General features: G+C 46.5%; 3 protein-coding genes across 3 annotated transcripts; all 3 read left to right on the top strand.

Annotated features, from left to right (window-relative positions):
- Positions 1-32959: 32959 nt before the first annotated feature.
- Positions 32960-44078, top strand: LOC137142326 (CMRF35-like molecule 6). Its single transcript, XM_067531625.1, has 7 exons — positions 32960-33008; positions 36647-36870; positions 37860-37995; positions 39462-39558; positions 40419-40540; positions 41583-41632; positions 43453-44078. Exons 1-7 carry the CDS (start codon positions 32960-32962, stop codon positions 43681-43683), a joined length of 909 nt encoding a protein of 302 aa, XP_067387726.1. The 3' UTR covers positions 43684-44078.
- A 3343-nt stretch (positions 44079-47421) lies between these two features.
- Positions 47422-63956, top strand: LOC137142204 (polymeric immunoglobulin receptor-like). The gene is given in 11 exon segments (XM_067531441.1): positions 47422-47479; positions 50259-50603; positions 52774-52831; positions 53901-54099; positions 57325-57430; positions 58140-58493; positions 59742-59773; positions 59775-60063; positions 61321-61414; positions 61530-61696; positions 63560-63956. Coding segments are annotated over 11 exon segments (1731 nt in total). The 5' UTR covers positions 47422-47436; the 3' UTR covers positions 63604-63956.
- Positions 63957-65623: 1667 nt separating this feature from the next.
- On the top strand, positions 65624-71038 carry LOC137142249 (polymeric immunoglobulin receptor-like). The gene is made up of 7 exons (XM_067531505.1): positions 65624-65666; positions 66351-66704; positions 67495-67815; positions 69036-69135; positions 69868-69971; positions 70187-70239; positions 70769-71038. The coding sequence occupies exons 1-7, from the start codon at positions 65624-65626 to the stop codon at positions 71036-71038; spliced, it is 1245 nt and encodes a 414-aa protein (XP_067387606.1).
- The last annotated feature ends 202 nt before the right edge of the window (positions 71039-71240 follow it).

The raw sequence follows: 71240 nt of genomic DNA, 5'->3' as shown, positions 1-71240 counted from the left end.
TAATTATTGTTCATTTGTATTATAATAGTGCCTGGAGGCCCACGCCAATATCAGGGCCCCATTGTGCTAGGTGCTGCTCAGACACGTAGCGAGAGACAGTCCCTGTCCCATAAAGCTTGCTGCCTAAATAGACAAGCCAGGCGAAGTGTGTGTGGCAGGAAGAAACAGAAGATACAGCAGAGTAAATAAGGTGCCGGTTTGCAAATGCCATGTTAGTTCTGCATCGTTTGGGGGGTTTTGTTTGCTCTCTCTTTTCAAATACAAAAGGGCTTCTTTAGCTTGCAGCCCTTCTGCCGTATCTCCCAAAGTACATAAAGGATAAAAAACCCAACAAAGTCTGTTATCAGTTACCAAAGCTGATGCCTTCACAATGTGCCAAGAGTCCATCTGTCCATCTACTGTGGGTCCCACTGCTCAAGAACCAAAATGAGAGGACCATTTGTTGGATAGGAGGACAGAGGACAGACAAACATATAGGCAAACTGATAGTGCTGTATAATAATCTAAGATAGTTGGGCTCTATCTATTTACTTACCTACACTAGATCCTTTTACTGTGTTTTATACTTCACTCATCCCCACACTATCTTGAGGTCACCTCTTACAGCAGAATCCACCATAAAGCTTCTGCCATTAGCATTTCGCTATCAATTTCACCCCCGGTGCATAATCCAAAATAGACTCCTGCTCACTTTCCCATAGCTGTGCTGGCTCTGCCAGGCTGACGGGATCAAAACCTCATCTGTGTGTCAGTAAAGCCAGACGATGAGGCTCAAAGACATGCAGTGAGCTCGGGATTCAGCAAGTAAGAAGGTGGCATTTTTACATCGCTGCTTTCCTATCCTAGAACAGCATTGGAATCAAAGGTACCTGTAATACCCTCCCTGCTTTACTTATACATCAGTTTGTCTGGGGCGTGAACTTTGCCGACTGAAGCTTCTGCAAAATGCTCAGCTCTTTTCTTTTCCTTTTTTTTTTTTTTTTTTAAAGAAAGCTTTCCCCTTCTCTCTCTACTTCTGCCCAGCTTTCCTCCAGCCCAGAGCCTTCCAGAAGCACTGATGTGTTTTTTAACCCAGGCATGAAACAATTCCACAGCCACCAATTGCAACGTTTCAGATAACATACGGAGAATGTAAATCCCGTCAGCAAGTGCAACGGCCATAAAAGGCTAAAATGGATTCCTGCGGATTAGAAATAAAACACAGAAAGGGCCCTGTTCTCTCAGTTTCCCCCCACCTCAACCCCCCCGCCCTCCCCACCACCTCCTCCTTTAAAAAATCTGTTGGAAATGTGAGGGTTATGTTTTTTTTTTCCATCAACTTAAAAGAAAAATAAAATACATTCCAGGAAAAGGACTGCTGCTAAGAAAACTGAAACCAGAAAATGCTTAAAGATGTTTTAATGACTTAAACACAGGGCCGGGATTGTGTCTAAAAGTTTCCACATTTAAAAAAAAACAAATTCAATATTAAATAAGCCCCCTCCCTACTAGCACTGCTGCTATTTTTTTCCCTTCTAACCCTCTGATTTAAGGTATTATTGACACGGCCGGTGCGAACAGACACGAGGTTGCATTCAGCAGAGGATAAGCTCTCGTTCCAAACCAAAAAGGCACTAGTGGAATTGCTCCTGCAACTCACAAAATCCACATGAGAGAGGGTCCAAGGCGCTGTTAACATGCAGCTGACAAGTTTTTACACTAGGAATTAGACTGTCATTTAGAGAGGGATTAGCTGAAATCTTCCCTCTAATTACAGAACAAGGCGAGCTCCCAGGTCCATGCTTGCTCTGTTCGGATGGGTGCACAAGGCTGCTCACCAGACAAAGACCCTGCATCCAGTCAGAGGTGTGGTTCAAGTCCAGTTTCACAGCCCTGGGGTGAACCGAGTGGGGTCAGTTCTCAGCTCCACTCTGAAGCCACCCCGTGTAATTTGTCACGACTGGCAGTTTGTATTGCAGAGGGGCCCGACTGCTGATCCAGCATGAAGGCTGAATTGAATCCTTTCATTGAGTAGACAGCGTGGTCCCTATGGGTCAGAGCTGAGGTTATGGTAGGGCAGGGCATTGCAGCTGCCTGCACTGGAGTTGGCCTTTTGATATGTTCAAAATGTGGAGTGGGGAAAGCCCTGTGTTAGTTGCCGGCTTTCCTGAGCATCCAGGGGAGACTCACTTCCCCCTGCTAAAACCAACAGGGAAAAGTTAACACAGAGATATACTCTTTTCAAGGAACAAAGTTGAGGGGCACTGGTTTAAACCAACAAAATCTAGAGTCGTCAGACCTAAGAGTGAAACCTTGTCTTTAAATTGCTGCTTTGAGGATGTATAAATTATTAGATTACAGCAGAGTTCCAGCTCTGTTATAGTTAAAGTAGGTATGTTATATTATATTATATTTGATAGATAGATCCATAGATAGATCGACAGATAGGATTTCAAAGCTAAATCTTCCTCAAAACTCACTCCTTCAAAATTAACACAACAGTTATTTTACACAGACATCCTAGGACACACACACACACACACAGCCCTACTCATGCACGCTCACATATACACCAGGCTGTTCTGCCGAGCTAACTCCTGCTCCTACGTTCTGATCTGCAGTGCCACAGCTCCCCAGCTCAGCCTTGTCCTGCCACATTATAGGCGCTCTCCTGCCCATCTCTGGAAGGTCCTTGTATGCCCCCCATTGCTGTAGTAACTGAGCGCCTCACCATCTTCAATGCATTTCTCCTCCTGCTATCCTGGCAGATAGGACAGCACTAAGGCACCTGCTCCAGCCCACACGGGAAACAAGTGACAGAGCAGGGAATTGAATGGCTAGCCCCTTAATCACTGCTTTCCCATCTTCCCCTCTGCTTAATGCACAGCGTTACAGGAGAAACCCTGTTCTCCCCACTCCAACCCTCTTCCCCCAGGTGCTCTGCTTCCTGCTCAGCCCTGGAAAAAAGGGCAGAGCCGTGAGGGTAAGGACAGAAAGGGAGCAGCAAGTGAAGCAGCTTGGGCAAGGTGAAGGGTGTGAGACGGGAAATAAAAAGAGCCAAGAACGGGAAGGAGTTAAACAGCGCAAAGGTAGGACACCTCCTGGAAGGGAACGCTAGAACGGTCATTTCCAGAGCTGTCCTGCATACAACTCCTCCAACATCCCTACCCCACCCAAACTCTACACCAGTTGTCTGCAGTGTCCTACAAGGCAATAATCTGAACCTGCTTGATACCAAGAGGCCACTGAAGTCTATGGGAGTTGAGGATGTCCGGTAACTCCCTGGATCGGGCCATAGCATAGCAACTAGGGCTGGTCAAAATCTCACCATATCCATTCATATTTTCATTGACGTTTTGATGAGTGTGGGGGAAATTCAAAGACATTTTCTCAAGCTCCATCCCTCTTTTCCAACCATTTCTAACAGGAAAAGGATCTAGAATTCTTCCTGCTATAACACTGCCCTTCAGGATCTCTGTGGAAAGAATTCTAGACCGACCGTCCCCACCTTTTCTATAGTCACCCAAACACTATGGAGAATTCATCTCGATTTTGGGCCAAATCCTCAGATGGCACAAATTGGCCTAGCTACACTGCCATCAGTGGAGCTATGCTGATTTACACCAGCTGAGAAGATGGCCCTTTCTTTTTATACATAGGCTGGCTGTGAAACCAACTTGGACAAACATTGGAGAAAAAAAAAAAAGAAAAAAAAGATTTCGCTTTTTTTTTCCCCCTTAAGTCAGACCTGATGGATCAAAGCTCTTCACAGCATTTGGGAGATGGAAAGTGCCCCCCAGAGGAAGCCTGTGGAGTAAGCATGGGTGGGAAGAATCCACATGAAATTCAAACAAACAAGACTTGCATTCCTCTACACCCTTCTCTCCCTTACCCAAGATAGAGTGTACCGATTTTATAGGGACAATCCCAATATTCGGGACTTTGTCTTATATAGGTGCCTATTTTCCCCCCACCCCTTATCCTGATTTTTCACACTTTAACCCAAGAAATCACCCAGATTTCTGAGGCCTTGCTGTACATCACCCCACAAGCTCCTACTGATAAACAGCCTTTTGCTCCATTTGAAGATTCATTTCTCTTTTAGAGTTTTGCGTGCGTGTGTGTGTTTGTTTCAAACCTGGATTTCTATCCAAAAGAGTAGGAGGACTATAGCAGACCTCCCCAGACCTCAAAGACACACACAGACCACTCGCTTTCCAGCCATAGTTTCCATTGTATTCTTCCCAGATGAACTTTCAAAACGTGTGTGTGTTTTTTCCTTCTCTAAAAGAAAAAAAAAAGAGAAGAAAGAAAGGCTTTTAGTAGGTTCACAAACCGACCCGTTGCCAAGTGGAGTATGCGCATGGAAGGGGGGAGTCGAGGGTCCTTAATCTGCCCAGCTTTTGATAAATAGAAGACATTCTAGTCATAATAAAACGTGTTTTACACTCGAGGGGGGGGGTGGGGAGATTGGCTGGGCACCGCTGGCTTCTGAGCCCAAACAATGAGGTTAAGAAACATAACTGTAACGCATTAGTAAATTGACAATGAAATTGCAGTTACTTCACTGGCTCTTTATTAAATAAACACAGCCTGAAATGGACCTGTCTGCCCCGGAGGTATTTGTATAGGGCTCATATTACTAACTCAACACTGCTGCTAACACACACTCCGGAGCTGCACACCCTGGAGTGCAAACACATTCCAGACCAGATCCTGCAAGGTGGGGCTGACCTCGCTTTTCCCCTTGTCACTTTTTCCCTTTCGTTTAGACCCTGGATTTTATAGTCATTGGCGGCTACCGCGACATCATATCCCCAAGTCGCAGCTCCTTTCAGGACCAATGGAAAGAGAGGTGTGCGGAAACACATGTGCCAGAAGTGCCTTCTTGGGCAGCTTCCCACCCACGTGCAATGCTCTCTTTCTTGCCCCGTTTCCAGCCAAAGGTAAATGTCCTCATCTCCCAGAACTCCTCTGCACATCCTGCACAAAACTTTAGCCAGATTCTACCCCTACTCCCCTCCACCTACAAAAAGAGACCTAATCAATAACCATTCACCCCGTACCAACAAACACAGCCATAACCAGCAACCATTCACCCCATACCGACAAATGCAGCCCTAATGAACAACCATCCACCCCATACTGATAAACACAGATCTAACCAACAACCATTCACCCCATACCGACAAACACAGCCCTAACCAACAACCATCCACCCCATACTGATAAACACAGATCTAACCAACAACCATTCACCCCATACCGACAAACACAGCCCTAACCAACAACCGTCCACCCCGCACTGACACACACAGCCCCAACCAGCAACTATTCACCTTGCACTGATACACACAGCCCTAACTAATAACAATCCACCCCATACCAACAAATACAGCTCTAATTAACAACCATTTGCCCTGTATTGACAAACATAGCCCTAACCAACAACCAGCCACCATGCACCAACACACAGAGACCTAACCAACAACCAGCCACCATGCACCAACACACAGAGACCTAACCAACAACCAGTCCCCCTCATTGACACACGTGGCCCTAACCAAAACCCATCCACCCCAAACTGACACACAGAGACCTAATCAACAACTATCCACCATACATCAACACACATGGCCATAGCCCACCACCTTGACCCCTGCAGCTACACATGCAATCTTAAGAGACAACCATCACAATTAAAGATACAGCCCAAGTCCACAACCATTGACTTTATGCCTACATAAACTGGCCTAACCATCTTCTACCCCGACACTTCCTAGTTAAGTACCATCCATCCCAAACCTCTATGCACAATCCCAGCCAACTCCCACTCCGACCTGCACAGACAAGATACAGTCATCCATCCCTGCACCTGCACACACAATAGGGAGCTAAGTGTGCTCAGCAACTAGCAGGACACACATGTTCATGGCATGTGAATGATGGAGATTTTCAGCAGCACTGGGGTCTCTGCTACCATGGGCTTGCTTGGCCTTGGCATGCTTTTCTCTTGGTTCCAAGGTATTCCTCCCACAGTGTCACATCCTTTCAGTGAAGAATTCCGTTCCCATCTGTCATGATAAGGAGAAAGCTTTGTTGCCCTTCCATGCATGACACAAAAAAGCAGTAGGATAAGGGCCCAGTCTTGCTCCCATTTAAATCAATGGGAGTTTTACCCGTTAATGGGAGCAGAATCAGTATCTTAGAGCAGATACAGTAGAGAGCTCTGAAATAATGAACAGCATAGAACATTAATTCCCAAACTGTGGTCTGCAGAGCACTTACTGGTAGAGCCAGGGACTGTTGGCTGGTCAGATGGTGCTGGCTCCTCATCCTTTCCAGGTGCCAGATTTAACTAAAATACATCTAAACAAAATCCATTTTCTTAATAATGTTATATATTTCCATGGAAGCAAGTGGTGCAGTTGGCATTGATTAATTAACCCTCAGAATAAGGGGCACGGTAAATTTTCCAAACTCTAACCCAAGTTTGGATCACTCTTTCTAAAAACGAATGCTACAAGTTACTGGGCTGTACGCAGGACATGCCGGCGACGTCCTGTGGCTTGTGTTATGCAGGAGGTCAGATAATGGTCTGAATGGTTCTTTTCGGCCTTCACAGGGAAGATGAAACCACAGGAAAGCAATGTCTTCTGGCTTGCACAGAAGAATTTAAATTTTATAAGAAAGTGAGAGAGAGAGCGAGCGGTTTCAATTGAGTTAATTAATTAATTCTAAGAAGGCTGCTCATCCCTCCCATCCCTTGGCACCCTCGGCATAACTTTAGATACACCAGCAGCACAATTCAATGTAACCCTCCACCAGGGAGCCAGGCCACGGAAAACTCAAAGACAGCCGCTTCCCACTCCCAGCAACTCCGGGGCTGAGCAGCCCCCCACCTTCTCAAATGCCAGATGAGTTTCGCAATACGCCCTGAAGGCTCTCAGATAGGGGCTATTCCAGACAAAGGTGGAAGGCTTCCACAGAGAACACCTTTCTCGTTTATACCGTCTCGAGCACCTCCGCTCATCTCGGCTGAGACAGGGAAGTGGGGGAGGTCTCTCCAGTAGGCAGGTCTCAGTTCCTTTGCATGGCTCCACCTGTGCTGGTCCTTTCAGAAAGATCCTGTCAATGTAAAAACCATCAGAAGGGTACAATGGTTCCTCACCTAGTCAGACAGAACTTTAAAAATTGCAATGTGCCTACTGGTTTTGAAAGCCTCATCTGAGTCCAGCTCTGACCATGTAGCTTTCCCTGCACCTACTATAATGAAATGGCTAGAATGACACCACTGCCTCCTAGTGGGGGAGTCCAAAACTGCTCTCCAGTGTGTCAGAGACCCCATACTTCTGATGGAGGTTCTCCTTTAGCTGACGTGGTGCTTATGATTTCACAGCAGCAGGATCTGCATTCTACCCTTGCTGGTCCCATAAAGTTCAAAGTGACTATCCTGAGCTGCACAGTGTCATGAACGTGTGAGGTTTCAGTCTTTCTCACCCAGTCAAGTGGCCTGCTTTGGTTGGGCTGACAGGCGGTGCTAGTTTAATGACCGCCATCTTGACTGACATCATGGATTGAACTGGGAACCGCCAGCAAGAAACACAAGAGTAGCTGCAGGTGGGGCTCATGTTGTATCTTTTGTTCATTTTGTGCAACAAAAATATAAAGATACCCTAGAGGCACAGCTGAATCCCAAATATCTGTGTTCACTAACTACACACAAATATGCCAGGCCCAGCTAAATACACATGGCTGGCTCCTGGCAATGTCTACGACACAGAACATGGTGAGCGCCACTAGAGGGCTCACCAGCTACTTAAAGGGATTCCATCCTATTTCTGTAGGCTACAGCCAAAGAACTAGAGTCAGCCTGTAACTGACTCACCTCCTCTGTAGATCAGGCATAGAGGAGGATCTGTAACACACACTGACCAGTGGTTTACCCTTGTCACCTCAGCAGCATATTTTTTTCTCTCCACGATGGTTTTACAGTCCCCCCTCCCCATGCGATGGCTTGTCCTCTGCTTTTAAAGAGCCTGGCATCCTCCCTCCCCCATTTCCTAGGCATTCACTTGACATCTGGTAGGGAGGGATACAAGCAATCCAGTAATGAAACCTCACCCTCTCTCTTTCCAGCCTGCTTGACAGAGAACAAGTCAGACTTGGGCCTCACCAGTGAGTTTAAAAAAAACACACACAACCCACAATCCAGCAGGTCAGACCATTTTAGCATATGTACCTTTTATTTGTAGCAGACTGTTAATAATTAAGTGATGCCTTTCATATGGACATTTACAATAATTTAACCTTGCCCTCACTGTGTAATTTATTCTTTGCAGAAGCCAATAAAAATAAAGGCACCGAGATTTCGTCTCTCTCTCTCTCTCTCCCTCTCTGTACGTATATATATACATATACCCAGAATAGTGTAATAGATTTCACATATTGTACCATAGGTATCATTAAGGTAACAGAGCCAAGTGTCTCAGTTCATATGACTTTCTTTATAGGTGCCTTATAATCCACATAAAATTGAGCTTATGTTTCCCCGTCATCCCCTGTTTCTAAAACAAGAGGAAGGGCTCGCTCTCTCTCTCTCTCTCTCTTCCTTCTTGATTTCAGTCCTTGGTGAACTAAATTTAAAATCTGCCATAGGTAGGAAGGCACACAGCAATTGCCAAACTGGAATAGACCAGTGCCCCCTCTAGTGCTGTATCCTGTCACCTATCACAACAAGCTGTTACCTATATCCTGTCACCTATATCCGCTGTTTCAGAGAAATATGCAAGGAACAGGTCCTCATGGCCAGTTATAGAATAACCTGCCCCTAAAGGAAGATTCTTCCTAAATTTGTGAGTGATCTGCTACCCCTAGTTTCAAGGGCGCAGAGTAAAGAAGCAACATGGAGCCATCTGAGGAGGAAAAGTGGAATATGTACAAGTGAAGGGACTGAACACACATTTATTTCCTTCCCCTTCCTCCACCTCCCTCCTCCCCCCCAAATAAAAAAATAAAAGCTAAGGTTAGTACTGCTGGCTGTGCTTCCCCAAAAAGTCCTAAAGAGGCTGAGTAGAGAAACAAAAGAAAAATAATTTCCCCCAAAGAAGCATTAGCAAAACACATTCATTAAAACACACACAAATTCCTGGGGCTCTGGAAACCTCAGGGCTGTCTGGTGCATGTGCGCCAACGGTGCTGGGGAAATGCACGTCGATGCCCAGGCAGCTTACTTGCTTCATCAATGCATGGTGCAAGGGGTTGGTTTGCCAATCCACCCCCCATCCCACGATCCCACCCTTTGCAAACGGGAACAGCAGCCCCGCCTGGCTTAGAGGGCCATCGATTTTTCCACCTTCCTTTGGAATAACAGGTTCCTAAGGGACAACGAAGCAAACCGTTTACCAAATCTTTATTTTTGAGTCTTCTTCTTATTTTGCCAGCGTGGGAGGGGAAAGGGAAAGAGGCCATCGCTACTGGTCCCACATGCCTGCTCTAATCGCAGCGTGGCGGCTGTTCGGTCCGCATGAGGTGATGGAAAACTTTCACTAGCATCAGGTGTCATTGCAGAGCCTGAGCTGCTCCGGTTACATTCTCGGCAAGTGTTATAAACACACAGGCACAATCTAAATATTTATTGCACATGAAATCTCCCGTCTGCTGTTGAACAGCAAAAAGAGAAACAAAGGGAGGGACAGAGGGTGGGTGAAGTCCAAGGTGACGGTTGTGCAGAGCCGTACAAAATCAAATATGAAATCAAGATGTATTTCATACCCAGGAATGATCATCATAGCGGGGTTTGAGCCAGCTGAGTCTGACACAGCTGCCAGGGTATTGTTTTTTTCTGTCCCCTATGTAACGGATTTGCCACAGCCAAAACTCAGAGAGACAGATTCCCCACCTGGAATAAAGTGGCTTCAACAGAACTAAACTGATTTACACCATCTGGGAACCTGACCTAGGATGTGATCTGCCTCTTATCTAGCACCCCTTAGTAGAGTGATAGTTTCAGTTGGTTCAACCCTTCTGGGACAGTGATAGATAGCAGAGCAGGAGAGGAAATGGTTTCTTTCCCCTGCAAACAATGTTGACATGTTTTTAATTGAAATTTTTTTCCAAAATTATTCAGATTACCATTGATAACTGAAAAATTTTCTGGGGTTTGGCACCCAAAATTACCCAGTATTAACTTTAACAAAATGTATTTTTCAATGGCCAAAAAAGGAACCAATGCTGGTTTTCACTTTTCAATGAGAATGGATTTTTTCACACAAATTTCTGTTTCATCAAAAAGCCATGTTGGGGGGAAAGAAAACCCACATTTTCTGTGGAAGAGTAGATATTTTAGGTATCCTGAATGAGGCCTTTGGACACAACAGTGGTATAAACATTAACTACTGATAATCATTTCTAGGGCTCTGATCATCTGCTAGGTAGGGAGTGCTGGAGTATGCGAACTCGTGCACAGCCCGGCTTGTGAATGTGTAAGCGTGTGTTCAAAAAAGGCGGGGTTCCCAACATTGTTTTTAGCTCAGCACTAATATGGGAGCAGAAGGTTTTGATGTTTTTCCTGAGCCAGCCCCAGGAGTGAATTCAAATATCTAGGCATTTGCAGCTCAAAGCTAGAGTTTGCACAACCTTTAGCCTTGAAGGAGCTGGTTAGCACCAGCTCAGGCTGGCTGGAGCAGTGGGACCGATCAATGCAGCAAAACACACTAGGTTTAGCTGGGATGTGCCAAGTCTATTACGTCCTAGTTCGAGTTTAACCAAAAAGGGAGTGTGGCTTCCTTGGAGCTCTGTCCTGCAAAGATGCTGAGCAATCCGTGTCTCCCATGTTCAAGGAAGATGAATTAAAACTGGAATAGGTTCAGTGAATGCTAGCACAAGAGCAAATGGATAAAAACTGATCATCAACAAGTTTAGTCTTGCAATTAGATGAAGGTTTCTAACCATCAAAGGGGTGAAGTTCTGGAATGGCCTCCCAAGGAGAGGCAAAAACCTAACTTGTTTTAAGCTGATCTTGATAGGTTTATGGAGGGGATGGTATGATAAGGTTGCCTACGATCACTTATGGCCTATCCACCATGGCTACTACCAGATATCGCAAGCAGCTGGAGACGGGACAGAGCTCTGAGATACTACACAGAGTTCTTTTCCAGGTGTCTGCTTGGTGGGTCTTGCTCACATGCTCAGGGTCTAATTGATTCTCATATTTGGGGTCGGGTAGGAATTTTTCTCCAAGTCAGATTGGCAGAGACCCCGGGAAGGTTTTCACCTTCCTCTGCAGAAGGAGGCACAAGTCACTTGGTGGTCTGAACAAGAGTGAATAGTGAGTAGTGGATTCTCTGTAACATAAAATCTTTAAACCAAGATCTGAGGACTTCAGTAATTCAGCCAAAGGTTATGGGTGGGTGACGTTCCGTGGCCTGCAACGTGCACGAGGTCAGACCAGACGATCATGATGGTACCTTTTGGTCTTAGAGTCTATGAGACTTCAAGGAATTGCTGCAGAACTTGCAGGGCTGAAGGCTTGCTTTTGCCAGATTAAAATAAACCATCAATGTCAATGTACCGCTGAATCTTAATCAGGTCAATAATGGCTCATGAGTAGGACAAAATGGAGCCTGGTTTTAGTAATAACAAAGTCAGGACACACCTTATAATTGGCACGTCCAGCTATAAATATAAACTAGATCCTCAGCTGGTGTAAATGGGTGTAGCTCCACTGATTTCATACAGCCCTATACGCCAGATGAGGCTCTAGCCCAACATTCCCACAGATTCCAAGGCTCTTAAAACTACAGACCTGATCCTGCAGGGCTTCTGACGGTAGAATACACACTTCGGCTCAGAGGAGTTTTGCTTGCATGAGAAAGAGAGGACTGAGGTTCTTGCAGACAGGAATCACATTCCCTAACATTTAAGTGCAGCCACCTCTGGGATGGAACATGGCAGGTGTTCAGCAACATACAGCATCACAATACAAAACAGCCTAGTCCAGGAAGGGAAGAATACTGTGTCCAATTGAAATTTCAGGCAGGCAGGTAGAATTACCTAAACTCTAGTGTTAACTAAGACCTTTGCTCTTACAAAAAGTACCATGGAGTCATACTTCTAATACAATCATTAACCACTACTAGCTTTACAAATAACTCCCACAGTTGCCGCCAGCATTAGTTAGCACTAGCCACATTAGGTGTGTAATTGGGAATGGCATTGCTTTTTTACTACTGCAGTAGGGAAGGTGATGCATACCATCCCATTGACTCTGTGGGCCAAAATCTACTCTCAGTCCCATAATCTGCTGTAACCCTGCTGACTTTAATGGCGTTACTCTGGATTTACACAGTGTAACTGCAATCCACTCGGTTGCTTAAGTGGGGTGATTAACTAAGTAGCAAAATGAAAGATGACAGAGGGGTGGAGGACAAGACATTGAGGAGACTCAGGAATTGAAGAATTAGAGGTATGGACGCTAGGGGGAGAGAAATGACAGAGATACCTCCCCATAGGTGAGATTGAGGGGCTAAGATGCAATAGGATTGATTCTGTTCAGTCATACAGTGGTATGACACAATTGATGTGAAGGGAGTTACACTGGGGTAAAACTGGTGCAAAGGGAATGGAGATTCAGACCCAAAATCTCAGAAGAGCTTTGAAAGGAAAAGTAATTCACCTGGATTGCTTGTTCTTCAGAGGCCATCTTCTCTGATTTGAGTGTGGAGGAGATCTCCTGTTTCCATTCGCCCGGACTAGCATCCACTTAAGTGACACATAAGTCACTAGGGCCATGATCCTACAACCGTCGCCTCATGCCCCCCTAAAACTAGTGGGGCTCTGCACAAGTGCCGGGTTCTGCCTACTGGGAACCTCCTGCAGACTTGGGGCCTATTTGTTTAAGTGGGACTTGACTGGTCCATGGGTCCTGTGCACAGCAGTGAATTCCACCCTTTAAAAGACAGGGAACTTGGGGCCAAATTCTCTGCTGGCTTAACTCCATTGATTTCAGTGACGTTCCAGCAGCAGACATTTTGGCCCTTGGTCTTTTCACTGATACAAGAGAGCTCTTTCAAACAGAGCCATTGCTATTAAGTGTTTGCAGCGGTCTCTTTGTTAAGCCATGGATGTTTTTTTCTGTGATCTCTACTGGAATAGAGAGTGCCTTCCCCTCTAGGTCTAATGGGCATGGGTTAGCTGGCAGAATCATGGGGAAGCGTAAAGCTACTGTGGGTTTTAAAAAACCCCAGTATCTAGTGACTGAATCAAAGCCTCAAAAAAAATCAGCTCAAAATCAAAGACACATCTTCCAGCAACTTGTTCTAGTTTTTAGAACTACTGTACAGATGAATTGACTGCCGAAAGAGAGACACAATATTTACGATGGTGACACCAACCAGGGAAAGCCCTGAAATTCTGAACTAGACTCTCAGCTGGTGTAAATTGGTGTAAATCCCCATAGAAGTCAATGTAACTCTGTCAATTCACACCAGCGGGGATCTGACACTTTACTTCTAGCAGTCTGCCTATCTAGTGCCCGAGGCATTTACAGATAGTTCATCAAGAGAGTATCCGAATGTTTGTCAGCCCTTTCTCTTTACTCACCCTATTAGGAAAGGTCAAAAGGACCCAGCAGGAAAAGCAAGAATATATTTTTGCTGTAGCTTTGATCTTATGTGTAGCACTGTAAGGTTTTAAGTGGGAACCATGTGGGCAGAGCCCTATGGCTGTATGAAATCCCCTTGAAGGCAACGGGGTCCCCTGTTCAAGGAAGCATCCCTTTTCAGGAAGGACATAAGTACCTGGAGTAAGGTTTGCCCTGTGGATGGGACTTGGGAGCCCACGTTCCACTGCTTGATCTGCCACAGACTGCCTGTGTGACCTTGGGCAAATGACTTGGTCTCATTGTGCCTTAGTTTCCCATCTGTACAATGGAGATAACAGCACTGCCCTCCCTCACCGGGGTGGTGTGAGGATAAAGGCTGTCAAGGCAGCAAGGCGCTCAGATGCTGTGGTGATGGGGGCCAGAGAAGGACCTTATATATAGATGATATGCTTAATTTGAAGCAGGTGCTTAAATCCATATAAAGCACCTGCTTAATGAGCTCATGTTCTTTCCTGAATCAGAGCTGGGGATGTGCGTATGGCTTCAATTCCAGGATAGGGGCCTTTTTTAGCATCAAGGGATTTTTTTTGTCTGTCAGTTTCCTGGGTTTCATTATGACTGGAAAACATCTTCCCTGGAAAGTTAGGAAATGTGTATTAAATAATGGCCTTTGCTTCTTAGCCCCTGGAATAAAGCACATGTTTTGCCAGCTGAAAATACATATGTATTATCAATGGAATATGCACACACAGACGTCTTTAAAGAGGCGCTGTTTAACTGAGCAAATACCAGTCTCTGAGTATGGAATCCTGCACGTGTCTTAAAGAAGATTACTCATCTGGGTAAAGTTACTTACCCAGGTAAGACTTTTGCAAGTTTGGGTCCCACGTGTTCAGCAGCACATTGTTTTTATTAAAATATGTGTTTAATGCTCTGGAACTTAAAAAACAAAACAAAAAAATAAACCAGTTTTGATCTCTCAGCCCCCTGTGACTTTAGCAGAAATTTTTGCCTGCACGAGAAACGATTCCTTTGTTAGATCACAACGTGACAAATTTAATCTCAAAATGAATTTTTATGGCCAAGTTATAACCCACCCCTGAAAAGAAAGGGGGTTTATAATGGAACAGCTGACACAATCTGAGTTATAGAGCTATAAACGGAAGCACTCTAAGCATTCGATTAAAATGACCATCCACTTATGAAAAAAGGGCGCTTGGTCCAAAGCTTTTTCTAGTCCATGGGAAGATTTCACATTGATTTCAATGGATTTTGTATCAGGCCCAGAATGTTCTAACCATTCAGTTCTGTTATGTTCATCAGGCCCCGATTCAGCCAGCTGTTTAAGAACATGCCCAGCTCGAAACGCATAAAGTTAGGAATGTATTTAAGTATCTTTGCTGCATCGGGGCTCTAAAGACGTAGTTTAAATAGGATTTTATTTTCCATTTGCATCCTGTTTCACTACCCCTTTTGTATTTTCCTGACCGCTTTAATGCAGTTGTCATCTTCACAAAGCACACATTTAGACTGCGATGCATTTATTTTAATTGTGTGTTTTGTTTTGTTTTGTTTCACTTCTGATTAGTTTGGCTTTGATTTAAAAATGTCTTGGGTTTGCAAAAAAAAAAAAAGAATGATCTCTGGCAAGGAAGGTAACTGAAGAAGCCCCCACACCTTTAAAAAAAAAAACAGCTAACCGTACCAAGCAAACTAAAAAAAAAAAAAAAAATCTGAACTGAGCTTGGAAAACTTTACCTTCCTTTAATTATACAGGTGACATTTCAGAAATTTAGTCTGATTTTTTTTTCATATGTGCATATTGAAAACACCCTTTAAAAATACTTTTTAAAAAAATCTGCTACAGAACATTTATTTAGTGAAAAGTAAATGTTATAAAAATTCAATTGCAAAGTAGTTAATGTATTTGAATATTTTTTTTTTTAAAAAAAAGAAGAATCCCAAGAAAGAAAGTATTTGATGGCTAATAATCTCATTTCAATATAATAGGACCTTTCTTTTGCAAAGAGCAAGACAGGTTAAAAGATATAATTATGACTTTGCAAACTCTCCCAAGTGCTACAAGATCATCTGACAGTTCTGATCCCGGGCTCAGCTCTCAAAGGGGAAAAGTCTTTGTCTAGTTAGAGAGTTAAAGAGACAGGATCCCTATTCCACTCTCTGCCTACATTGCAATTTAACTGTCAAAAAAATCCAAGCTGCAAAATTGTCTTATTCCAACACAGCGCAAGAAAAGAGAGAGAGGTTTGAAACTGACCTGTCAAAAGCACCCTGTTTAAAAATGTATAATATATTTTAAATACTTTTTTCCGGAGGTACTTAAAGGTTAAAGATGTGCCAAAGAAGTAGGATGGAATTTTTTTCCCCTCTCACTAAAGCTTTTAAAAACAATTAAAACAAAAAAAATCTTTTTCTTTTCAAAATTAGGGATAATCAGTGCAAAATCCCCTAAAGATCAAAAGGAAACACATTAGAATAACATTAATTCCAATGGGGAAAAAAAAAGAATAAATCCCCTTTTTCAATGGGAAGAAAAACTTTGAGGACATTTAAATAATGTTTTCGTTGTCAGAATTTACAACAAGGTGGAGCGGAGTGTCTGGGAGCAACGAAGACCCAGGCACACACTCAGCCACGAGGAAAGACAGAGAATGGGATAAAGGCTGCTGCCGACAATTCCTCCTCTACCCTGTTAGGCAGTTGAAAGGTTGGCTTTTGAGAAAACGTTTCAAAATAGGAAAAGAGGGAGGAGGGGGGAAGATATTTTTTTCCAGTAACGATGACATAAGCCAGACAAAAGAAGCAATTTCTTTTTCTTGATTGAGTTTTCAAGAAGTTAAAACAATGTTTAATCTAAAAAATGTTAGATAGATAGATAGATAGATTTACCATAGTTATAAGAGTAAATATATACTGTAGATATGAAAAGAGATACTGTAGTTATGAGTAGAAAGATACTGTAGTTACCAGAGTGGGGGAGGAGGGTTGTTTAGTGATAGATAGATATATAGCCTGGGTATAGCCAGCTAGATGTAGATAGAGAGAGAGAGATGGATGCAATCAAAGCCTGTTTAACAATTATGCTTGCTTGATTTCTGTACAGCCCTGAGCCAGCGCCCTGACACTGGGCCAAACTCTGTTGTACTCCTGCAACTAGTCCCTCAATTGGGTCTGCATTCATGAGTAAAGTGAGGAGGATTTGGACTTCCATGTGTATCCCAGGGCTGATGCTGCAATAATGCTCATGGAAGCCTGGAGCGTACAAGGCTGCAGGACCGGGTTCTATAAGTGTCTGAACAATGTTCTTTGCCTCTGGAGTAAATCTGGACTCACTGCTGGAAACAGGGGCCAAATTTTCTTCTCATTTGCCCCCGGTGTAGATCAAGAGTCTGTCTGTTGAAGACAGTGGAGTTACACCTTTGTAAAAAAGAGAGTGAGAGGAGAATTGGGCCCCACATTCCTTATCTGTCTACGCCGGCACTCAGTAAATCAATAAAACAAATAATATCAATGGATAACGAGTTAATCCTCAGCATCTCGGTAACCTAAATAAGTTTATTTGCCTGCTGGTGGTTCCTTTCTCCAACGAGCAGTTGGGCTTTCTTCTGTCCTACTCAGTCATTTGTGAACATGTTACTGCTCAGATGTGACTTGAAGAATGCCATGGCACATGGCAAACTGTTCTCTAGAAAACACACGTACTGTACATACACGTATGGAGCCAGTGTCAAGCTGGGAGCCAAGGAAAAGGCAGGAGCTGGGAAGGGGCATTTGCAGTTTCAATGGGGAAGGGCTGGAAAATAATATTCCTCCCTGAAAAGCAAAATAGATATCTGCAGCTGTTGGTTACCTTCGTTTTTGGGTCTCTCTTTCTGTCCCTCTCTCTGTGTCTCTCACATACCCTGACAATCCCTTGTTCTTCCAGGTGCAAGCTTAGCTCCAAAGCCCATTGATGACTCAATGGAAATCTTCCCACTGACTTCAATTGGCTTTGATCAGGTGCCTGTAAATCAGAAAGCCAAACTAGGGGCTTGACGCTACATCACAGATTAATGAAGGTTTTGCTTTGGATGGCCCAATCCTGCTCCCATTAGCTGCGTATTTGTCGTGTCACATATTTTACCTCCAATCAGTCCATCACTGGGGGATCATATTTTTGTTTGAAGGGGCTGGAAGGAACCATAAAGGTTAAGAAACATTTCAGAGAGGTGTTTTTGCACAAACCTTGCTGTTAGACAAGAAAGAATCCATCTTCCAACGGTCTTCAATTCCTGGCGCTCACAACAATTGTGATAACAGGACCAAGGCCAGATGGGAAACACAGGATTCAGCTCTAAACCGGTCACCAAAAGAAAAGAAATAATCAAAATGAAATGGAAAAAATTAAAAGCGTAGAAAGCTGGGGTGCGACCCTGCAATTCTGATGAGGGCAAAAGCCTCACTGAAGCAGAGATTCAAGAGAAGCTAAGCTAATAGGTGATGAGGGATAAAAACACCTATGGTCATAGATAATAATATCTACCTCTCCTACAGTATAGGGATCTCGAAGAGCTTTACAAAGGAAGCTGTTAGCCCCATTTTACAGGTTGGGAAATTGAGGAAAAGCAAGCAAAGTGACTTGCCCGGGGTTACCCAGCGGTAGAGTAATGAACAGCAATGGCTGTCGAATTTTCCTCTTCTGAAGAGCTTTTAAATGTATGTTTCTTTATTTATGTATTTAGATTTTGCAAATACCAGGAACAGTGCCTAGTTATACACCCCAGGTGCCCTTGGCATAACTGGTAAATACACTCTACGTGGCATCAGTACTATTTGAGATGACTTGCCACCAGTGAGCCGGACGATTTAAAAACTCCACCTGTCCTCCTCCGCCCAAATCCCCCTTCTTACAGTCCCCTCCTCCCTGCCATTTCTAAATGTCCGGGGAAACATGAGCTCTGCAACATGCCCTGGAGGTTATCAGGTTTGGGGTACTTGGGACCAAGGGTTAAAGGAACGTGTGCACATCATTGCTCCTATTAAGAAGCATTTTGTTGTTTGTTTGAACAATGGAAACCAGGCGCCAGGGCCCCCTCAGCAGAAAACTGGTTTCACTTTAAAGCATCTTTGCAAATCAATTTAAAAAAGTGTTAAGCGCCCCAACTGCCACAGCTGGAACCTCAGTTGGGATGGATTCATTGGGAAGGTCTGGCCCTGCTGTCGGAATTGCAGGGCCACTGAACCTGGAATTATTAATCATTAAAAATTAAAGCCAAACTGGAATCCTGCGGCGGGAAACACGCCAGCTTTATGCTCTTAAAGGAATGATAAGCCTCTGGGATGCTGCTCTTCTGACTGTGCAAAATCAGGGTCAAGTCTGGGATAAGATGGTATTACAAGGGCCCCATCCTGCTCCCACTGCATTCCGTGGCAAAACTTCCATTGAGATCAGCAGGAGCAGGAAGGGTCCAAAATGTACCCCAGACAGACAAAGACTAGCTCCTGACAAAGCAAATGAGTCAACACGACAGCAGGGAAAGGGGCCTGCTCGTTTTAAGACAAGAGAGAGTTCCTCACTTTTTTCTCTAAAAGCGTGGGCCCCATATCTGCTCTTGTTTGCCTCAAACCGTAATGGGGGTTGTAGCAGTGTTACTGAGAACAGGACTTGGTCCTCTTTGTCCAAGTCCTTTGCTTACGCTGATTTCCTCCGGCCCAGGGGGATGTTACCCTGGCCAGCACACCATACCAAACCACGCCGATGCACCGCCACATACACTGCACACGACAGCTACACACACGTTGCACGCACACCCTTCTCTGGGACATTTTCCCTTCTTTGTGACCAGTCTGGAAATATCTAAGTCTGCCTGCCTGGCTTTGTCTGGGGCACAGAGCCTTCCCCGCACACGGAGCGGGATTCCTGAGGTAAGTGGGGAATCGCTCCTATAAGAAGCCTCCGGACCAAGTTCAAAGGTGACACAAATGAAACGGTGAAAGTGATACGAGGGGTGTCAACTGGTGAACAACCAAGTAGCAAAGTAGCATACCTTGCACTGATTGGGCATTTGGTGAGTGTGCAACACGAGTGTGACTTACATACCAAGGGAGAAAATGGGCCATGGGGAAAATAACCAATAGATATAACAGTATGAGATAACACAGCAGGATGCCGGCTTAATTATATCCCCTCCTGTGTGCTGGTTGCCCAGCTGTGTCCTTTTGCCCCCTTTTGCTGTGTTAGTCCCACCTGCTTTGCACGCCCACTCACTGCCAAACTTGTTCCTGTCACGCCACTTACATCTCCTCTTCTGACCAAGGTCCTGAACCTAGCCCCAGGCACGACCCTAGCACCCAGCCACCGCTTCCCCTGAGGTAGGGGGCAGAGAGCAGGTGCAGCCGAGGCAGATGGGACATTCCTAAGCAGGCCAGGGGCAGGGGATGGCAGAGCTCCAGCAATTTGCAGCTAAGATAATGGCTCCTAAGGCACCACTGTCACCAGTGAAAATTAGCTTTTCCCATCCTGCCCGTTCAGCCCATAGCCTGTTCTAACTTTTGCTGGGAGGGCCAATAAAGATCCTTGCTGGGGCCGAGGCTGAGGAGACGGGAGAGGAAGGATGGTCCAGTGATTCCAGTGGAAGCCCTGAGACTCAAGAAATCTAGGTTGAATCCCCTGCTCTGTGCACATTCCTTAGGTGACCTTGGTCAAGTCACTTAATCTACCCTGTGTCTCCGTTCCCTGGTCTCTCTATCATTGGTTTCCCCTCAGCGCACGCGGCCAGTTTGGGGTGTTATGTATTTTGTAATTGCTCTTGTAATTTCAACAGTTACACAACATGGATGGGAAAAGACGGGAGGGAGGGTAGAATGGGAGCAAAACTGTTTATCTTCTTCCTTCATCCTGAGACAGAGAAATTGAGGCAAAGAGCAAAGCTGCCTTGAGGAGGTACCTCCAAGGAGGAGCACTAAGGACGACAAACTGGGAAAGAGAGGCAGAACAATGAGAGGCAGGTCTGAAGCTGCGGCGGGGCTGCCGTGTCCAAGGGGCTGCTGCGCCTGACATTTTCTTCCTGCTGGCTGCTCATGGTTGCATGAGGAAAATGGGCTACTGAAGAAGGAAAGCTGTGCATGAAAGGGAGTGAGGCTATGTGTGTGGGGGTAGGAGGGTATACATATCAAAGAGAGGTGGGAGAGGCTGTGCATGTGCGAAGGTGTATATATAGAAGAGCTGTGAGAGGAGGTGCGAAGAGAACGTGAATGAAGACGTTTGGGAGGGTGTGAGGAGATGTGTCTCTAACAGAAGGTGTGAGAGCTGGCATGTGTGTCTGCGAGAGGATGCAAGGGGGTGTGTATACCAGAGGTGTGTAAGGAGTGTGTGTGCACGCTCATGGGAAGATGTGTGAGGGAAATAGAGTGTGCAAGAGAGAGCGAGAGCTATGTATATAAGGGAGAGGTGTGAGGAGGCATGTGTGTACCTGAGAGGGTGGAGTGTAACTCCCGTGTGTTCTCTGGGTACTAGTGTCTTTTGTCTGTGTCTCTGTAGCGGGCACAGGAGGAGACCCATCAAGAGAAATGTTGCCCTTCCCCTCTGATACATCATGGTCACTGGGGCCCCACCTTTCTGCACACATTACACACATTTTGGGGGGCCTCTGAAGCTTGGGCCCCAATATAATTGTCCTCTTTCCTCCCCTCTCGTCAGTCCTCTTGTGCTGCTGTGTATGTGACAGGTATGTTCATCCTCTGTGCTGAGTGTGTAAGTGCTACTCTGTGTGGTATCCACGTGCACCACTTTGGTCCAAGTCAGTATGGGCTGCGTGTGTGGGTCTGCATGGGGGGCATTTTTGTGTCTATGCAGTGTGTCTGTGTGGTTGTGTGGCTCTTTATGGTATGTGTGTGCAGTGCATTCATCCCACAGGAGTGTGTGTGTCGGGGGGGTGCAGTGGGTGGGAGGCTCCTTTGAGGTGTGGCTCTGTGCAAGGTGTGCATGCCTGAACGGATGTGTGTGCCCCTGTGCGGTAAGTGTGTGTTTGGGTGAGTGTATCTGTCCATGCACGTGTGTGCGGCTTTGTGACGTGTGTCTGGGTGTGTCGGTGTAGCGTGTGCAAGCACGTGTGTGCGGCTTTGTGGTGAGTGTTTCGGGATGTGTCGGTGCAGTGTGTGCATGCACACGTGTGCAGCTTTGTGGTGAGTGTGCGCCTGGACGGGCAGTGTGCTGTGTGCTCTATGGGTGTGTGTCAGGAAAAGGACACGAGGAGCAGACGAGGTCAGGGGGGAAGGGGCACTGAGAGGCCATGGTGCTTTCAGCTCCACGGCGAAGGAGATCAGGTTTCAGGAGAGACGTGAAGCTGGGGCTGGAAGGAGACAGGAGGTGGGCTCTGCTCTTTGCATTTCCCTGGCAGGCAGCAGAAGTCGGGTTTAAGAGAATATCCTTCCATTTAGGAGTTTGTTTATTGTTCTTAGCTAAGCCGCCCAGACAGGCGACCTGACAGCACCACATCCACATGGGCTTCCCAGGAAGGCAGGGAGGGGAAGGAAGGCTGCTCTCCAGGCTAGGGGGCAAAGGGATTTGTGTGTGGGGAGAGGGCACAGCTATCTTGAGACCCCTTCCAAAGTGAGGATGTGTGAAACGCACCTTTGGCCTCTGGAGCCGGAGGCGGGTGGAGGAGCTAGGACAGGGAACTTCCTCTGCAGGCCCTGGACTGACAGCTGCTCAGAAAAGCAGCAACTCCGGGGCACTGTTTATATAAATACGAAGCTCACCATAGAAACCCCATGCAACTCGCCTGGCGTGTTCATCCGCACATGGGTGTCCACACACAGCTCTCGAACGGCATGCCTTGGTCTGCAGCCACGCAGCTCTGTGGGAAAATGACCATTTGGCAGACGCTCAGATACTGCAGCGATAGGCAACTATACAGAAACCGAGATAGATGGAGAAAAGTCACGTACGTGTGTCTGTCCCCTCTGCATACTTGCCATGCATGGCTGTGTTCCTCCACACATGGATGTGGATAGCCAGGAACATATAGCTGATACAGGAAAAAAGGCAACTTGATGTATAAATTCATGTACGCATGGATGTCTGTGCATGAAAACACACACTCAGGAATTCACGTGTATTTCCCTGTACAGTATTTACTTGTGCCTGTGTGTCAGCACAACTACATGTATGGCTGTGTGCGCCTGCATCAGCACCTTCCATGCATATAAACTGTATTGTGCATGGGAATACATTTGTGTATATGCGAATGCACCCCTCTACAGCCTGCGCATGTGTGTAGCAACGTACGCCCCTCTGTGTTGTCTGCAGGTGAGCGTGTGGTATGTCAGCAGACAGCTATGCGTGCGTCCTTGCAGTTCTGTGGGCATGGATGTCCTGCAAATGGGTCTTTGCAGTTCTCCGGGCACTGGTGTGTATGTGCTCACGCTGTCGTGAAAACAAGGGCAAGGAAGGTCATTGAGCTCGACACTATAAATCAAGGAGGGAAGTAGAGTGGAAGGGAGAAGAATTCACAGGAGAGATGGGTGGTGGTGAAGCTTGGGAAGGGGGCAAGAGAAGCTCTAAGGCGACTGAAATATCCAGGTGAAGGCAAGGAGAACACAGCGGTAAACGAAAGCAGCCGAATTGCTCCAGCCAAAACAGAAGGCAGGAAACACCAGCCGCGGATTATTGACCCTACTCCATAACTGAAGCTTCACCTTAACTCATGGGATTATTTCACCAGCGCGGGGAGAAGGCTCCACACCCTCTAGACGTGACCCGCCGACAGGAAACCTTTCACTGGAATCTCGCTCGCTTTCAGTACCAGATTTCTCACTTCTGTTAGCAATTTGTTCCCCATCACAAACATTCCTGGGAGAAGTTTGGGGGCAGAGGGGGTAGGAAATATGCTAGGAGAGCAGCTTCGTTGCTGTGTGTGGGGAGCTCCCACCTGGTGACCTGGTTAATAACACAATAGAGCAGGCAGCTGTCCTTTCACCACCTCTCTCTCTCCTCCATTTCTCTTGTTCCCCCTTTCACCACCTCCCCCTCCATTTCTCTCCATCCCTCCACCTTTCGCCACTTCCCCTTCTCAGTTTCCACCCTCCCTCTTTTTTTCCCCCTCTTTCCATTTCTCCCCTTTTTCCCTCCTGCTATCTCTCATGCTCCCAATGCTTTTTTACTGCTCTCTCCCGTTTCTCGTTCCCTCTTTCGCCAGCCGCAGCCTTCCAAACTCATCCCACCCGCGCCCCCTCCGCCGTCACAGGCAGCGACGGGGACTGGGCTCAGCTCCTGTTCTTCTGGACTGGGCCTGAGGTTCCCCCCTGCCGTTCACGGTGAATGTCCCCCCTGTTTGGATAGAATACGCTCGCACTCTCCCCCCCCACCCCCTTCTCTTTCTCTCCCTCACGTAATATTTTCCATATGAAGACGCCTTCCTGAAGCCGCACGCTGCCCTGTCGGCGAGTCTTAGGCGGGTTAGAGGAGACCCTGGGAGCCTTTAATCCTCGCGCTCTCTTTCATCCTCAGCCACAGCTGGACGCCCCATTGATGTGGAACAGACCAAACATCAGGCCTCTCGCTAAGCTGCTGCCGCGGCTGTGGGGCCTCTCCTTCCTCACAGCACAGCCGAGGCCACTGCCTGCGCCCTGCTTGCATAGACCCTCTGCCCTACTCCCCCGTCCCAGGACCCCCTGCACGGACGCAGCCGGTGCCTCGTCCCACTTCCTATATGCCCTTCCCCTCCCGCCCTATAACTTCCCTGTCCCCGTATTCCCACTGTACCCCTGGCCTGTTCCCAGCTTGAAGCGGCAGCTCTCGGGTCAACCCATTGTCACATCTCCCAGCGACCCCGGTCCCAAGCTCCTGCTGGCCCTGCCCCCCGCCCCCCATCGTGCCCCTCTGCCCCAACCCCCAACTTCCATAAAGTTATTAGTTTCAATCCCCCTCCCCCGCGTCACTGCTGTGCTCTAGACCCGACTGAAGATGCGCAAAGCAAAACCCGGCCTTTTTTCCCAGGCACGCTGGTCTAGCGGGGAAGCAACCAGCGGCTGCTCCCACAGCAGAGGCCAGCCTGATTGCAAAAGCCCCAGCCTTCCCGCCATGCAAGCTGCACTTCCCCTGACCTTGCTGTGGCCGCCCAGAGAGCCCAGTTATCTCCTGGAGTCCTGGCCTACGAGCCCAGTCCTCAGCCCCGGGGCCAGCGCAGGCAGTGTGATCCCAGACTGCCATCAGCTGGCCGCAGGCAGTGTTGCAGGCCTCTGCAGAAAACGAAGAGCTCTGCGTAAACCCGAAAGCGTGTCTCTCTCACCCACAGAAGTTGGTCCGATAAGAGTTATTACTTCACACACACCCGTCTCTCTTAAAAGGCTTTTTTTGCCCTCTACGTGGAGTGCCTCTGTCCTAACGGCCTCGCATCACTGTACAATCAGCAGATCAGCATCTTTCACCCACCCCAAGAGGCCGGGGAAATAGCGTTAGCGTGCATAAAGGCCGAGGCTTTAAAACTGGGCTCCCAGATCGAAAGGCAGCTCTCCAGCGGCTGGTCAGCAAAGACGGGACCTCTATCAGCGCTTCCCCGTGATGTCTCCTAGGGGAGAGCCGTGGCACCTCACGCTCTGCCCTGGGCCACCGTTCCTGATCCGCCTCTGCCCTCTAGTGACTGCAAAGCCTCACACACCACTAAGAGCCAACGCCTCCGCTCCCGCTGCCTCTTGCTCTTCCTTTGCCTAGCCCTCCTCATCTGCGTCTTCCCTTGCTGCTGCCGTTCCACAGCAGGTGTCTTTCCCTTGGACCAGCTGCTTCCAGGAACCCTGCTCTGGATTGCCCACCACACCGTGGAGGATTAGGATTCATGCCAGTATCAGTGGAGATACGACAGGAGCTGATGACCGTGTGATGAATCAGCTAAGCAGGAAAATACCATTCCCGTCAGCCTCTTCCCCACTGACTTATCACCCTTCAGGGTGCACACACAGGCACATCCCCTTCCCCCATCCAATTAGGGGGAGGGGGCAGAAACTCCATGGACAGACCCTGACCCAGGAAGTCACTTGTGCCCCCGGCTGCAAAGTCCAGCAGTCTGTGTGATTGCTGGACACTGCAGATAGGGGCAAAGTTTCTCTTCTGTCCTGTGGAGAAACAACTGAGACTGTGCAGGGAGCCAGCGCAGACAGACCCCGGTGAGACGCACCGCTAATTGGGCCTGGGCTGGACACCTGCAAGCTCCCGTTTTCTTCTAATAAAAGACTGGACTGAGGAGACAACCCAGGCCCTAGGCCTGAAGACACATAACTCTCGACTGGGCTACTCTCCAGGCCAGGGGCCCAAAGAAGAACCGTTCTGAGTTTGACTTTGCGTTGTAACTGTTTAAGACAGTATGTTTAGGCTATTTGCAAACTTCCCCTTTCTTTCCAGCCCCAGTAAAATGCCCCTTCACTTTAGCCAAGTGTCTGAGTGGTTACTGGGACCCACCACTGCTCCCCTCTGAGTTGCGGGACACCTGGCACACTATTAGTACCTGTGCAGCTGTAACAATGACACTGGTGTCAGGAGCGGGAGTGCAACTGGCAAATGTGGCTGGCAAAGTTTAGAGGGTCAGTCCCATAGGAATGAGGTGCCAAAGGGCCGCTTGGTGGGTGGAAATGAACAACCCTGATGACCAAAGTGTTCCCCTGAGCTCTGAGAGAGGAAATAGGCAGGTCGCAGCAACCCATATTCAAGCCCAAAGCTTCTTTGGACCAAACCCCAAATCCTGGATGCAACTGGGCAGTCTTCAACAACCAGAGACAAGAAAAGGGAGCATCTGTCTGCTGTGCTGGGTGTGTCCTTTGATGCCTGGCCACCAGGACATTCCCCGGTCTATGAAGACCAAATGTGGGATTTACTAGCCCTAGACCAATTTGTGATCCACGCAGCTGGAAGAGAAATCTGGTTAACTCTTCACAAGGAGTAACCTAAAGGGCTGGAAGATCCCATCAAGATTGCTGCAGAACTAGAACTAGCCAGAGAGGCTGTAGAAGAAGGGGTCCAGCCGCCAGGACATGAGTGCATGAGTCTGCACTGGAAGACACTGCCTCCAAACAACTCAGACCTCAGAGAACTGACTCAGGGCATGAGAGCGATGCAGCATGATATTATACAGCTGGAAGCAGAAAGGGAGCCCTGTAATCCAGAAAGAACAGACGGCAGAGGACAGGGACACAGGTGGGACTAGGAAGATGGATGGAGATTTGGCAGCACAGGCCACTTTTGGAAGGCATGCCCATGTAGACTAGCTCCTGGAGGCAGACCTGGAAACTACCAAGGGCAAAGGTCAAGGGCCAGGCCCTTCCCACGCACCAGCAGGTCCAAAACAAGAGGCTATAGCTAACAATGACTTCGGTCCCAAATACTACATCACAGGAGAGACCAACGGACACCCATGTACAATTCTGGTAGACTCTGGGGCACAGGTTTCCACTGCATGGTCATGACTGTGGGAAACAGCCGCTCAGGGAGAGCAGAAGAAACTGAGACCTTACAATGGGGTGATCCAGGCTGCAGACTAAACTTGGCTGAAGACGATGGGAATACAGCAAACCACTATTACTCTAGCCACCCTATGTCTAAGCTGTGGATTCCTGGTAGCAGAAGACGCCTACCAGGAAACCCTAAACGGGACTGGTTTCCTCAGACAGCAGGACGCCCACCTCAGTTTCAAGAGACGCCTTTTTATCATCAAGAAGTAGGGTGACCAGATAGCAAGTGTGAAAAATCGGGACAGGAGTTGGGGGCAATAGGCACCTATATAAGAAAAAGCCCTGAATATCGGGACTGTCCCTACAAAATCAGGACACGTGGTCACCTTATCAAGGAGAAACAGTGCAGCATGACACCTGTTGGGGGTGAAGCGGGGGTGTGGGAAGTCACCACGGAGAGGAATGTGACATTGCCACTGAGGAGTGAGATGGGAGGAGAGGACCTGATGGAAGGTCTGGGAGGGATCCCCACCATTCAGTCAACACGAATTCCTGGTGGCCTGCATGATCAGAGGCAACAGGAAAGGAAGGATGTGACCGCTCATCTGAAAGCTTATCCCTAAGGCTCTTGCTGGTTTAACCCTTCCTTCCCCATGCTGGAGCAGAGTACATCCCCCCCACTGCAGATGAGATTCTTTTTAAGAGAACTGTTCTCCTCCCATTTCAGGGCAACGGGGCAGCTGAAGGAAGCACCGGAGACCAGTCTGAGCAGGGAGAGGTGCTGACACAATCTCCTGCCCCAGAGGTATCTCTCTGGACTTGAGCCTGAAGATGTCCTCGCTGTCAAGGCAAAAGCCTGAGCGTAAACAGGTGCTCACTCCTCAGTCTGTATCCAGGCCTTCATTGCTGAGTAGACCACCCCCCTCTCTCCACTGTGCACCACAGCCTCCACAGACAATAGCATGGAGAGGGGATGCGGAACGATGTGTTACCCAAGCGCCCCTTTCAGGAGCAGCCCCTGGGATCTGAGCTGGGCTCTCTCTGCACCCTCGGCAGTTTCACATCTACTAAGTGAGTGTTTCTGCTTTTGTGGTTCCTGGCCATCCCTGGGAAGAAGCGACCCACCACTTCCTGGCTCGGTGCTGGGACCACCCTCCCCTTGTGCACACAATGGGCAACCAGGCTTTCCGTTACATGATTGCTGGCAGCACTACACTGTACTGACTACAGATGGGCTCAGTGCTCCATGTGTGATTTAATTCATTGATTTAGCGCCTCCAAGGCCAGAAGGGAGCACTGTGATCATCTGGTCTGACCTCCTGCATCGCCCAGGCCAGAGAACTTCCCCAGAATAATTCCTAGAGCAGATCATTTAGAAAAACATCCCATCTTGATTTAAAAATTGCCGGTGATGGAAAATCCACCACGACCCTGGGTGCTTTGTTCCCACGGTTAATCACCCTCACTGTTAAAAAATGTACCCCTTGTTTCCAAATAACAATAATAATGCTAGAGGCTGAAACAATTTGACCTGTTCAATGGAAAATAATATGTCATGAAGCATCAAGTGTGGATTCGATTTCTACATCCTAGGCCTCCGTGGAAATAGCCACCTGAACACTCCTGACCCTTTCACAGTCCATGGAGTAGCCTCTTCCCCTTTGTCACACAGGTAGCTGAATAAAATGAACATACAGTCCACCCTGTGAAAGGGGAATCAGGGACTGTGCCCATGGGTAGTGTGTAAAGGGCCCCTCCTTTCTGGACTCGCCTAGCTCTGTTGTACCCATCCACATTCCTAAATGCACACTTAAATTGCATCAGTATCTCCCTCCTTGCAAAGCGTGGTGAAGAATTCCTGCACTGAAGTAAGATCTCAGCCACTTCTTCATGCAGCTGCAGTGTAGACGGGGCTTTGAGAGGAGAGGTCATCTAAAAACCCATTTCACTGTCTGCAATATAGTCCAACAATGCCCCTTCTCTGGGCTTGGAGGCAGGGATGGATGGAGCAGAGAAACCTTCAGCTAGTCTGTGTCTCAGGGAAGACGAGTGATGATGTGATACTTTGGGAATTTCTTGGACGCTTAATGCGGGGGCCGTGAGACTGGGACACTTGAGGACCAGTATGCAGTGAGGAGCATGAGAATCCAGCCAGACACTCCAGGTCAGATTCTTAGCTGGTATAAGCCACCATAGCTGTTTTGATGTCAATGGAATTATGGAGATTTACATCAGTTGAAGAACTGAATACTCCACGTTCAATAGCTAAATATTTTCGGAGCACACAATACACATGGCATAGCAGGATCCATGCAAACATAGGAAAAGATCTGGATTTTTGTCCATCATTTGTAAACTTACATTAGAGCACTCTGGACCAGCTGATATAAACACACCAGCTGAGGACAGGGCCCGTGTGAGAGCATGCAGTTTCTGTTAGAAGCCAACGAACAAGCCAGTAGATCTCTGTGCTAAAGCAGGAACACCTCTGCTAGTTACTCTTCCAGATGCTCAGGTCCATTTTAGCAAAATCTAATCAAAGGAGGCTTTTGTGGGGCTATTATAGTTTAATTATATAGTGCTATAAGGTGTGCAAAGTAGTTCACCAGCTAGGTACAAGGGTGGAGTGTTATAGAGTTCAGAAGGCAATTTCCTTTGTGAAAGCAAATTGAGGGGAAGTGAGAATTTCTACAGAAGGCGTCAGAGAAGCACATGTTTGTGACATCAATTTGATGGAACAGCTGAAAGAAACTTGAAGGGGGATCTAGAGAGTCAAACCGTTCCACAGAAGAATCAAAAATAAATAAATGAAAATAAATGTCTCCTAATATTTTTTAGAAAGCGGCTCGTTTCAGACAGTAGCATTTGTATAATGTTTATGAAGCACACGGGGATCGACAATAACTGTGTTCTCATTACCAATATAAATGTCTGCATTTTTAGGTGTTATCATTTATTAATGGCAGAATTTTAAATTTGCCTTGTACAGGTGTTAAACAACACAAGACATGAGGCTAAGTGAGAATCAGGCCCTAGGAGAGCAAGGAATCCGAATCCCCTGTTGGCCATGACCTTCCACTGCAGAGCAAGGAAATTATAATTGCCCCCACTTGCACCTGACATTTCCCCACTGAGGAACCCGTGCAAACTCTCCAGGCCACATGGAATGTCCTGACTCTTCCCAGCTTTCCTGGGAGATTGCTTGAGGCCTGCAGTTTGGGCAGAACCTCATTTTGTGACTGCGTAGGGAGGGTCATTCCCAGCTGGCTGCCCCCTGGAGTGTAATGGGGGGTGAGCTGAAAATTCAACCATGCAGGCATCCAGGTTCTTCATCCTCTGCCCCAACAGAGCGCTACTACCTATGCGCAACCCAGTGAGACAATGAGACCCTAGCAAGGGGGTCTTCTCTGGGATCACCTTCTGGCTGTGCACCTGCCGCAGGTCCTGAGGGACGGTCTGGGTGACCATCCCACTCTGCGAGAGTAGTTTCCTAGGTACTAAGAAGCCTCCCTAATATCACTTGCTGCCACACTAAATGAACACACAGCCCACTCTGTGAGTGGCAAGCCAGTGACTGTGAGTGGGAAGCCCCTTGCTGTTGTGTTTGGGGCCCAATTCCATCGGGTCCAGCCTATCTCAGATGCTCCTGTCTGCTTCCTAAGCACGCAGCTTTACTGCCTCAGTGTTCGAGCTGCTCATGTTTTCCCCAGCAGAACAGTTTTCCATCAATAAATGCTGATTCCCCAGACTCAGAATGTTGCATGGGTTGGTCTGCCAGCTGAGACGGCTGACAAGGAGCCCCAGAGCACCAGCAGTAATGTAGGATTTTATGGTGCAGACACCTGTCCACTAGGAACCAGCTCACTTCACATAGGGGCCGCTGAATGGCTAGGAGATAGTAATGACTTCTGGTCACCACACTCCTGGACTGGATTCGGTTCACTCACCCGTGCCAGCTGGTCTTTGGTCCCATTTGCTCTCCAGATCCCTCAGTTTACTTGCCTTCAGAAACACCAGCAGCAATATAAACGAAAACGGAAATAACTCAGGGGTGACTTGGAATGAAATGAGACACTTGTTTCCCCCACAGCAGCAAGCATGAACTGCATTGTCCCTCCGACCTTTGCTATCGAGCAGAGGCGTGCGCAGTGCCAATAGAACAATAAGACAGCAAGGTCCACGCCCTGAGGAGCACACAATTCAATTGACACTAGATGTAGAATAGGATAAGAAGGAGTAGCTATGTGGGGGAAAGTTGACACCTACAGTTGTAAAAATGCAGGATATCTGGGCTCAGGATGGGTGCTTCTTGCTAGATCCTCATTTAAAATAAAAGCTGGAGAGTTGAGATTGTTCCTATTTTTAAATACTTGAGGGCAGCTCAGATGGGGTTGGGGACACGTAAATACCTCCATGATGGCCTGAATTAAGGCATGCTGTACAGTGTGCAGGAGATACATGCAGGAGATACACTGGGACATGCTGCTATCTTTGAAGGTGCTCCAGGCAGGTGTTAGAACGATTTGTAATTGCTGCTTCTACTGATTCTTTTCCATCTTCCCAGCTTCTAGTCCCTGGGCTGCGGTTAGTCCAAGAGCTGGAGTGCGCGGCTGAGAGAGGTCAGCAGACAGCCCTGCTCCCCTCCCAGCTCTTACTGAGCAGGTCAGGTGTTTTCCAGGATTCCAAGCACAAGAGCGTGAGGCTGTGGAGAGCAGAGTGGAGGGGCAGAGTGTCTCTGTTGAGTGTCTTTACGAAGCGCAGCATGACAGTGAAGTGCAGAAAGTCTGGTGCCAACTGAGAGATGCGGTATGCTCTCCCTTAGTTAGCACCTCTTACACATCACCACATAGAGATCAAAACCAGGGCATCTCTGAAAGAGCCACAATACAGGATGACATCTAGATAAGTTCATGGAAGATAGGCCCATCAATAGCTTTTAGCCAGGATCGGCAGGGATTGCTGTTTGCCAGAGGCTGGGAATGGCCAACAGGATGAATCACTTGATGACTACTTGTTAAGAATCCAGAGGAGAGCAACAAAAATGATCAAAGGTTTAGAAAACTTGACCTATGAGGAATGGTTGACAAACCTGGATGTGTTTGGTCTTGAGAAAAGGAGACTGAGGATGACCTGATAACACTCTTTTAACATGTGCAGGGTTATCATAACAAGGATGGTGATCAGTTGTTCTCCATGGCCATTGAAGATAGGACGAGAAGTGATGAGTTTAATCTGAAGCAAGGGAGACTTAGATTAGATCTGTCTATCTAGCTACAAGAATAGCTAAGCACTAGAACAGGTTACTTAAGAGGGTTGTGGACTCCACATCACTGCAGGCTTTTAAGAACAGGTCAGACAAACACCTGGCAGGGATGGTTTAGGTCTAGGTATACTGAATTCTGACTCATTGAGGGGGATGGACTAGACGATGTTTCGAGGCCCCGGCCAGGCCTACATTTCTATCATTACAATTTCTATGAGGCAAGTAGGTGCACGAGACGACTTTCCAGAGCACGGACATGTGATGAGTTGAGTTAAAATGCATCCCGGTTCCTTTTGGGTGCTGATTTGAGCCTGAGACACCAGCCTCGTTCCCCTTTGCCACACAGGGAACTTAACAAAGCGATCATTTAGACCCGTCTGTGAAAGATCAGCCAGTTTCTGAGACTTGGAGATATGTAAAGGACTCCCCACCCCCACTGTCCTAACTCTGTTGTTGCCATCCACTTCCCTAAATGCACAATTAAATTATCTTAATATCAGCTTCGTTGCAAAACATGGTGAAGAATTTCCGTGCTAAGGCAAGACCTCAGCCACTTCCTCATGCAGCTTCAGTGTCGATAGGCGAGAGCTCGGAGAGAAGACACTTCCTAAAAATCCATTTCTCTTCCCATGGTATATTCCAACAATGCCCCATCTCTGGGCCTGAAGACAGACATGGAGCTGAGATTCCTGTTGCTGCTGCTGCTGCTGTTCTACATCCCAGGTAGGAGGAGGAGTGATGTGATACTTTGGGGGTTGTGTGTATATCCCACGTCAGCGGCAGCTGGGATCTCGGGCTCTATTTTCCTTCCTTGTTTTGTCAAAGTGAGAGAAACACAGCACAGTAAGGAGCTGAGAATCCCAGCCAGACATGCCAGATCGATACTTCAAGTGGAGTAAATCACCATAGCTCTATTTAAGTCAATGGGGCTACACCAATTTACACGAGACACTGGAAACGCCAGGGTCAGTAGATAAACATCTTTGCGCACACCCTGCACAGCACAGAACTGTATCCCTGCAAAGATATGGCTGGTGAGCTCTGTTTTGTTATTAATTTCCAAATTTCAAAGAGGCATTTTGGACCAGGTCCTCTGATGGCATAGTCTGGCATCATGAATTGGCCTCATATAAAGTCAATGGATCTATGCTGATTTAAAGCAGCTGGCCCATGTGTGTCCAGTTTCTATGAAATGCCAGTTATTGACGTGATCGATCTGTGTCAGTTAAGGTCTCTATTTATTTTAGAGTCACTATAATGTCTCCTTAGATTACATTCTGATAAACGCTTTTGTGGGGCTGTGATGACTTCCTTGCGTAGCTTTGGAAGGTGTGCAGGACACTTTACCATTAGTTAGGCACAAGAGGAGCCTCATGAGGACCTGGAAGAAGTTTCCTCTATCAAAAAAAACGTGTAGGAAGTGGGAGATCCTTTGGGAGGCATCAGGGATGACCACATTTGTGATATAAAACTGGCTTAATTCCAGTGGCAACAATTGTATAATATTTCAAAGCACCCCTCAAGAACAGCTCTGTGCAAAATGTTGGTATTTTGTGAGTGCAACTGCATCTCTCTTCTCGACCCTCTCCACCTTTCTTCAATCACTTGTCCTCTTAAACCATTGCTGAGCTCCCTGCAGGATAAGACTGTAAACTATCCTAATGTGTTTGGACAGCACCTAGCACTCTCTTCTGAATCTCTGGAGACTTCCAGAACTACAAGAGTTCTCCCCAAGTGCCGGTTTAGTTTTTATCACTACTAGTTTCCTGCTCAGTACAGAATCCCCCTTCCTTCTCGTTAAAACATTCTCTGTCTCTCTCTCACACACACAAACACATACGCAGAAAACCACCCAGGAGCCATAGAACTCAGCTGTACCAGTAGGAGCGGATTCTGGGCTCTCTCCAGTGTAACTATACTGACAGCAAGGGAGTTACTTCAGATTTATGCCCAGGGGGAGGGAGCGGAAATAGACCTTCATTGCCTGAGGCAACGTCCAGGCACTGAGACGCTAGCATTTAGGGCCAGATTTTCAAAAGTTCTCAGCATCCAGCAGCAACGCTGGTCAAAAATTTTCCATCTAAACTGTTTTGGATGGAAAATTGGGTTCTCAGCTGACAAGGTGTTTGCTCTACATGGAAATTTCAACTTTTCATAAAACAAAAAATACAAACTCCCCAAGCCCAAATATTTTCTGGCCAATAACCAACACCTTTGGGTTCTCGATCTGATGAAAAGTCCATAGAAACTCCCCCATTTTCCGACCAGCTCCATTTGAGAACAGGTGGGGAGGGGAGGGACAGAGTTCTCAATGGAAGCAGCTGAATGCTGAGCAATTCTGAAACCATTTCCCTCAGTGCTCTAAGAGTCAGTAACACTCAGTGAGATCCACCAAACCCCACCTAGGGCACGTCACACCTGCTCAAACAGCTTCAACTCCTCTCTGCTACTATTTAAAGCCACAATTTCCCCTTTACAAAACTGCTTGCCCAGGCGCGATATCCAGCTAACCTGGGATATCTACACTGGTAGCAATGTCCCCAGTGTAGATTGCAGCTGTACACACCTAGGTCTATCAGTCACCTCAGTCCTCACTGCTTGTTTCTTAACGTGTCCCACCTGTGCACCACCACGCACGGCTCCATGGACTGTCCCTTGAGAATTACTGAGGGCTTGACTTTTGCAGCTATCACATTGTCTGCTCTGTTTGTGTATTATATCCCCCTCCCCTCTCAGCTTTTGTTGACAGGCTATTTAGATTGTAAGATCTTTGGGGCAGGGACTGTCTCTGTGTGACAGGGTGGAATGGCCAGGAAATAGCTAAGGGCTGTCCTACTGGGACCAGACACGTCCCGAGCACCGCCTCATGGCCAGGGGATGCTGTGCAGGTGGCCCACCTCAGTTTCCTCCTTCAAGGGACTTATTAAATAAACTCCTCCCAGGCTTTCATGAATCCAATGAGAACAGCCCTCCTCAGAGTCTCTCTCACTCCCTGCCATCTCTCTACAACTTCTTGATCATCCCCTCTACAGCTGAATCATCAGGTCATCTAGTTCCAGCCCCTGCTCAAAGTAGGACAAACCCTGACTAAATCATCCCAGCCAGGGCTTTGTCAAGCCAGCTCTTAAAAACCTCTGAGGATGGAGATTCCACCAAACACACATCCCATCCCAGGTGTGGCAGACAGAGCTAATTGGACAGGCTGGCCAGCTCCAGGCCTCTGCCCCTTAAAGAGACAGGCCACCCCAACACAGGCTGCCTGTCACATGATTCAGCAGGGTTTTAAAGGAGGGTGTGTATCCTCTAACAAGGGCAGAGGGAAAGTCCTCTGGTCTTACCGTCTGTTTGCTAGTGGGGGATAGCTTTTGTTTTGTGTTATCTTGTGAGATCTTTATGGTTTTTTTAATAAACTGTGTTCTAAGGAAAGGGCCTAAAAGAGACGTGGGTGTAGTACCCAATTCCTTCTGGCCTGGTGCAGCGTGCCCAGTATGAGGCCCCATACTTGCGTGGCCTCTCTCTAATACCACAATCAATGTGACTGATTAGGATACACATAATAAAGAGATGAGCAAAAGCTTTCTGGCTAGTTTCCTTTTTCTCAGTTGTGGAGCAGGAGCTTTTATCTATCTAGAGATGTGTCCTACATGGTTTGAAGTTATAATAGTGGTTTACCCCAAGAGCATGGGCACAGTGCAACACTGGAAAGGGCAGATCTCAGATGAGAGAGGAAAGGTCCTAAATTCACAGAAAAGAAAGACTAAAAAGATCTGTTGGAATGTCCAAGCCATCTAACTGCTTGTGTAGAGACTTGCCAGTTCAAAAAACTGCGCTCAACCACCCAGCTGCTTCACTGGAGAAAGATTTTCAGCTAATAGGCATGATGCCGCTTTTATTTCTACCAGGGTAAATCAAGTCTATGATATCTTGTCTTATATGAGATCTGAACACCTAATATGATTTAATATTATTGAATATGTCAGATGTTGCAGGGGGTTAACATTGGGCTGGGTTACTGCTAGGTGTAACTAGATGGCACGGGGACTTAAAAACCACCCGAGAGATTGAAATGCTGCAAATAAACAAAGAACATGGGAAAACACTGAGAAAATGTGCTGTGTGCAGGAGTCACATGCTGGAGATAGCAGCATGTCCCAGGGTATCTTTGAAGGTGCTCCAGGCAGGTGTTAGGAGAACAATTTGTAATTGCTGTTTCTACTGATTCTTTTCCATCTTCCCAGCCTCTACTTCCTGGGCTGTGGTTAGTCCAAGAGCTGGAGTGCGCGGCTGAGAGAGGTCAGCAGGCAGCCCTGCTCCCCTCCCAGCTCTAATTGAGCAGGTCGGGTGTTTTCCAGGATTCCAAGCACAAGAGCATGAGGCTGTGGAGAGCAGAGTGGAGGGGCAGAGTCTTTCCATTGAGTGTCGCTATGATGCACAGGACTACAGCAATATACGGAAAACCTGGTGCCAACCGAAAGGTGAGATCTGCTCTGCCTTAGTTAGCACCTCTTATACGTCAGCAGGTAGCTATCAAAACAAGGGCACCTCTCGCAGAGCCACAATAGAGGATGACACCTGGAATGGGATTGTAACCATCACCATGAATATGCTGCAGGTGCAGGACTCCGGAGTGTACTTGTGTGCGCTCGTTGACCGATCAAATACATTTCATCCACTGAAGACCATTAAACTGGATGTTTTGAAAGGTGAGTTAATTTCCTTCCAGGAGAATTGTTATCTCTGCTGAATACAATCCCATTCCTTCCCCCACTTTCTCCTCACTACCCTGCCTGGATTGATTCCTCCTGGATTCCCCCAGAATCTGTCGCCCTCCACAAACCCCATCTCTACTTTCCTGTCTCACACCAGCCACCGCTCTTGGTCACCAGCTAAGCTCAGCAATTCAGCCAACAGACTATGAACATTACTGTTACAATACTTCTCCCCTCTAATGGTTTCCACGGAGGGGCTGGCAACTTCTGTTTTTAAGCTTCTGTATGACAGGGGCAGAGTCTGAGGGGCACATGTTAAAGTGCTCAGTCCCAACAAGGGGGGCAGATTTTCAAGAGCCCAGGACCCAAAGTGCCTCCAACACACTGAGCTAGTTTGAGAATCTGGCCTAGAAAGGGTCAGTCGCTTGCTCCGCTCTGTGAGGCTTTGGGGTGATAAAGTGCAAAGGGAACAGCACAAACCATTTATTTCTGAGGCACACAAGGCCAAATACAGCAGTTCACATGCAGCCCTCCTGTAACTCTCCACTGAAGCTAATGAATGGAGCGACACCAGGGAAGAATTTGGCCCATTGCGCATATGTCACTCGTGGGAAATGTGTGTCGTTGTACCTCCCCACCAGATCTTACTGAACAGTTTTTGTCTTTTCCAGCTGTCCAAGAATACAATGCTATGGAGGGGCAGAGTCTCTCTGTCCAGTGTCCATACAACACACAGGATTACAAAAAGGTAAAGAAATCCTGGTGCCGATGGAGAGATCAGAATAAATGTGATGGTTTGGTCAACACTGAATACAGGATCGGCTCTTATCAAAATAAGTTTCAGAATGAAAGAGCTATGATACAGGACGACACCCAGAAAGGGGTGGTTACTATCACCATGGAGAAGCTGCAGGTAGACGATTCAGGGGTGTACTGGTGTGCGTGCTATTATCCCCCCAATACTTACCAAATAATTGAAGTTAAACTGGATGTTACAAAGGGTGAGTATTTATTGGTAGGGAAAATGTGTGTGGGTGGGGGGGGGGGGGGGTGCAGATTTCATCCCCTCCTCCCTCTCTCTGCCACTGAGTTTTTATCAGCTCCTCTGAGATTATTCCTGAATTCCCTCCACCCAAATCCCTGGTCTTCTCTTTCCTGGCTCACACTAGGAACTGATGCAGGACATCAGCTGAGATCAGGACATCAGCCATGTGCATATCTGTGTTTTTAATGACCTATTTAAATGTTTGCTTATTTTCTCCCCTGTATTTGTGAGCCTGTTCATTCATTTCTATCTAGGTACCTTTATGGCCCATAGCCTGATAGTATTTAAGCACCTACATAGAAGCAGAGCACTTGGTTTCCAATATAGATAGCAGAGACAGTACTATTTTAGCCAGCTCTAGTTATTCCCTCAAATTGACTGTATTTTCCTTTAAATCAATGACATTTAACAAACTAGCTGTAGGAGGCTAGCAACTTTTTATGATCTGGTTTTGGAAATGTCAGTAGAGCTATACAGAAGGTTGGGGATAGGAATGTCCAAAGGTGCCATCAGGTATTATGTCCATATCAGAATTAGAGCTGTGCAAAAAGTGGATTTTTCAGTCCACTAGAAGTCCTGAAGAGTCATAAACATTTCATTTTCACCGAAACATTTTGTTTCCCTTTTGAGATTCTTCTCTTTTTATATTGTTTTAAAAACAGAGTTAAAGGTCATTCAAAAACGTAACGTCATTTTGAATCAAAGTGTCAACGTTTTTCAGGAATGTCTACACAAAACATTGATTTTTTCCTGAATTTTTTAAAGTTGGATTTCGGGGGTTTTGCAGCAGAAACAATTTGCCAAAGTCCAACATGAATTCATGAAATCTTTCAGTCGACCCGAACCTGCTTTGTTCACCAAAAAATATTTGGTCCAAAAATTTCTCCGTACTGTAATCATACCACCTGTGATTGAATACAGGGTCTGTGAGCCCTGGGACCTCCTGGGAGGGCTGCAGCGGGGTGCAGTAATGGCCCTAGGAGCTACTACTACTATACAATATTTGCATGTTTCTAAAGCTTTGTTTCTTTGGTTTGTTTCTTCATTGTTGCTGTGAGCTGTTGCAGAGATGATGCTAATTGTCTGCTTGTCACAGGGTCCTGGCTGGTTTTCTCTAGGATTGTTATATGCTTCGTGTTATATGAGAAGCTTTGCAATAAATAGCAGCTTCCCCCTCATACCACGTGCTTCTCTCAGCAGCAATAGTGTGGACGCTAGTGTGGACAAGGCTCAAGTGGCCTCCCAGCCTTTTAACCACGGTGTCTTTAACCTGCTCGGAGCAGATCCACATGACACCAACGCTTGCAGCACTGCTACTACAGTAGCCCTGCACCACTGGTCACTAGCCCCGGTGGGAAATTGTACGGGATAAAGGCTGCTGTAGAAAGGCATGAGGTGTTGAAACTGCGTTTGTATTTGCAGCACCAAGTACAAGTGACGTCCCAGTTACCAGAAGCACCGGTCACACCAGTCCAGTCCTTAGCACAGCTAGTGCTGAGCTCACCCCAACAGACAGCAGGTAAGGCTCCAGACAGCGTCTGTGTTCACACACCACCAAAGGGTTATTAGCATCTGATCCCACGTGCTAGTCTTTTCATAGAGAAAGCAGCAGCCTGTCACAGTGGCACTAAATGCAGCAGGCCTCCTTTAAAATAAGCACCCCACCCTTCCCAACTGCTCCCAGAATTCAATGGCACATGAGAAAACAGGCACATGAAATCCAGTCCCCATCTTAGTTGGGAATTTACTAGCCTTCTCACTACATTGTCATTAACCCTTTCAGCTGGTGCTCTTTGGAGCAAGAGAAATGATGTTAAATCTGGAGGCACTGAAACCAAACAGTTCTCTGCATCAGCCACTATAAAAGCAGAGCTGCCCCTTCTCATTCCTGATGCCAGCCAGTGGTCGGTCGCTGTGCTCAGTTAAAGCTGCAGAAGCCCTGTTAAATATTTCTCTGGTGCTGTATCACCTTATTCTATTCACTGGTTTATTTCAATTTAGGGTTTTTTTTCTTTTTGAGCTCTGTGATTTGTGTGGTGGTGGCACCATGGACCAGCACCCTGTTGCGCTGGGTGCTGTACAAAACAGAACAAAAAGACATTCCCTGCCCAAAGGAGCTCACAGTTGGGCTTCAGATAGTGGTTTGTTTTCCACAACGCCATAGGGAGAAGTTCAGGACATTACTCCATAAGCAAACTGGTACAAGGCGGGGTTAGCATTAAAGGAAGTAACATGTGAAGAGAAAAAGCTACCTTGGGATGCAAGCTATCTGAAGCACTGGTCTGATGGCCTGTTGGGTGTGTGTTAAGGGCTTTGAGAAGCATTGCACCTGCGCTATATAGGTCTGCCTTCTAATACAGAGTGCCATTACTTCCACAGCCACCAACCGAATGAGAATACCTTCATCATCCTCGGCGTGGTCCTGGGACTCCTTTTCATCCTGGCACTTATAGGCTTGGTGGTATTGTGCACCAGGAAATCCAGGCAGCTGAAGAGCAGAGGTAAATGCAGAGCTGGTGGAGCCCCCCACGGCCTGACTGCCAACACACTGGGTTCTCGCTCTCTCCTTTGCTTTAACTTTGAGTGAACTCAGCCCTGCTGCACAGTACCCAATTGGCAGCCCTGGAGACTGTGGAGGCCAAGCACACCCAGGGAAGCAGCAGTGCAGGCTTCCCATCAACATTTTCTCCACATGTGTCCCGACACCAGAGGGTGCACATTTAGCATTGAACTGTCTCCCTGGCCCAGTCAGGGCTTGGTCTCTGTTTGTTTCCTTCTCTCCATTGCATTCAAGCGGACACTTGAATAGTCGTTTTCACTTTCGGCTGTAGCTGGTTCCTCATGCTCGTTAGTGACTATGCCCTGGCCCCCGGCTGCACGCTCGGGTTAGAAACGCTGCAGGGGAATGTTTACATCCAGGCAAACTATTGCCACAATTTTTTTTAAAATCTTCAATCATTTTCTATCAATAGTCATTTTAACTTCAATTTTGAGCCTGAACTACTTAAGCGTCCCTTGGAGATCCTTGGATAAAAGGATTGCACATGTGTGCCAAATGATTTGATTTTTAAAAGGGTGCAGTAGCATTGTAGGCACACAAGCAACGAGCCAGGTAATCAAATCTCATGCCTCAAGGCATAGGCTGCCTGGCCCAAGGATTGGGAAGGAGTTCTTTTCCCTAAATACACATTGCACCACTGGACAGGTGCATCACGGATTTTTTTTTTTAAATCTTCCGAAGCATCAGTCTGCAATCACTGCTGCAGCAAATACCAGCCAGGAAATAATTTGCCACATGAGATCAGACCCATGTCCCTAAAACTTCTCACAGGGCATTTCATAAACCCAGACATACTATAATTGCCAGGGTGGAGTTGTAAACAGGGCACCACCTACTCACGGGATTCAGTATAGTTTGGTCCGCACTATTACAATCTTCACTACCATTACTCCTGGCCAGGCCATTGTGTGGCTTTCACGTACACTGTGATGACACGAGGAATGCCCAGGATTTAGGGGATCTTGTCTTGTCTTTATTAAAAGGTGATGGGCAAGCTGAAGACATCTATGAAGAACCCAGGAACGCCCCAGGGGTAAGTGAAGCTACTGGAAACATAAAAGCAGTAGTGTGCAGGTTCCCAAATTGCAGTCTGTGGAGAACGGGCTAGTCATGGGGTGCTTAATTCTCCTTATTTTCAGCTGCTAAATTGCACTAAAAGAAACTTGAAAGAAACAATGTTACTTTTCCACACAGGCAGTTGCTATAGTTGCCACAAGGATTTTATGTGATTGCAAATGAATGGGATGGGCTGTCCATTTAATTGTGAATAGGAGGAGGAGTGTCAATGAGACAACCTCTGTACTAAAATGTGAGCCACGCTGAGGCAAAGTTTGGGAACCCCTGCAGCACCGTGTTAAATATGGTACAGAGAGAAAACCGTTCTTATCAGCCACAATGAGGACGTTTGCTGTAAAGTGGAAGGAGATGGGCACTGTAAGGAAAAGCAAGGCAGAGAGCATGGGAGAGTGAAACCTTGCTGTACCCTGCACTGCTGTTTGTTTACATCTTCACTTTAAATTTCCACTCTTCCTCCATGCTGCCGTGAGCTGGGCGATGCTGAGAGCTGGGCAGGGATGGAAATGCCATTTCCCAAAGGATTTTGAGATTTCAAAATTTCACAACGGAGCCCAGAAGATTTCAAAATCCTGTATGCATGAAAATTTAAAAAAAACCAAAAAAAAAACCCCACCATTCCTGGTGAAGAGCTGTTTCATTTCATTGTCAATTTCTTTAAAAAAAAACAAACAAAAAAAACTATATAATAAATACAAAATAAAAAATTCCAAATGAAAAAAAAGTATTTTCAAAAAAGATTTAAAACATTTCATTCTTAAAATGCGAAAACAGGCCATTTTGATATTTGTCAGAATTATTTTCCCTCCGCAAACAAAATGTTAGCAAAAGAGACATGATTTCATGAAACTATTTGATTTCAACGGGAATGGCATTTTCCAATATAAAACGGTTCCACTGACGTTTATTGTTATCCTAGCTGACAATGATACCTATTTATAACAGACTTGGAGGCTTGGCGATGGGATGGTGTCTGTACAAAACAGGACCCCAAACCCTATAGTGGTTTGCAGTGGGGTGGACTAGAATAGACAATGCTGCTCTGGAATAGATTGTATCAGACTAAGAAAGACTGAATGGGATAATCTGAAATAGATCAGCCTGGAATGGATTGGATCGGATCAGTAATTATTTATATAGTGCATTGCAGACGAAGGTGCACATTATGTCCCAGCTCTGAAGAGTGTTCAGGGAAAGTAGATTGAAAATTGGATTGGTCTAGAATGAATTGGAAGTGATTGAAAATTGAACAGAATGAAAGGCTGAATTGGATTTGACTAGAAATAACACACAGGAGGTGGCTGAAATGGATCGGGCTTGAATAGAATGAACTGAGCAGCTAAACAGAGACAAGAGGCGACAAAACTCTAGTGTTCTATGATCCATCCGAGTCCTGCTGGCTTGCTAGTAATTGGCTATGGTCCCTGAACTGTTTGCATTCTTTTCACCTTAAAACCACAAGGCTAACTTTCTCCAGAGGGCTTTAAAACCCTAGATGAGTGATGGAACAGCAATAGGGAACAGTGCTGGAAATGCAGTGAAGCAGAGAGATTCTAGGAGCATCTGAGAGGCAACAGGGCTAGAAGCCAATATTGAAAGGATGGGGTCATAATAGGTATCTGGGAAGGAGATGGGTGAACAAGGCTCACCCTCCTTCCAGCTTCTGCACGAGAGAGAGTAACATGTTGTGTTGGTATTTTTCTCCCTACCTGAGCAAATCTTGTCCTTTCAGTATCAGCTCTGCCCTTGCTGAGAAGTGTTTTTCTTTTCTGTGCACAGTCTCAGGGCTTCCACAACATGAAAGATCCCAAGGACGATAAACAGGAGATGCCACAAGACCTAAACTATGTCACCTTGGACTTTAAATCCAGCTCCAGTCCCAAGGAATCTGTCTATGCCAACATCATGGCAAGTCAAGCTCTGGAGACACCCCACACCTGGTCCCCTAGCGAGCCTGTGGAATATGCCAACATTTCACTCAAGCCATTAGCATCAGCTGCCGACCAGTGACCTAGAGAACCCGAATAGCCCCACAGTGAGACAGAAGAAACTGAGCTGGAACAGTGCTGGGGGTGAAGTGTCCATGCATGCTAGAGAAGAGAGTTAAGTCTTTGCTATGTTTATATTTAGCATGTATACTTAAAGACTTGCCTCAGATGAGAAGCTTCCAGAGAAATTTATCACAGGCAAGTGTGCAAAATGCGGCTTCTTTTGGAGAAACAAGAGAATGGAGGTCAAGAGAATGAAGGAGATTCCTCAGGACTCAGGCTGGAGGAACATGGATGGGCAAGACACTTTTTGCACCATTTCAGACCCACTCAAATATTGTATGTATAAGATTCTGACTCAGACATTATAGAATTCATCTTCTTCTTGGGAGAGTGAGAGAGAATGAGCAGCAGGGACAGCAGAATAAATATACTGATGTGTGAACTGGACTGTGTTTTGATGAATGCACCTCAGTACATAGCCTGAGACTGTTTGCAAGGGGGTGATGTGTTGCACTGCATACAGCTAATTAATAGTCACCATCTCTAACCTACAATGACTATGCTGTATGAACCAAGGCACCAGAACAGCCTCTCAGCTGTAAAAAGGATATGCAGCATGAGCAAACGTGCAGAATATGTCATGCAAATGCCTAAGCAACTCATGTGCAGTGACCTGCGGCTGCGTGTGTGAGAGGGAGACAGGGACAACAGGGTTTTGGAACAAAATTAAAAGTGTGTGAACTTGGTGAGGAATCAGATCAGGAGCTTCTATTTAGAATGAAAAAAGTCGTGTGCATGGGCCTATGGGGGGGGCGGGGTTCTCAGAGCTGCATGTGTGTCTTCTTTGATGGGGGGGGCGGGGGAAGGTTAAACAGGTCTGTTGTGACTAATGACAGGGGAGAGTCTCAACAGCTGGGTCCTGTGCCCTTCCCAGCTCTAGCGCTGAACTTGTGCTCTGGGTTTGGCCACAGACTCGGGACCTACTCACGGTCTCTATGGCCAGCTGACTGAAAACTGCCATACTCCAAACATTTATAGACACCACGTCTTGGCACAGGTCTCTGACTCACCATCCCATCCCAGAGTGCCATGAAAAAGTGGCCAGTCATTCTCCTGCTGGGAAAATCTTTGGGTTATTCAGCGCCTTTGGCTGCATTACTAACCTATGCCCTCTGTTTCCCCATTATACTCAGGCTGGTTACACAAAGCAAGGCAATGGAGAATAGAGACAGCACAGGGAAACCAAGAAATGAGTGTTTGAGGGAAGAGAAGAGGAGACGGAACCACACGCATTTACCCAGGAGAAGGAAGGGCAGGGAAGAATGGGGGAGCTTTCTGAATGGAAGGGTCCCCATTTCCCCCACTGAGAGGACCGGCAGTGGAGCAGATATGGGGAATGTGTATCAAGCAGCAGCAGAAAGGAAGGAAGTGCTAGACAAAGCAGCTAAATAGCAAAGAACCTGACCAAGAAAATAAAGGAAGTAGAAGGACGGGCACAAAGGGCAGATTTCAACATCAGGCGATAGGCCCAAAATAGAGAGGAAGTGACAACAATCACGAAGGCTAAATAGCTAAGGACTCAGGTGCACTGGCTGACTCAGAGGGTCATGCTGAGACTCAGAGAATTTTAATTTATAGCTCACTGGTGTGAATCTGGCCCAAGTGGGCAATGTCCAAGAGCAGCTAGTTGTTCAGTGCATGATATGAAATGAGTTTGCTGGGTCTTAGTCCAATTCCCAGTGGACAGAAGTGTCTGCTTCCCAAAAACGGCTGGCACCACATTTGGCAATCCAAGCTCTGCAGACAGGCAGCAGATTGCATGGGCCTGAACTACTCCTTCCTCCAAAAGTAGGTCCCTGCTCTCTTGGGGTTACAGTGGGGAAGCCTGCACTCCCAATCTTCTGAGGATACATAACTGGCTTTGGTTTTCTGGCTAACAATCAGGCATCTTTCGGCAGCAATGAAGTAAATGAAAAAGAATCCTGAGATCCAGGGCCTGCTTTCTCCACCAGTATGCCCTATTGTACAGTGATTTACACCAGTACAAAGTTGGTTGAAAATGCTACTCAGTCAAATGGCAACACAGGCTGTAATCCCTTTGCATGAACGAGGAAAGGTCAGAAATATAACTGAGATAGGAAGCTCTGCAGGGCCTATGGATGGGCAAGATCTCCAAAGAACAGGAATGAAGAGAGTGAACTGATAGCAGGAATTTGCTGTAAACAGAGCAAATCAAACATTTTTTTAAGGTGGAAAATAGATTTTTTTGGTCAACAGAAGGCATGTTTGTGGGGGGAAAAAGTCCAAGTTTTGTTGAGGATATTCATGTTTTCATGGAAAAACAGGGAGGTGGGGGGAACAATCAAAGAAAACGTTCAACAATTTTTGGTTGTTGTTTTAGCAAGGGGGGAAAAATGTATCATTTCCTGATCCACAACAGTTGTAAATCACATTATGCCTAGGAGAAGCAACAAGTCAGGGGGAATTACAAAAGAAAGTACACAAACATTTGTTAAAAAAACTACACTGGACAATAATGGAAGACTGTTAATTATAATGGACGATGGGGTGTATTTGCAGGGAGGTAAATGTTTCTCATCAACATGAGGCCAAACTCCTGCCTGTTGCCCTGAAGATGGACTTCTGTATGGAAAGAGAGAATCCTGTCATGTGCTCGTGGACATGGTGAAGGAAGAATGTTTCTTTATATCCTATCTAGAAGAGAGAGGGAGAAAGAGAAAAGCTTGTGCGTAGAGGATATATCTGCAGTCCTACCACCTTCGAGTGTGATGCAGTCAGCTCCTAGAAGTTAAGTAGCCTGGAGCTGAATCAGTACTTGGAGGAAAGGCTCCAGGTAAAAGCAACAGAGGAGCTCAGATACCACAGTGATAGGCACCATGTGTCTACCTAGCTCATTAGATTAGTTAACTCCATAGGTGGCTCTCTTCCAAACCAGTACTGAACCAATGCCCCCAGCATGGGGGTGATGGGCCCTATATCTGCTGGAGATGCTATCTTTCAGATGAAACATAAAACTGAGGCCTGGGTCCCCTGTGTTCATTAAAAATCCCATAGCACTTTTTGCAAGAGTACAGGTGTTAACCCTTGTGTCCTGGGCAAGTTACATTCTGCTGATCTAACACACCCAGCAGTTTAAAAACACAATAATATTCTTCACTTCCTGTCCTAAACTGTCATTAGAGTAATTGGACTGCCGTGTGTGATAAGCTTTTCTGTAGCTCCTTGCCAGTTGTGCCACTAAGGATGAGCAGAGAGTCTGGATACGACCCTAGGGTTCTCCATGGAGATTTCCAAGGCTGCATCCCAGCCTTCATATTCCACCTTTCATGGGACATAGGTAATCTGCCTGGCACAGCCCACGCTGCGATAGGCAAGACATGATCTCCGTCTGTACATGGGATGTTCACGCCATGCAAAACCTTGTCTGTAAAGCCTATTCAGAATGAAAGGCGTCATCCCTCCGTCTCAGAGCACCTCTGCCTCGCATGGTTTCCTCATCACATGACAGCTCTTTTCAGGCTGTCTAGACCAAAGCCTGGTTTACAGTGGGCACTGCTGATGCCCCAGTTTTCAGCCAGTCAGAGAAGCACCCGTGCCTGGTACATTGCTCAATCCCCAGGAGGGAAGAGAAGCCAAGTTCCTGTTCTCATTCCTTCCTGCAGAACAAGGAGAAAGAGCTGCTCTTGGGCAAGAATCCTTTTAATTTTTGTCCGGATTCCTTCCCGCTATCCAGCAAAACAAGGAAAGAGACATGGAAAAGCTCATGCACCTGGTCTTCTTGGTCTCCTTATCAGGTAAGAAAGCATCAAATTCCTTTTGTGTTGAGTTGAGGGGCAGGCAAAGGTTTGGACAATGCCAGTTATTGCTCTAATATCTAGCATGAGTCAGAGCAGGGACCCAATGGGCAAACGTCTCCCAGGAGCATGCCTCAACGGCTGGCTCTGGAGCCAGAGATGAGCCCATTGAGAATGTTCTTAAACGGACCCGTGCCAACATTCAGCAGTGACAGTGTCAATAAAAGCCAAAGCAGGTAGCTATCTTTTAACTGCCAGAGGAAGTGCAGTGGGAGTTGAGGGAGCTCATTACTTTGCAGGTGTTGCTCTGCACCCCGCAGGATCCAGCTCAAACAGCTCAAGATTATTATCCTTGTATTGAAGAGATGTAGATTCCCTGGACCTGATTCTCCGTTGCCTTGTGCAGTCGTTTGTGCCTCTGCAAAGAGAGTGTCAAATGCAAATATACTGATTTGGTGCCATGATCCACCTACTTTGCATTCACTTTGTGTAGATGCAAACAACAACATAAGGTGCAAGGCAGTGGAGAATCTGCCCACCTCCCTCCCTCCTGACCCACGATTCCCAGAACATGTCAGGTAAAGTGACCAGATAGCAAGTATGAGAAATCAGGAGACTTTTTTTGGGAGGGGAAAGGGGAAGAAGAGTTGCATATATAAGACAAAGTCCCTAATACCAGGATGGTCCCAATATCAGGACATCTGGTCACCCTAATGTCAGGTGAAGAAGCCACAAATAGTCTTGAAGCAACAGACTGAGTCAAACGGAGCCATGGTAACATGTTTAGCGAGTGATCATGCAAACTACAGAGAATATACCGAGCAGGAGGAGGAGGAGGAAATGCATCCCATGGCTGGGGAGCTATTAAATGTTTATGGAAAGAGAGCAGGTAGTTTGGGGTGGGGGTGAGAAGGGCTTCCCTCTAAACATAAGTCACTGCACTGGTCTCTTGAGGTGCAAACTGGAAGCAGTCATGTTATTCAGCAGCTGCATTCAGGATTTCATTCTCTTCCAGGGTTTTTGTTCTTTACGCTTCATTTTTTTTTCCAAAGGACTGTGGATATCCTATTGCTCAGCTGCTTCCAGGGTGATAGACTGCGGTCTCTCAGTGAGAGGGCTGACTCTGAGTCAGAACAGGAAACACTATGGAAGAAATAACAAAAGCCCTTAGCTGCACACTCAGCAATTAAGATCACAAAATCCAGTTCATTTGGAGTTTGTGTGCATATATTTTCCATGCAAACTACAGCAGCTACAGGTCCTGGTGGAGCATATAATGCTTAACAAAGCAGACACACCTCATGGGCAAATAGAGGAACCAACCCTTAAATATGTGAAATCAGGCTTACTTTTTCTTCTTACCAGTGTTTCCTGTGGAGAGACGTTTGGGAGTGAGGCAGGGGGCATGAGGATATCAGGCTAATCAGACACTGGAGATCATCGGATGCATCTAGGCCTAGTTTTTGAGTTTAATGTTTACCCAGAACGTTCACAAATAGGAGAAGAGAGTATGACCTGTGGCATTCCCAAACACCTCAGTCCAGGTGGATCTACGAAGCCCTTCCGACATCCATTCTCAATTGACTTCGGTCTTCAGCGCTACTTAGAATTCTGCACCAGGCGCTAGCGACTGAAAAGCCTTCACCTCAAAACACACCGATTCCCCAAAACAACACACCGCTCCCTTCTAAAAGCATAAATAGCTCAAGCAACGTGGTGCCCTGGCATCTGCAGCTTGAAGAGAAACAGAAGTTGGAAGTAAGGAACTAAAGAGAAACAGCAAAATAGTTAAAGCTCAGCTGTGCCAAAGGGCAGCGCTAGAATGAGCAGTGCCTCAGGAAACAGCAAAAGGAGATGACTCAAAACCACTGGTGTTACAAGGTCAGTAACGGGACTAAGAATTAACCCTCTGACGGCGCATCTGGGGACTGGCTTGTGGCTGAGGATCGGATTCCTTTATACCATGGCCCCTTGGCACCACTCCGGCAGCATAAAGCGGCCCTACAGTAGGTGCAAATTCCATTTACACACCACCAGAGCAGGGTAAGGGGCCTGGGTGTAACTTTGCCAAGCAGAGCCTGTGTGTTTAATGCTCCTCAGTGTCCAATGAAAGACCCAGGTTCAATTTCTGGAAGTTTTCTTGCTCCCCGGACCAGCCACGTTATCAGCCCGTGAAGGGTGGAAGGGACTCACATCACTGAGGTCAGACTGGGAGAGGTGGTGGTCTCACTTCTGGCCGGGATCTCTATCACTGTGGAGTGAGCTTCGTGACCGGGCAAAGTAAGGTGTGGATGAGCTCCAGTTGGAGTCCCAGCGAGGCCATGGAACATTCAACATCATACCAGGAAAAAGAGCATGGAAGGGGAAGGCTTTTGTGGCATTTCGAGAGAAAAATCCTTCACTGGGGAGACAATATCTCCTCCCCTCTGTCTCCCACAAGAAAACCCAGCTGATTGGGGCATAAGGAAGTACCCATCACTGGGGATCAATAAGTAAAGAATTAGAGACGGCCTGAACCAAAATCCTGAATCTGAACATATCCAAATTTGGGGGATTGAGTGGGGGAGGGGGAGTAGATGACACAGTGAAAAATGGGTAGAGGATGCTCGGTCATCTACACTACATTGCTATACCAACGGAGATGAGGAATTACAGGTCCAAGTTTTCCTAGTGAGGACAAGGTGATGAGAAAGAGAAAGAGAGAGAGAGAGAGATGAATAAGATACAGAGAGAGAAGATGATTGAGACTTAGATGGTGTTTTCTTTTCTCTCCTCCCAGAGCTCTGTGTAGCAGAGAACATCACGGTGGTATACGGACTGGAAGGAGAGACCATCTCCATCAGGTGCGCCTACAGCCCCAAGGAGAACAAGTGGAGAGAGAAGAGCTGGTGCAAACACATCAACAAGACCGAGTGCCAGCATGTGGTCAGTGCCCACCGCTTCTGGCTGCAGTTCCTGAAGAAGTGGAACGGCACCACTTCCATTGCTGACAACATCCACAAGGGGGTCATCACAGTGACCATGGAGAAACTCCAGAAACAGGATGCAGGGCTGTACCAGTGCAAGACGGACTTCTTAGGAGAAGCAAGGTCCTTAAAGAAGGTGAAAGTGGAGGTGCTAGGAGGTAGGTCCCCAGGCTGTGGTTTCACTACAACAGGCTTTCATGCATTATTATTTTTTGCATTACAGTGGTATCTACAGACCCCAGCTGAGATCAGGGCCCCATTGTGCTAGGTGCTGTACATATACAGGAATAAGAGACACTCTCTGCCCCAAGAGGTTTATAATCTAAGCAGACCAAGGAAGTGCTGTTATCCTCATTTCATAGATAGGGAATTGAGGCACAGAGAAATTAAGTGCTTCGCCCAAAGTCATCCAGGAAGAGTCTGTGGGCCGATCTAGAAATTGAACCCAGATATCCTCACGCCCAGTCCAGTGCTTTTATCACAAGACCATCCTCCCTCCCCTGCAGTCATTGTGCTAATACAGGCAGGGTGAGCTGAGGGGCAGAGCACAGCCTATGAAGTGTGGCCTGCAGCCATCCTTCTCTGTAACAATAGGTCAAGTACACAGATGACTAACCACAGTGTTTCTTTGCTAGTGAAATTCAGCAAACAATTGCTATTCCACCAAGCAGGGAAGACACAAGCACAAAGGGGAGGGGTTACAAGCCCTTTGCAGGACAGGATTGGAATTCAAAACAACCATTACAAATTGAAGCATTCATCTGAAATCAGCAAGGTGAAATTCAAGACAGACAAGTGCAAAGTACTTCACCGAGGAAGGAAAAATCAAATGCACAATAGGGAACAACTGTCTAGGTGGCAGTACTGCTGAAAAGGATCTGGGGTTTTAGTGCACCACATATTGAATGAGTCAACAGTGGGATGTAGCTGTGAAAAAGGCTCTCATCCTCCTGGGGTGTATGAACAGAAGCGTTTTACGTAAGACACGGGAGGTAATTGTCCTGCTCTACTTGGCACTGGTGAGGCCTCAGCTGGAGCACGGTGTCCAATTCTAAGTGCCATGCTTCAGGAAAGATGTGGACAAACTGGAGAGACTCCAGAGGAGAGCGACACAGATGATAAAAGGATTAGAAAACCTGACCTGCGAGGAAAGGTTAAAGAAAATGGGTATGTTTAGTCTTGAGAAACCAAGACTGAAGGGGGACCTGATAACAGTCTTCCAATATGTTAAGGGCTGTTATAAAGAGGACTGTGATCAATTGTTCTCCTTGTCCACTGAAGGTAGGACAGGAAGTACTGGGCTTAATCTGCAGCAAGAGAGATTTAGGTTCGATATTAGGAAACACTTTCTAAAGATAAGGGTCGTTAAGCTCTGGAACCAGCTTCCAAGGGAGATGGTGGAATCTCCGTCACTGGAGGTTGTTCAGAACAGGTTGGACAAACACCTGTCATGGATGATCTAGGTTTACTTGGTCCTGCTTCAGTGCAGGAGATGGACTTGATGACTTCTCGAGGTCCCATCCAGTCCTACATTTCTATGAAACCAATATTATGGTCCTGTGTATTTGATACTCATGAACAGGATGGTCCCTTCTGGCCTTAAAGTCTATCTAGTCTGATCTCCTGCACACTGCAGGCTGCAGAACCCCACCCAGCCACTCAGACTATGCAGATTCACATGCCAGATGTACACAGCCATGAGACTTCTGGCAAGTTGCTAATGTGACCCTTCATGCAGTGAAGTCTGGGCATCCTTGGATCCGTGCAATGAGTTTAGTCAGTAGTGAGTGAGCCCCAAAGTTCTGGGTTACCAGGTGTCAAGGTCTTCGGATACAGCCATGAATGTGGTGGGGACCTCATGGGTTTCCGGCTTCTTCCTCCTTTCACTCAATGCCCCAGAGGAATGCAAAGCTTTAGTTCCTGCACAGGCACAGCAGATGTGTTTTACTCATGGCTTTTATAGGCTAATAAGTCTTTGCTATTCAGAGTACAAGTGTCTACAGGACCCGCATGCCATACTAGCCTTTAGAACACAGCCAGAGTATCCAGGTCCAGGTGCCAGAGATGCCATGGTTTCCTGAATACCAGTGGGATACTCTTGTCACGTAAACGTCTAATGGGCCTGCAAGCCTGGAGGCTCTGGCCCAGATTCTTCTCTTATTTATTCCTGCTTTACAGCAGTGTAAGTTCACTGCAGTTATTACACTAGAGCATGAGAGAGGTCACAAACGTCACCTCTCAGTATCTGTGAGGAGCCAGAACAAAGCGGGTTACCTCTGGATATGAATAAACAGTGCATGGGAAGCTAAACTGCTCTGTTTCCATCAGCAGATCTAACGGAGACCCAGGCATCAGAGGAGCCCAGGGCTGAGCACAGCATCTCCAGGTAAACCTGCAGGCTCATTACTGGGCCACGATCTCTGTAAGGAACTTATCCCTGGGCTTCATTCATCCAGCAACTGCACCAACTTTAAAGCAGCGATGGGATCTGGGGTATATCCCCTGCCGGGCATGACTCCTCTGCAATGGCTGGGGGAAGCCAGACCCGTTGCCCAGTAGGACAAGATTACCCTGGATGAGGGGTCAAAGATTTAGAAAGAGTGCAGCAGGCAGGGAGACAGGCTGAACCAGGGAGACTTCCAAAATGTCGGCTAAGGTCTGCAATTCTGCCAGGTGCCGAGTATCCGGACTGCAGGGAGGTGAGGATGCTCAGCATCTTGCAGGATTGGGCCCCATGAGCTCAAATTCTGCTCTTAGAGAGACTGTACAGCGCAGATAAGAGAATGAGGCCCCTACATCAGTTCAGAACTCAAATGCTTCACCGCCACTGATCACCCCCCACTTTTTAAAGGCTGCGACAAATACTAACTGTTTGAGGCCATTCATCTTCTGTGATTTTATATTTTATTAAATATAGTACTATTTACTATGGTTTCACACTGGTTTAAGGGTTCAGTTCTTTACTAATGGGATTGTATTGCAAACTGGCTTTTCAATGAAAGGCAAAACCAAGGTCCTGAAAATCTGTCGCCAGCACAAGACTAGAGGATATGCTGTGGACATCCTGACCCAGTTCCTGTTTTGGGTTCTTTCTGTGTTTTCCATAGGACATGAAGTTCTTCTTCTCTTCCTGATCCAAAATTATTCTTTGAAGTTGTTGCGCAGCTGATAAACAGCTGCTGCGTTCCAGCCCAGAGATGGCTGCACTTCAGCGATCCCTGTATATCATTATTTATCCATTAATGAGATTCTTCAGATTAAAGCTATTGTTTAGTACAACCGTAATCTTTGCAGCCTCCCATGTGTCCCGGCGTGCATGAGCAGGGAGAGCGTTCTATAGACAGTGATTGTCTTTAGCTCTCTCTGTTACCAAAACACAAGATTCACATTAAAAAGTGGAAAACTTCCTTTCCTAGTTAAACCTAAACTGTTGTATGCATGGTTTCCCATAACAGCCTTCCTGAGGCCCCTTTCAACATCCTCTACATCACTGCGGGATTCCTGGGTGCTAAGTTCCTGACAGCCGTACTGATCTTTATCATCGCCAGCACCCAGAAGAGCAGAGCCACAAGGCAGAGAAGCCATAACCTGAACCAACACCAGCTCCTCCCCTCCACAGGTGATCTCGTGAGCATACACATGACAGAATTAGCCTAAGGAGGAAAACATTGCCCAGGGCTGGGCCACAGACCTAAGGAAACAAGACGGAAAAGAGCCCTGGGAAACTGGAATAAGGTTCAAGGACAAAGTTTGCTGCTTGCCAAGGCAGAGGATAAATGCTGGAGCTAAACGTTATGTGCAAAGAGCCTGCCGTCCCTGTGGGAGGTTGCCAGCAACAGTTTCCATTTCTCATCTCTTACCCCATTTTTAATCAGTGTCCCTCTTCCATTTCCAGCACCAGAGAACTGAATGGACAATACAGATAACACTTGGACAGGATGGGAGGAGGAAAAGGATGGGAAGGAAAATAAAAAACTCCAAGAGTCTGTCCATCCAAACTCCCAACTCGCCCAGCACAAACACACATACATGTAGAGATGTTGCATAGACATGCTTTGTTTTCCTTGTGCCCCCCAGTCTAACACGATGACAGATAATCTTTGCTTGCTATGCCAGGTTTTGCCTGCAAGGCTAATGGAAAATGCTTTACTGCAAAAGAAATCAAAGATGCGGCATCTGACAGTGCATTCACCTAGTGCATGACTGGGACTTTTATTGGCATATCGTAGCCACAGCATGTCTTGGGTGCAATCTCCAGGGGCTGCAATGGGCTATGTGAATTACTCATCCATCTGATGCTAAATAAAGGGCAGTGTTGTGTCTCAACTCTCCATGTGCCTTGTCCTGCTTCACTGAAACTCAGTGTTGTAGTGAAGAACTAGCAGTTTTACTAAATGTAGCCAGTCGGGCTAGATGTCTCCAGAAAACTGACTGAATGCTCCCCACGTGTCCAGGGAGATATCCTACCCACGAAGGGATGAAAAGGGGGCAGTAGGGTGCTGGATCAGGTAATCATGGGCCATCTCACTCCCAGCACATGAAACAAGTCCAGGAAACCATTACAGGACTGAGTTAGCGTTTAACAATACAGAGCAAGATCGGAGGGATGGGCAAAAACTGTGCTTTATCAGTTATATTCTGCAGCTAGTACCTTGTGACAGCCAAATCCTATGGGTGCCTCTTGGTGTTTCCCCACGACACACAGGTGTGGTCAGTGCTCTAAGGTCTACACTAGGATTGTAGGAATTTAAAACTAATACTGCTATCAGGTGCCAGTGGCCCCAGCCTGAGAGTGAAAATATAATTTTCTCTCTCACCTTGTGTCTACACTGCAGTCGGAGATGTGATCTGGCATTTGTGCAAACATACCCATGCTCGCTTTAATTTAGCTAACACGCTAAGAATAGCAGTGAACATGTGGCAGCACGGGCTACAGGGTGGGCTGTAGAAGACTGGGTAACGTGCATTGTTAGCCTGCACCGGGGTCTATGCCACTGTGTCTTTACTGCTGTGTTTAACCATGCTAGCTAGATTAAAGTGAATCTGTGTGTGCCTACCTACGCTGCAATCACACCTTGGATTGCAGCACAGACACACCCTGAGATTGAGGCCTTTCCCATGGTGACAGCAGCACGGTGCTCTGATTGCCATCAGCTGCAAAGGGGCTTGCTGCTCTGCCGTGTGTGTGTGCGCGCGCGCAGAGTTATCCAAGACACTTATCTGGACAGTCTCCTCCCCCTGGGGCCAGAGCTGAGAGCCACCAAACTCATGTCACCTCAGAAAGCAGCACACATGGTGCCAGGGGACAGAGACAATGCCATCTCTGTTCAGGGTGATTAAGGTGTGTCACAAGGATTCTCACAGGCAGTGCACCACAGTGGGGCAGCCCCCTGGGTAATATCCTCTGTCAAAGGGTTGGGGCCTATCTCAGAGTGCCTTCCTCCTACCAGGCCAAGCTGTGCTCTTGCTGAGTTAGCTCGCTCACTGGGGTCATTCTGTCTGAGCGCTCTCAAGTAATCCAGGGCAGAAATTTCCAGCAGGGTTAGCTCTTTCATTTTAAGCCTCCATAACAAAACAAAACAAAACAAAACAACCCTCATAAACTTTCCTCTTAAAATATATGCGGGTCAAGCAGTCCTTCCCCTGAGCCTGTCCCTCACATCAGCAACCTCGGTAACCAACATTTCCTGGCTCTTACCTCAGAGACTCCTTTGTGTCCATTTGGCTTCTGGAGCAATTCCTCTTTACAGCACCTCCAGCCGCAGTCCATTGGGAGCCTAACCTCTTAGCTTTCTGGAGGGTGTTGTACTCCCCTCCACCATTCCTTGCTGCCCTTTTTTCATAAGGGTCAGCTAATTAGGTTCCAGCTCTTTCCCAGGTGCAGCGGGCAGGGCTAATCTGCCAGCCAGCCAACTGCAGGCTCTGACTCCAGAGGAATGGTATGATGCACACCTTTGCACCTAGTTTAATACAAACACATATGGAGGCTTGTTTGAAGACACAATTTACTGGGCACCTTGCACACGGTTACCTGCAGTCTCCCACATTCAGGCACCCACCACATTCTCCAGGGACCTTCTGTCCATCAGAGAGCCTTTGTGGGTCATTTCTCACATGCTTCAAGCTCATACAGGAGCAGGACAGACTGATGCCTGCTCAGCCTGGCAGTCATCTCTAGACTCTCCCCTTTCCCACTGTGTGAAAGATAAGAAGTGCGGCACAGGGCTCTTTTTTAAAGGTGTGGTAGACAATCAGGCAGGCAGTTCAATCAGTGCAAGGTTCACAAGGAAGCAAACCAAACTGCCCCCCACAGCAAAGCTGGCCGGAAAACTTCCCTTCTGTTTCATGAAACATTTTGAAGTGGGATCATGGCACTGTAAGAGGGTAGCAGGAAACCCCTGGTCGCACTAACTCCAGCTGTCCCAGGCTGATGGAGAAGTTCCTTCTCAGTTGTGACCACTTGGTGAGGTTTAGAGCAGCCTCCAGACTGTTTGAAATGCCTTTATCACCTTGATGCCCCCCGACCTTGCCTAGCAGAGACAGGGTGCAGGAGAGATTCTGGCACACACTGTGCAATACAGCAACAAAGAGCTAACAAAGTAACAAACACTGATGCTAAATGTGTTATTTCAAACTAAAACATGCTCCATCCTCATGCCCAGCTCCCTAGTTTCAAGTGTAAATAGCTAAGCTGTTGTGCTTATTTAAATGAGAAGCAGCTGGTAAGTTCATATACTATTGCAACACAGGCACCCTCCCGAAAAGACTAAACATTTTCCCAACCATTCCAAACCGACACTGTCACTCCAGAGCAGCATGTGACAGAGAGCGACAAAGGGAGTGCACTTCCTACCCACGAGGGGAAATTCATCTTCACAGCAGCCAAGGCGCCCAGAGGCTGCATTCCACGTCTCCAGGACCGAAACCACTTCCCACTACAGGATGGGTCGCTTCCCAGCCCAGCTGCTATTGCTGGCACTAACAGGTAAGGCACCAAGCGATTGGCTTCCCTTCCCATAGACATGGAAAATTCCCTTTGCTCTTGCATTCATAGCACACAGCACTTGTTTGCTCTTGCGCTTATCACGTTGGCCGGCTGCAAGCAGGCACAGAATTGGGTTCCCAGATATTTGCGATGGCAGGAAATGCTCAGCCTGCTGGGTCTCCAATTTTTTTTTCCAGTCGTGTATTTTATAGAGAAAAGAAAAGCCATAAAGTGGATTTCAGGGAGGATTTGAACACCTCAAATTTTGGAAATAAGCTCCCAATTCCTGCTAGAAGGGATTCCTTACTCCAAACCCACTTAGGGACTGGGTGCTAGGAGTCTGCAGAGAGCAACAGAGAACGTGCTTTAGGGAACAATCCTTCACTGAAGAGGTGATGGATTAGATGATCAGACCAGTGCCAGTTCACCAGACAGAGCCAGCCTAGCTCCTCTTCAGTTGTTCACACTCTAACCCACTTTGAAGACTGGGTGACGTAAGCTCCACGGTGGAGAAGAGCACGGACCATTATATGGGGAGGAGGCAGCCACAATGTACTGGGGCTCAGCACAGAGGCTCATTTAAGCCAGGATAATGCTAACAGTCACAGCAGCCTGAAGTAGTAACAATGATGGGCAGGTCATCGGTTAAGAGCCACTGATCACACAGGACGTTCTCACCCGCAACCTCAATTTCTTCTTTCCTTGGAAGGGCTCTGCTTTGCAGGAGAGGACCTGGAAATTGTGAGAAGAGTGCAGGGAGGCACTTTCACTACGGTGTGTCACTACAACATGCACAAGTATTCACAAGGGGAGAAGTTCTGGTGCAAGGAGCTGTCAGACACGGCATGCCACAACGTCGTCCTGAGCTCACCCGCAGCAGGAAGGAATTACATAAACACCAATCCAAATGCGAGGGTCAGCCTAAAAGACTCAGGAACTGGCTGGATTTCTGTGTCCATGACGGAGCTCCGGGTAGAGGATTCGGGAATATACTGGTGCGGGGTTTCCGATCACCTGAAGATCATCCCATTGAAAAAGATAAAAATGGCGGTATCGTATGAGGGTGAGCTGCAGATCAGGGACGAGCAAGTTGGGACACACCAACTCAAAGCTAGATATTCCAAATTAGACTAATGCTCCATTTACAGTCTTGTTTCTAAATCAAATACAGTCTGTGCAGTAATAGTAGAGTGAGATGGGTTCATGTATTTTAATCCCTATTTTATATCTAGTTATAGAAACAACATACGTATCCGATGCACGTATGTATATAAACACACACACACACACACACCTGTACATCACATGCTAGCACATATATAGGTAGACACCAGAGCTGGTTGGGAAATATTTTTTCCCTATGCAAACTTCCAATAAAAACAAAAACTAAAACTAATTTTTTCCTCAAAACACCACAACGATTTTTGGCCCTTACAAACAAACTGTTTTGGTTTAAAACACAATATTTCCAGCTATGGGTTGTTCAATAAAAAAATCAAAATTTTTCCAGAAACATGAACGCTCTTTCCCACATATATTTGATTTTGACACACAGCCATCCTCCATTAAAAACAAAGATCCCTGTTACACAGAAAATCTTTGACTAGGTCTGATAGAAACCCCACAACATGGAGAAACATCACTCCACATTTGAAGTTCTGGCTACCAATTGGAATGACCAATAAGAAGGTTGGTCAGATCAGCCACTAGACATCCCCGACTCTGGACATCTTCATTTACATGACCCGTCCCGTTATCAGCTGGCTGTTGCTGCTGGTGAAAGGTGCCACAACGACAACCCTAGAGCCTTGTCCTTACGCACAGGGGAGAGCCAGCATGGCCAGTTGCAGTGCAAGCTTTCTCCTTGCCGCCCCAGCCAAACAACCTCAGCCCTGTCCTGGATGGTCCTCCATTGTAGGGACGAGAGAGGCTCCCCTCTTTGTGGTTCATTCAGCCCTTGGCTTCTCAGGTGCTCAGACTGCGGGCGGAGGGGCCAGTCCTGAATGCGCATTTTAAGAGTGGCGGCAGCATTAGCAGATGTTCAGGCTGGATTCAGGGTTGCCCCGTGTTGATTGATTGCAGCTTGAGTACTGTGCAGTTTTCCAGCGTTAACCGTGCACAGCAAATCGTAGGAAACATTCTTTTTGGGCTGGGAGAGATTATTTCCATGTCTTTTGCAAGTTCCTGTTATGCTGGGGTTTGGTCTGATCAATTGTCTTCCCATTTAGATGCAGGTGGCATTTACACACCTGCAGGACATGTCCCTTTCCTTCCCTCTCTCACAATAACCATCACTGGTCTCTCTCTCCAGCTCCTGCGACGTTATCTGTAAAAGAAGGAGACTTCCATCTCCCTAAATTGTTCCTATTTTGTGATGGACAACAGCAGGAGTTCCAAAAATTTTACCTGGTGCAAAATGGTAACTGCAACCAGATGTCACCCTGTGATCAGTGTTGAGTTCTATCAAATTGTTAATACACAAGGAAGGACCAGGATAATGATTGATCGGAAGAACAAAGTGGTTATAGTGACACTGGCAAAGCTCCAGCTACGTGACTCGGGGGAATATCACTGTGAGAGCCATCTCCAGGGAAGTACCACCCTACTGAAGATGATCACACTGAATGTTTTGGGTGAGTTACTCAAAGAAAAGCGGCCTTCCCTTAAAAGTCAGCAAATTCTCATCCACTGGTGGATGTGGTTATGGGTCAGAGCTCAGATGGGCTCCTCTCACAGGGAAATTGCAGGAGACAAGAGAAGAATTTCTGAATTTACTTGTCCAGGCTTTTGATATCTACTAGTATTATCTTTTATATTGCTATGTGTTGTGGGTCTTGGGTAGAAGCCCATGGGAGCTATAAACAGGCTGAGCCTTCATCCCCAAAATTCTGACTTTTTGAGGTTTAAGGCCAGGCTAGAGCCATTTGAGTTTTTGTTTGAATTGACTTTCAGTATGCATTAAATGGGAGTAGATCAGAATTGGGGTGGATAAAATAAGAACTGAACTGAATCCTGACCAAATCTCAGACTGAACACAACCCTCTGTCAAGGTTTGTGAATATTGCACTTTTCTTTTGTGTCAATGTTCATCCTTTTCTGCCCTTCTCATTTTCAGCCAGTGCAGAAAGCAGAAATGCAGAACAGGCCATAGGAAACACCATTCTTGTGGAGATTCCTACTTGAGTGGAAAGGGACTCCTCACAAGAAGGTGCCTTTCCCAATAAAATCTCCAGCCTAATAACAACAAAGAAGTTCAGATAAGCAGATGAGCTTTTGGATCCTTATCCAAATCAGATCTCCAGTCCTTCTGAGGCATAACCAGCTGTGCTCAAAATATGCTCTCTTGTAATACCCCTACTTTTATCTGTCATACAATGATTCTGCAAGGCACTAAGGCCCAGATCTTCAAAAGAATTTAGGTGCCTACTCCCACTGAAATCAATGGGAATTAAATACCTAAATACCTTTGAGCATCTGGGCCTGAGTGCTGTAGAGATGAGGGACCTTAGCATCTCCTAGGAGGCACTCGACACCTTGCAAGATCAAGTGCACAGAAATTAGAAATTACATAGCCCATCCCTTTTGGCCAATGCACAATTGTTCCCTTCAGTATATTTCTCTGGGCTTTCTCCAATCTCGTTTTAAATATCTCATTTGAGGATCTTCTACCACTTCCCTTGCAGGATTATTCCAAAGACCAAGAGACCTCACTGATAGGAATGTTTTTTGCTTGTAAATGGCAAAGGGATAGGGTGGATTTCCATAGGAAACCCATAATACATGCTCACTGCTAACAAGCTAACTCTATTCTTATTATTCCTCATGATGAGGACAAGGCTATAGGGGTAAGGTTCACTCATACATTCTTCATGGGGTGTGTTTATTTCCAGAATCTTATGATCGGATGGATTTTTTGACTACATCTCTTCCCATTGACAACATAGGGGCCATCCTCCCAAATGCAACCAGGAATGATGAGCAGAGGTAAAGAAAGAAAGAAAAAAAAATTTCAGGCTCAGCTTAATACAAGATTCACCATAAAGGCTGGAAACCTCCTTTCCCAGTTAACCCTAATTTTTCTATGTGTGGTTTCCCATAGCTGGTATTCTGAGGCCAGTTTCAATGTCCTCTATGTCATGGCTGGATTGCTGGGCACTAAGTTCCTGACAGCACTACTGATCTTTATCGTTGCCAGCAATAAAAGGAGCAGAGCCACGGGGCAGGAGATGCACGGCCGGAACAAATACCAGCTCCTCCCACTCACAGGTAATCTCATTGAATGAATACATGGTGGTATGAACCCCAGCTGGGAGAGCATTCCCCTGTGCTGGGCCAGAGACATAAGCAAGGTAGAGGATTCTGGGAAGGAATTGCAGTGCGAACAGGAGTAAGGCTGAAGGATACATCTTAGCTACTTTGTCAAGGAAGAGGATAAAACATTTGAGAAGCTAAATGTAGCAATAACCTCTCATGGGTCACCAGGTGTGTTTGACCTAACACCAGAGACCGTGATTACTTGTGCTAAAAGAGTAACTCCGTTAGCTTGTAGCAGTAGTAGTCTGTTACCCATTATGTAGACCAGCCACTAGAGGGAAACGCAATACACACTTTCATTAATATCCCTTATGTAATAGGCCCATAAAGGTAAAAAGAAAACCATAGGAACCCAAACCCTTCGTTGGGGACCCGTGCCCATAGGAACCCTAACCCTAGCCCCAAGTCCCCGGAGGGAGTTTTCCTTTATAGGGGTGAAAGGGCCATTCATTCATCATCTGGCCCTTTCAATCCTTGGCCTCACTATTGAAGCAGCCTAGAAAGAGGCGATTTAGTGTCAGTTTTTGGTGATGGTTTGTGTGTGGATGAAGTGGACACCTGTCCAGCGGGCACGGGAGTGAGACTCACCAATTCCTTTCACAACAGCCATCAGAAAGTAACTGCTTCCAATCAATGCAGACCTGCACTGGATTCAAACCAGCAAGCTATAGGTGAAACTATCCAATTCCCAGACTGGCTACACTAAGGAGAAAATGCCTAGGGGCAAAAGGAATGAAGGACATGGTGTTGGATAGTGCATGTATCTAGTGCAGGAGAGAGATTATCAGTATGATACCTGAGCCAGTGTGTCTTGGGAACAATTTACAGCCTGCAATGGTCTGTTCGTAGGTTTGACAGAATTCAATTTTTGTTATATAATTTTCACAGGAAATATTGATGTTTATTTCAGCTTATTTAGTTTTATCTATTTACATTTTCTCAGTTGCACAAAATTATGGGTTGTAAGCATTGTTTATTTCAATTTTCACTGTTGCAGGAAATTACAGGGGGGGAGTCAGACAGTAATTGTTTAATGACAGTGTAGACAGATTCAAAACGTTAAAGCTTTGTAATAGCTAAAACACAAACTGTCAACATCACATCTCAAAATATACAAAGTAAATATCCTTACATCAAACTGTGATAAGTTCTCACGCAGCATTTTTCGTACTTTGACTATCTGTAAATTTAGATTATCACTGATGGAAATATTTTTACCTTGGTTTGTGTGTGTACAATGAAACTGACATTTAAAAATCTAATCCTTCCAAGGTTACCTATGTACATAGCTCAATCATGTGATACTAAAATAAAATCCACTGTCATGTTTCAGATCCTCAAGGCTAGTCACCCGAAGGAGAGTAGACCACCACCAAAGGTGTGAGTGTCCCATTATCCACAGCAGAGTAGCCCAGTTAACTGCAATCATTGCTACTTGTATTACGGTAGCACCCAGGAGCTCCAGTCATGGGTCAGAGCCCCGTTGTGCTAGGTGCTGTACGAACACAAAACAGCAAGATTTTCCCTGTCCCAAAGAGCTTATAATCAGAGTAGAAGACAATAGACAAGACGTGGATGCCACAGACAGAGGGAACAAGGTAACAGTGACACCATACTGACCAGCCTGATAAGCAGCAGTCACAGTCCTGATTCACACTGGCATGAATGGAGACTCAGGCTGTAAATGTGGGTGGGGGACAGAGGCACATTTGGGTCTATGAGGAGGGTCAACAGAAAAGCAGACAGCTCCTTGAAACCAGCATGGACTCCTCAATTCTTACTCCATATCTAACCAATTTCCTGTTTTGTTTCCAGGAGTAAAGAAAGAAAAGAAAAACACTAGTAAGACAAGGATGTGATGGAAGGAGGAAGAAAAATAGGCAAAGAAGAATTCCCAACTCCCTCCGCATAAATACATATGCATGCAGAGATGCTGACACAGATATTGACGTCAACAGACACACACATGCTTTGGATGAGAAAGTTCTGCTCAGTTTTCCCAGGGCCTCCAGCCATCGCACACAAACGTTTGCTTCCTAAACCACATTTTACCTGCAAGACTAACAGAAAATGCCTAGATGCAAAAGGAACTAAAGACACAGCATTTGGAAGTGCACACACCTCATTCCTGAGCAAGACTTGGAGCACTGTATCTGAGCCATCTAGTCATCAGGAGCCATCTACAGGGGTCACAATGGGATATATGCATTACTCACACATGTGATGCTAAAATAAAAGGCATTGTATGTCTCAGATTGCCAAGCGTGTTGCCCTGGTTCATCGACGTTCAGGGTATGTCTATATTGCAATCAGTGGTGTGACTGCAGTACTTGTAGACCTACCCACTTGGACCTAGTTAGCTCCAATAAGAACAGCTGCGGCTTTGTCCACTCTCTTATTGCGACATCGGCACATGAGGTTTAATCATCACGGGCCGCAAAACAAAGCTACATTTAGCCATCATGAGAAGGGATCTAGTTACGCAATGCAAAACACTGACACCGTCAAAAACTCACCCGCCAGAATGCCACCTACACCCTACCGGCCAAACCCAGTCCCAGCAATGCTCTCCTTTCCCCCGCACCGGTTGTAAACCGAAGGGAGAGCCAAACAAAATTGACTTATAGGACTTGTCTACGCACATAATTGGTTCGCAGCAAGTTGCAGGGGGGGGCTGTACCATGGGCTAACTGGCACTCATTCACCGTTTGCCAATCTACTTTGATCTAGTCCTCTTTGGAACAGAACTCGAAGAAAACACCCTGACAAACCGTTAGTGCGCATCAGCAGGTGCACAGGGGCTAACTGTGTGGGCTAGTGTGGGGGAGATTCTCACCCCAGCTTGCTGCCCACTACATGTTTGTGTAGACACGCCCCAAGTCTCCCCCTCCCCACACACACAAGAAGACTAGAGCTGGTTTTCCTGTCCCGTGAAAAATGTCAACATTTCAAAATGTTTCCCATGCCACGCTGGGATGAATCTAAGCCCTTTTGAAGTTTTTTGTGAAAAACCTCAAAGGGAAGAGAGAGAGTAGAAAACCAATGGCCCGGTAGCTACAGCACTCACCTCAGATCTGGGTGCCCAAGGCTCTGTTCCAGTGCTAGGTCATTACTTATACAAAGTTGGAACAGCTTCAATGGGAGATACTAAGAAAGCCCCATCCCAGAACAGCCAATAGGACTGGATGGACTGGCTGTGCATTCCAATCTCCCACATGGAGGTGAACCGACACGATCCTGCTTCCCTTTCCTCAGCACCATAATCCTTCTTCCTTTTTCTCCCTCTCATTTTTTGTATTGCTTTAAGCAAAAATTTCATCTCCAGGTCAACATCCTAAACACATTCAGACACAGCTGGGGAATGACACAAGAGACCCTGATGAGCGGTAACAATCAGGACACTATACAAGGGACAGGACTAGGACACTGGCCTCAGATTCAAGAGACCTGTGTTCTGTTCCCACCTGCTGTGTGACATTGGGAAAGTCATTTCCCATCTCTGTTTCCCTAGCTGTACAATGCAACTATGGCTAATTCCCCCACCTTTATAAAGTGCTTTGAGATCTAGGGCTACAAAATGGAAACTGAAAGCTGTTCCTCTAACATACACGAATGTCATTATAAATAGAACATGCACCAGTCTCTTCCCCCCCCCACACACACACACTCCCCATTTCTAAAAGCAGATGTCTAAACATGTGCAAAAATGAGAAGAGCTGATAGCCAAAATGCAGGCTTCCTGTATGACGGCTCAGATTATGAGCATCATAACACAGACAGTGACAAAAGGAGTTCACTGCTTACCCATCTTTACAGCGACAAAGAAGCCTCAATGCTGTATTCCACTTCTCCAAGAGTTAAACCACTTCCCGCTACAGCATGGGCGATTTCCCAGCTCTGCTTCTATTGCTGACACTAACAGGTAAGGCAATGAGGGATTGTCCTTCCTCTCCTGTAGACACAGAACATTCCGTTTGCTCTTGCATTCATAGCACACTGCACTTGTTTGCTCTTTCGCTTATCACGTTGGCCGGCTGTGAGCAGGCATGGAATTGGGCAGGAAATGGTCAGCTTGCTGGGTCTTCATATTCTTTTCCAGTCATTGCATATTTTATAGTGGAATTAAAAACCATAAAGTGGATTTCAAAGTGGGGCGGAGGGGTTAACCACCCCCACATTTTGGAAACAGGCTCCTCTGCAGCTAGAAGGGATTCCTAACGCCAAATCCACCTATGGACTGGGTGCTCTGAATCTGAAGAAAGCAACAGAGAATATGCTGTAGGGAACAATCCCACACTGGCAAGATGACTAGAAGACTCGATGATTAGACCAGTGCCAGTTTACCAGACTATACCAGACAGAGTCAACATAGGTCCTGATCAGTTGCTCACATGCTAACCTGCAATGAAGATTAGAGAACATAAGCTCCTCAGTGGGAAAGATCATGAAAAACTGAATGGGAAGGAGGCAGCTACAATGTATTGAGGCGCAGCACAGAGGCTCCTTTAGACAGAGTTGAGAGCCTAGAGTACCAGTCACAGCAGGCAACTGTTGGGCAAGTCATTGGTTAAGGTCATTCTCACCAATTTTTTTCTTTCCTTGGAAGGACCATGCCTGGCAAGAGAGGACCTGGAATCGGTGACAACAGTACAGGGAAGCTCTCTCAGTACAACCTGTTACTATGATGAGCAGAAGTATTCACAAAAGGGGAAATTCTGGTGCAAGTTGCTGCCAGATGGGAAATGCTACAACAGAGTCCTGAGCTTCCCAGCAAGGGGAACGAATTACCTAAGTACTGCACCACTGAGAAGGGTCAGCCTAACAGACTCAGGAACTGGCTGGTTTTCTGTGTCCATGACAGAGCTCCGGGTAGAGGATTCGGGAACATACTTGTGCGGGGTTTCTGATCATCTGAGGCTTATCCCATTGAAAAAGATGAAAATAGCAGTTTCTTATGAGGGTGAGCTACAGATCAGTCCTGATCTAGTTGGGACACAGATCAGCTCAAATTAGACCAAGGCTCCATTCCTATTTCCAAGAAAACACAGTGACTATAGATGTTGACTATATAGAGAGATGGTTAAAATAATAACCTCCAATTATATATCTAGATATAAAAACAACACGTGTATCATATGCATATATGCATTTATTTATATGTACACCTGTCACATATCTAGATAAAAACAAGAGCTGGGGTCCCCCCCCCATGAATAATTTTGACCAAAAAAAAACCCCAAACAACATTTTTAGTTTTTTTGTGAAAACACCAAAAACCAAAACAGTCAGGTTTAAAATGGAAAAATTTCAGTTTGCAGTTGTTCAGTGAAAACTTTTCAAAACAAATGATGAAAATGAACATTATTCTCCAAAATTTCTAGTTAGCCCAAAAGCCATTGTGCATCAAAAATTGAACCTTTTTCTTTCTAAATGTTTGAACTCCAATAGAAACCACATGAGACGGAGAAACCCCACTCCAAATTTGAAGCCTTGTCTACCAGTTGGGATGAACTGTAACAAGACGGGGCATATTCATTACACCACCCATCCCATTTAACAGCTGGATGTTGTTACTGCTGGCGAAAGGACTGGGAGAGATTATTTCCATGTCCTTTGCAAGTTCCTGTTGTGCTGTGGTTTTTTCTGATCCTTTGTCTTCCCATTTAGATGCAGGTGGCATTTACACACCTGCAGGACATGTCCCTTTCCTTCCCCCTCTCACAATAACCGTCACTGGTCTCTCTCGCCAGCTCCTGCGACGTTATCTGTAGAAGAAGGAGACTTCCTCTCCCTAAATTGTTCCTATTCTGCAATGGACAACAGAAGGAGATCCAAACGTTTCACCTGGTGCAAAATGGTAACTGCAACCAGATGTCACCCTGTGATCAGTGTTGAGTTCTATCAAATTGTTAATACACAAGGAAGGACCAGGATAATGATTGATCAGAAGAACAAAGTGGTTATAGTGATGCTGGCAGAGCTCCAGCTACATGACTCGGGGGAATATCATTGTGAGAGCCATCTCCAGGAAAGTACCATCCTACTGAAGATGATCACACTGAATGTTTTGGGTGAGTTACTCAAAGAAAAGTGATCTTCCCTTAAAAGTCAGCAAATTCTCATCCACTGGTGGATGTGGTTACGGGTCAGAGCTCAGATGAGCTCCTCTAGCAGGGAAATTCCTGGAGACACAGAGACAGCTTCTCAATTTATATTTTCAGACTTTCAATATTTACTAATATTATAAACAAACTGGGCCGATCCTCTGCCCATGTAAATTAGAGTGGTTGTTATGAACCTACACTAATTTACACCAGCAATGAAATGAAATGGCCCAAGAACTGATGTGAATGTTGCCCAGCTCTCTGATTGAACTCATATCTTTGTTAGTTCATGAATATTAAGCCTTCCTTTGACACCCATCTTCATGCTGTTCTGCTTTTCCTACTCTTAGCCAGGCTAGGAAGCAGAAATACAGAAGATAACTCAGGAGAAGCAATTCCTGTAGTATTTCTGACTTGACTGAAAATGGAAACTCATAAGAGATAGCCTGTCCTCGAGCCACTTCCATCCTGAAGAGGGTCAGCTCAGCATCTGAGCACTTGGATCCTAATCCAATGGGACCTTTGGCCCATATGGGTTTATCCGTCCCTGCTCACTTTTACTCTCCTGCAGTACCCATGCTTTACGCCTTTTATTTGTCATAAACCCTAGACCCTACAAGGTCCATCTCACAGGAAGCACTCAGCAATTGGCAAGGTTGGGTGCACGGAAACCAGTGATGGTCTAAAGACCATCCCTCTGGCCATTGCAGCATTGTTCCCTTTAGTAGATTTCCAAGGCTTGGTTCACACTAGCTGTAAATGTCTCACGTGAAAAAGCACAACAACAGCGTAGTCCAATGGGTGGTGTATGGGCCTGAGACTCAGAAGATGTGAGTTCTAGCTCTATATCTGGGACTAACTGTCTGGCTGTATCTACGCTAAACTTTTTTCACTCAGGTACTATGGCAAGGAGCACCATGTAGCAACTGGAATGGAATGCGCAGCACTTCCTTCTGGGATTATTGGACTACACTCCAAAAAAACTTCATGGCTAGGACTCCTCTGGGTAGTAAAGGGCACAGGATGGATTTCCACGTGACATCCCGTTGTCAAATCCTCATTGCTACCCAACAAGCTATACCTCAGGATTATGATGAGGAATCGCTAAAGTTGTGTCATGATTTCCCACGTCGACCAGGCCAGGGCCATCGGGAGAAAGTGTTACTCATTCTTGTGTTTATTTTCAGAAAAAAATGTGTATCCTGATGCAGTTAATGAGGCTACTTCACCTCCCAGTAAGGAGGGGAGAACCATCCACCCAACTGTGCCCAGCAACAAGGATCAGAGGTACAAAAATCATATAAACAAAAGTCTTAAAGGCTGACATGAGGGTCCCAAAAGGGGATTTTTCGGTGTCGGCTGCAGATTAAAAGGGTGGGGCTGTAAGAGACTAACACACACGCCCTCCTCCCCATTCTCTTACAGGTTTGACCTAACCCCCATGAAAGGTAGTGGAAAGGCACCCACTGGCTGGAGTAGGAGCTGGATCATGCCCTTGGTGAAGGGGTTGAGCTGTCTGTTCTTTCCACTCTCCATGTGATTAACTAGGGCATGAGCACCCAGCCCAGCTGTGCTGTGACTCCTCTTACTCTTGCATTAAGAACACAGCCTGTGTAAGACCAGGAGAATCATTACCAGGTGTGACCAAAGACCCTGATAATTACCCTGATGAAAGACAGACCCTTAGAAGGGGCACAGCATCCTAATGAGGAGGATTCCCTCATTGCCAGCAAGCACTGGAAAATAATTCGAACTCTTGAGTCTATCCCTTGCATGAAGCAACCCTGAGAAACTACAGCAGGGCCAGACCCTCCAGCGGTGTCAATCAGTGTAGCCTCCTTGACTTTGACAGAGTTCCACCAATGTACAAGCAGCCGGTGTCATTTTTTGCATACTGAATTTAGATTTTGGAGACTTAATCTAGTTTCCAACACATAGTGTCACCTCTCCCCTCTCAAATTAACCAGGTCACCTTTGGTACTACAAATATTAACAGAGATACTGTGCATTTCCTTGCAGAACTCTTTATGTGGTCCTGGCACTGGGCTCCCTCCTGGTTGTCAGTGCACTGATTGCTACCATCTCACTCATGGCTATTATTTTCACCAAAAGGAGAAAAAGAGGTAAATCTCTCTCTCTTGTCCAGTTTTCATGCAATTTGGGTTTGTTTCCCATTGGCCAGGGTCATAAACCAGTGGTGTGGGTCATGCTGAATGCATGTGAAGAGAGAGAGAGGTGCTAAATCCTTCATCCCCATAACCCCCTTTTAGTCAGAGCTAAAATACAAAAGGTTAGGTGCGGTTTTTACATTCAAATGAGAGTCTGTCTTTCACTGTAGGGGACATGCTGAACTTTGGCGGACACCCTAATTGCAGACTAGCAGCACAGCAGGTAGGATGTCACCTGAAGATCTGGTATTTCTACCCCTTTGTTCGATCTCCTCCATATAGTTGTTTGAAGCAGATGGAAGCAGTGTTGTCTAGTGTTTAGAGCAGGAGGATGGGAAGCAGGATTCTTGTATTTCTGTTTGCATGCCTGTAACATGAATATTACCATGATCACAAGCTGCATAAAATATAGTGTCCCTGGATCTGCAATCTGATCAGCATGGGTTCAGGGGTCTAAACTCAGAGATCCTTGAATGCAACGTGCTATGTGATTGCAATGCATTCATGTTACCAAATCAACCAATAGGGGAAGTGCCTCACTCCAGTTCCTCAGACCTTACAGTAGGGTTCATGTAGGGTGATGTTCTCTGAGCACCCCAAAGTAATGTATTTCTCTTTTCCCATGTCCCCCAGTTTCATCACATAGAAAAGAGATCTTTAGCTGTGGGGTAAAGTGAGACGAATATTTAGGAAGTGGAAACGTTAAAAAGGATGACTTTCTATTTAGTCTTCTATTATTTGTGGATTTCCAGAAGGACGAAAGAAACCCGAGAGATGCTGCACCAGATTGGGAATTGAAGAATGGCATAATATATGCCATGCCAAGGCTCCAACCCAAACCAAAGGCAGACGATGTCACATATGCCAACTTGGAGCCTTCACCCAAATCAGAAGTCATCAAACATTCTGCTGAGCCTTTAGCTGTGCTGTTCTCTTCAGGCACTGTGGAATATGCAACCATCATCTTTGGAGACTCATCTCCACAGTTTGGGACTAAAGAGAAACAAATCAGCCCTAACTAAACTCAGATGCATGAAACCTTCTGTCCTACCTCATAGCTATTCGCCTGATCTGCTGTCACAGAAACTACAGTTGCTGACAATTAAATGCATCTGGAATTGAAAGGAAGATACATCCTGCACTGGTTGTCTCTAGCTCCTCGGTGTATTATCACATTGCATCTTCTTAAATAAAATATTGCAGCGGGAGGCTTATTTAGCTTGG

The sequence above is a fragment of the Emydura macquarii genome, unplaced genomic scaffold, assembly GCF_026122565.2.
Source record: "Emydura macquarii macquarii isolate MOO-44397 ecotype Brisbane River unplaced genomic scaffold, CSIRO-AGI_Emac_v2 contig_3220, whole genome shotgun sequence".
Classification (NCBI taxonomy): domain Eukaryota; kingdom Metazoa; phylum Chordata; order Testudines; family Chelidae; genus Emydura; species Emydura macquarii.
Note: the sequence above shows the minus strand (reverse complement) of the source record. Positions and strands in the feature narration are given on the sequence as shown.

What these genes read in the sequence shown, in the direction of transcription:
- LOC137142326 (XM_067531625.1), top strand. Translation starts at nt 32,960, where the DNA reads ATGGAGCTGAGATTCCTGTTGCTGCTGCTGCTGCTGTTCTACATCCCA. An exon ending in TAAACTGGATGTTACAAAGG is followed by an intron (nt 37,996 to 39,461) that starts GTGAGTATTTAT and finishes TTGTATTTGCAG; the next exon opens with CACCAAGTACAAGTGACGTC. An exon ending in AACCCAGGAACGCCCCAGGG is followed by an intron (nt 41,633 to 43,452) that starts GTAAGTGAAGCT and finishes TTCTGTGCACAG; the next exon opens with TCTCAGGGCTTCCACAACAT.
- LOC137142249 (XM_067531505.1), top strand. Translation starts at nt 65,624, where the DNA reads ATGGGCGATTTCCCAGCTCTGCTTCTATTGCTGACACTAACAG. An exon ending in TCTATTGCTGACACTAACAG is followed by an intron (nt 65,667 to 66,350) that starts GTAAGGCAATGA and finishes TTTCCTTGGAAG; the next exon opens with GACCATGCCTGGCAAGAGAG. An exon ending in GCAGACTAGCAGCACAGCAG is followed by an intron (nt 70,240 to 70,768) that starts GTAGGATGTCAC and finishes GTGGATTTCCAG; the next exon opens with AAGGACGAAAGAAACCCGAG.